Below are 72,089 nucleotides of genomic sequence, written 5' to 3'. Positions count from 1 at the left end.
AAGAATACACAGAAGAACTATACACAAAAGATGTCAATGACCCAGATAACCATGATGGTGTGATCACTCACCTACAGCCAGACATCCTGGAGTGTGAAATCAACTGGGCCTTAGGAAGCATCACTACAGACAAAGCTAATGGAGGTGATGGAATTCCAGCTGAGCTATTTCAAATCCTAAAAGATGCTGTTAAAGTGTTCCACTCAATATGCCAGCAAACTTGGAAAACTCAGCAGTGGCCACAGGACTGGAAAAGGTCAGTTTTCATTCCAATCCCAAAGAAAGGCAATATCAAAGAATGTTCAAACGACTGCACAATTGCACTTATCTCACATGCTAGCAAAGTAATGCTCAAAATTCTCCAAGCTAGAATTCAAAAGTACGTGAAGCGAGAACTTCCAGATGTTCAAGCTGGATTTAGAAAAGGCAGAGGAACCAGAGGTCAAAATACCAACATCCGTTGAATCAGAGAAAAAGCAATAGAATTTCAGAAAAGCATCTACTTCTGCTTCATTGACTATGCTAAAGCCATTGATTGTGTGGATCACAACAAACTGTGGAAAATTCCTAAAGAGATGGGAATACCAGACCACCTTACCTGCCTCTTGAGAAACCTGTATGCAGGTCAAGAAGCAACAGTTAGAACTGGACATGGAAAAATGGACTGGTTCCAAATTGGGAAAGGGGTAAGTCAAGGCTGTACATTGTCACTTTGTTTATTTAACTTATATATAGAGTACATCATGTGAAATGCTAGGCTGGATGAAGCACTAGGTGGAATTAAGATTGCTGGGAGAAATATCAATAACCTCAGATATGCAGATGACACCACCCTTAAGGCAGAAAGTGAAGAGGAACTAAAGATCCTCTTAATGAAAGGGAAAAAGGAAAGTGAAAAGCTGGCTTAAAACCCAACATTCAAAAAAATGAAGATCATGGCATCCTGTCCCATCACTTCATGGCAAATAGATGAGGAAACAATGAAAACAGTGACAGAGTTTATTTTCTTCCTCTCCAAAATCACTGCAGATGGTGACTGCAGGCATTGAATTAAAATACACTTGCTCCGTGGAAAAAACCTATGACAAACCTAGACAACATATTAAAAAGCAGAAGCATTACTTTGCCAACAAAGGTCTGTATACTCAGAGCTATGTTTTTTTTTTTCCAGTCATCATGTATGGATGTGAGAGTTGGAGTATAAAGAAAGCTGAGCACCGAAGAATTGATGCTTTTGAACTGTGGTGTTGAAGAAGACTCTTGAGAGTCCTTTGGACTGCAAGGAGATCAAGTCAGTCAATCCTAATGGAAATCAATCCTGAATATTCATTGGAATGACTCATGCTGAAGCTGAAGCTCCAATACTTTCGCCACCTGATGCAAAGAACTGACTCATTAGAAAAACACTCTGATGCTTGGAGAGATTGAAGGCAGGAGGAGAAGGGGACGACAGAGGATGAGATGGTTGGATGGCATCACCGACTCAATGGACATGAGTTTGAGCAAGCTCCATTTGGTGTTAGAGTCCATGGGGTCGCAAAGAGTCAGTCATGACTGAGTGACTGAACTGAACTGATGCTCTCAAGGAGTTTCCATTATTGTGGAAGATCTTTTTTGCAGTCAGACTGTCTTTTTGTCTTCCTAACCACAAGGCCTTAAACAGCTAAATACACAGGACTACTCAATCAGTGCTTACTAACATATGAAGAGAAATTGGAACTGACACCCTATGGAGCTAATTTATATTCAGTCTCTTCTAGAGATAGTGCGTCTTCCTAGTTCTAGCTACCTTATTCTGAAGTTCCTGAGTTATACAAGGTGCAGACATCTCTTTCTCTAACATCATTTCTGCTACTTGAGCAGTACAGTAGGAGAGGTTAGTGGCACACACTAGATGCCTAGATTCAAGTCCCAACTCTGTCACTCACATAGCATGTGACTTGTGGGCAAGTAACCTAATCTCTCTGTGTCTCATTTTTATCATAAATAACAGTAACTAATTAATGGAATTTTAAGGACAAAATGAATAAATATATATTAACAACATATTTGGACTTCCCAGGTGGTGCTAGTGGTAAATAACCCCTGCCAGTACAGGAGACATAAGAGACATTAGTTCAATTCCTGGGTCAGCAAGATCCCCTGGAGGAGGGCATGGCAATCCACTCTCGTGTTCTTGCCTGGAGAATCCAATGGATGGAGAAGCCTGGCAGGCTACAGTCCATAGGGTGGCAATGAGTCAGACACCACTGAAGTGACTTTGCATGCAATAATGTAATTAATATAACTATTTATAAGAGTGCATGATACATGGTAAGCAATCAATAAACATTGGAAATCATAATTGTTCTGGAGCTAGAATAAAGGGAGTTACCAAAATTTAGCAGTTTCCAATTGGTCTACTCCAAAGAATTCAGTGTCTTACTTTTTATGGGGTGAGAATTTAGCTACTTTCTCCTACACTGAGTTCAGTCTTCCCAGTTTCAAGTAGTGCTCAAGAGGAGTATATATGTGATGTTGAAAATAGATCATAAATGAGGCAATCTTTCACTCAGAAGCTGTTGGTCAGATTTTGAGGAATTTCTTTTGGGATGCTGCTACTGCTGCTGCTGCTAAGTCGCTTCAGTCGTGTCCAACTCTGTGCGACCCCATAGACGGCAGCCCACCAAGCTCCCCTGTCCCTGGGATTCTCCAGGCAAAACACTGGAGTGGGTTGCCATTTCCTTCTCCAATGCATGAAAGCGAAAAGTGAAAGTGAAGTTGTGCAGTCGCGTCCGACTCTTAGCGACCCCATGGACTGCAGCCTACCAGGCTCCTCCGTCCATGGGATTTTCCAGGCAAGAGTACTGGAGTGGGTTGCCATTGCCTTCTCCGCTTTTGGGATGAGACCAGCCTAAAGAAGAAATGCTTCAGCAGTTATGGGAAAATACTACCCTTAATATTGCTTCCATCCTCTTTTCTTCCCTGCGTAACCTTGCTTCTTGAAGGAGCAGCTATCACTCCTTTGCTTTATCACTGTCCACATACTCTTCAAGCCCGAGTATGGTTTCTGCCTCCTCCACTCCAATGTAACCATTTGTGACAGTACAGACTGACCTTGAGGACATGCTATGTGAGATGTTAGAGAAAGACCAATACCGAATCATCTCACCTATATGTGGAATCTAAAAATGTCGAATTCATAGAAGAAGAATAGAATGGTGGTTTCCAGGGGCTAAGAAAGCGTGAAGGTGTTAGTCACTCATTTGTGTCTGACTCTTTGCAACCCCGTGGACTGTAGTCCCCAGGTTTCTCTGTCCATGGAATTCTCCAGGCAAGAATACTGGAGTGGGTTGCCATTTCCTTCTCCAGGGGATCTTCCCAACCCAGGTATTGAACCTGAGTTTCCTGCATTGCAGGCAAATTCTTTACCATTTGAGCCACCGTAGGACCCATTGGGGCTGAAGGGTGGGGGAAACGGGGAGATGCTGGCCAAACAGAACAAATTTCCAGTTATAAGATGAATAAATTCTGAGGATCTAATTATAGCATGGTGGCTATAATTAAGAATAGTGTATTGTATACTTAAAATCTGCTAAGAAAGTAGATCTTAAGTGTTCTTTATCAGAAAAATAAAAGGTAACTATGTGGGGTGATGGATGTCTTAATTGCAATAATCATTTCACAATGTATTTGTATATGAAATCACAATGTTGTACACCTTAAAAAAACAAAACATGACATTATACAACCTAAATGTATACAATTTTTATTTGTCAATCATACCTCAATAAAGCTGGAAAAATGCTAATTGTTTTCCATTAAATCTCATGCAGTGAGGACATTTATATATAATGAGGCCAGAAACCTTATTAGTGAGGACTGCAGGAAGACCCTAACTGCTTTCCTGCTTTACAAGGAAATCAGGAATTTAAGTGGGATATCATAAGGTGGCCTTTGCTGTGAGAGACCCAAAAATGTTACAAAGTTTTTCCCTCCTATTCTTAAAGGGCCCCAGAGGTGGTGCATTTTTAAAGAATCTGCCTACTAACGCAGGAGATGCCAGAGACACGTGTTTGATCCCTGGGTCGGGAAGATCCCCTGGAAGAGGAAATAGAAACCACTCCAGTATTCTTGCCTGGAAAATCCCATGGACAGAGGAGGCTGGCAGGCTACACAGTTCAGGGGGTCACAGAGACTCGGACACAACTGATCAACTGAGCACACAGAGACATAGAGGTTATAAATAACTGCTCACAGAAGTCCAATTCTTGGGGGAAAATAATAAATACTGAGAAACTGCTTAGGTTTGACCTAAATCCTTCAAGCTGGAGATTTTTTTCCCTCCTATTCAACTCTGCTTTTTACTGCCAACTGTGGTAAAGCTTCTTATTTCATGTAGCAAAGTCCCACTGAAAACAAGAGTAATACAGATTCACAAGCATTTGGTTTACTATTTCTATAGCAGCCAACACAGTGGTAATCTCTCAGCTAGGTACCATACCTGGGTGCACCTCAAACTCTCCAGCCTAAGAAGACCCTTAAATTCAGAGAGGCAACATAATTTCAAGGTTAAGTGCACAAGCTCTCAAGTTATAATACATGAATTCAAATCCCAGCTTCACCACTACTGTTTAAATGTGGCCAAATTTCTTATCCTCTCTGAGCCCAATTTCCCCATCTAAAAAAAGTGAGATAGTGATAGTACTTACCTCATGGGGTTCTTGTGAAGACGAATGAGATGATCCCTATAAAGGATTTACAACATGACACTTAGTAAATACTGAACTAAAGGTTAACACTGTTTCCATTTGGCAACCCATCTACATTTTCATATCCTATTGAGTTAACAAATAAAGCTGAATGAAACTGGAAAAAGTTAAGTCCCTACGCAAACTACCCATATGTTAGCAATGGTTTCCATTTGGAACATATTACTTATGAAATAGAAGCTTCCTAGTCACTGCTTTAATCTAAGACAGTGCTTTACAAAGTTTTAGATCACTGTGAGACTCAGTAGTCTAAACTATATATTTTGGTATAATGCCTTCAACTTATCCTTGCAAACCTGGTGAACATGTTTTCTCATTCCTGCTTCCATATCTATATTTACTCTTTTTTTCCCTTAAAGCAGTGTTTCCCAAAGTGGGTCAGCAGAATCAGTATCAGAAACACCTGGGAACTTATGTTAGAAATGTAGATTCATGGGCCCCACCCCAGACCTACTGAATCTGAAACTCTCAGTTGTGGTGTGTGGGGTTTTTCTTTCTTTTGTGTGTGTAGCAGAGTTTTATTAAAGTATGAAAAGGGACAGGAAAGCTTCTGACATAGACATCAGAAGGGGGACAGAGAGTGCCCCCCTCACGAGTTTTAACAAGGGAGCTATATACTTTTTCAATTGGTTATTACAGTAAATCAAAAGAATGTCTCAAGGCTGTAAAGGTCCTACCAGACCCACTCCCACAATGTACATTTTAAGATAACAGGATTAGAACTAACAATAGAAAGGTCTTACCAGACTCATTCCCATAATATACATTTTAAGATGACAGGATTAGTCGGAAAGTTCTCAAGAAGAAGAAAATGTCCTCAAGCAGGATACATTGTTGTCATTGGTACAGAGTTTAAGGGAAAAACATATCCTTGAGCAAGATGAGTTGTTTTGTTGTGCAATCATCAGCTCTGGGCTTAAAGAAAAAAAAGTTTGTCCTTTTCTCCTCCTTGAGAATTCCAGGCCCCTAACTCCTCCTTGAGAGCCCCATACTGCTCTCTCCTCCTCAGGGACCCCAGACTTCTTATCAATCTACCTAGGAATTGACTCTCTCGTTCCCCCCTTTTCTTTTAGGAGAATTATGTTGCCAAGGGAAAGGGGCATCATTTTCATTCCATAACTACTTCCTGCTGTTGAAGGGCGTGGTCCCTAAAATGTTGAGGCAACATATTCTCCTAACCTCAGAGGGTCTCTGATCCAAGGGCCCAAGTAAGAGTTGGAGGAGGCTGTAGCACTTGTAGGAGCCTGAACAACCATTTGTAACTTAAAAGCTTTCAGAGGGTTAGAAACAAACCCCGTTTTACAGTTACAGATGTAAGGCAAAATAGTCATTAAACCAAGTTAAAACATAATCAAAATTAAAGGTTACATTATATCCATAGTTACATAGTCCATCTTAGGATTGTTAGATGTCATCAGATCAAGAAGAAGCATCACATAAGATTGTTGTTGATGAAGGTTCTTGCAGAGTTGAAGAAAGTCCTTTCCTTGAAGCAGAGCATCCCACCATGGGAAGTCTTCAATTGATGAGGAAGGGGAGCGCTCCACAGACCCAGCGATTAGACTGATTGTGGAGGCTGGGTCGGGGTCACCTCCCAGAGTTCTCATAATGTCTGTCGAAAAGTTGAAAGCTGAGTCACATAGTTAATTAATTCTAAGGCTTTAGGATCTATGACAGTATCTGTGCACAAAAACGGTCTGTCATAGAGACAGTCCCTTCTTAGGGGCAGTTTGAGCCCTCATTAAAGCTATGGGTAAAATTTTAAACCAACTGTCTTGTGTTTCCTGAGTTAGCTTACACAGATGTCTCTTAATAATGCCACTAGCCTTTTCAACTTTTTCTGAAGATTGGGGTCTCCAGGAACAGTGTAAGTGATATTCTATTCCTAGAGCTTTCAACACCCCTTGAGCTTTAAAGAGAGAGCCATTGTCACTCTGAACTTTAGATTTTAAGATCCCACTTATATCATGAGAAGTCAGTACAGTAAGATTTCACCCATTCATCAACTTTAGTGGATACTGCTTTTGACGTGGAAATAAGTGAGGGTCTTTGAATTTGATAATGACTGGAACAGCATTTTGTGTTCAACCCACAGTTTTTCCATTAGCCCACACTCTAAGATTTACATTTTGTTCAGTTAAAAAGAGTGGATTCCATATTCATGAAAACAGAGGCCTTGACCTTGCTTGGTATATCCCTCCCCAGAAGAGTTGAGGGAGACTCTGGCACGATTTGAAACTCAAGAAAATAGCACAGAGCCCTAGTTACAGCTTAAAGGACAACTGAAATAATAACATTTGTCTCATCCAGGCAGTCCCATTACAGTAGTGGATCAGGAGGAAAGTGGACCAGGGGCTTCAGTGAGCACAGAGAAAGTTGCCCTGGTGTCCAAAAGAAAATTGACTGATTGGCCCCCCACAGTTCCTCAGGTGTAATTAGGATGGGAACTTGTGTGTGGACCCCTGGGCACCTTCAGTCCTGATTGTCCTGAGAGTCCGACCCCTGGGGCCTATACCTCGGAGGGCAGTCTCTCCTCAGGTATGGTCCTTTACAGACTGGACATGGAGCTGGGGGTAGTTTAGATGCCTGAAGGCAATCCCACTTGAGATGCCCTTCTTTTCCACAGTAATAACAAGCTCATCCCTTTTCACCTGGGTTCCTCTGGACATTTTTCCTCAGGCTGTTTCAGAGCAGATCTAACAGCCATGCTGGGGCTTCAGTCTTTTGCCTGGTTCTTTTATTGCCTATTTTCCTCCTCATATCCTCCACCATAATATACCATCTCAGCCAGCTGCAAGTTTTTCTAAAGACTGATTTGGTCCAAACGCCTGTTTTCGTAACTTATGGCAGATATCTGGAGCTGACTGAGTGAGAAATATATCTTTTAAGATCATTTCTCCCTCTGCACTTTTGGAATCAATGTCAGTAAACTTGCAAAGAGCCTCCCGTAGTCTATACTAGGAGTTTATCAGGAGTTTCCTTCTCTCCCTGTTCTATGTCAGTCAACTTAGCATAGCTTCAAGTCTTAGTGCGGAGAAGGCAATGGCACCCCACTCCAGTACTCTTGCCTGGAGAATCCCACGGACGGAGGAGCCTGGTAGGCTGCAGTCCATGGGGTCGCTGAGAGTCGGACACGACTGAGCGACTTCACTTTCCCTTTTCACTTTCATGCATTGGAGAAGGAAATGGCAACCCACTCCAGTGTTCTTGCCTGGAGAATCCCAGGGACGGGAGAGCCTGGTGCACTTCCGTCTATGGGGTCGCACAGAGTTGGCCACGACTGAAGCGACTTAGCAGCAGCAGCAAAGTCTTAGTGTGTGCTAGCTTGAGTCCTTCAAGAATACATCCAGCAAAGTGGCTCTGTTATGGGAACTGCTTGGCTCCCAGTAGGGAGGAGGGCTATTTCGTGTTCCCTCTTTCCCCTTGTCTCATGTTCAAGCCATTCATCTCCAAAAGTAGTAGCTTCCCCAAAAAATCAAGCTATTGAGTCAGGAGTCAGCATCTGTCCCAAGACATACATTATATCTCTCCAAGTAAGGTCATAAAGTAAAGTTAGTCCTGTAAAGGCTTCTATGTACTTTTTGGATCCTCTAAATAGTCTCGACCACAACTGGAACTGTTTGAATCTCTACCGAGACTGAGGCAACCCCTCCTGGAAGGTGCACCGATTCTAAGCCTGTTCAGTTGGGAGCCCCAGACACAGGGGCAAAGTAAGAGGACAGGAGGCAGCTAAAAAGGTTTCACACCGAAACCTGCACCCTTAGGACGTAAGTCTGGCATGTCTTACAGAGAGATAAAGAGCAACACATATGGCACTTCTACCCATTTCTCTTGTTTTCTACAGAACCGATCTAATTGTAAAACTATCATAATTAAGAGACCCTTCAATAGGCCAGTGTTCCCCATCTTCCAAAGTACACTGTGGCCATTCAGTATCACAGAAGATCAGGCGTGTCTTTTTAAACTCTGGGGATCAAACTTGTCCTAGTTTTTTAAAATACATTTTAAAGGAGTGGTTCTGGAACTGCTAGCTCCCATCTTTAAGAGAGAAAAAAGCGGCATCCACAGCTGTGGCTTCTTTCCACTGGAGGCATCCCTCCCCGCTCCAGATAGGGGTTAGACAGACTTTCCACCAAAGCTTTCCTTCCCTGGTAGGACTTAGTCTGTCCCTTACTGACATAGGTGCCTTACTCGTCCCTCCTGGTTCTACCACCAAGGCAGGGTGAAGATGCACAGGGGTCAGACCTGATGGCATCCCAGACTGATTTCTAGTTCCTTACCACCAAGACGTTTGTTTGATTTGCCCTCTTCTCTGATGCTACCCAGAGTGTAACAGAGTAGATTTCCAGAATGTTTCCCAAGCTAGGACTATTAGGGGAAGCACCCGTGTTCTATTTGCCTGTGCATATTTCTGAGTACAGTCCTGATCACAATAGAAGAGGTGAGTTATAAAGGGATGAACAACAACCAAGATGTCTGTTCTGAGTGTCACCACACCAGTATATGTGATAGCAAAAGGGTTGGCCAGCGAGGAAAACTTTTTTTTTTTTTCCCTTAAGCTACTAGGGCTGATCCTTCCAGTTCATTCTCACAGATTCCACAAAAGGAATATCTAAGGAGTTGAGACAAAAGCCACCAGAGAGCCTCCTCTGATCCACTAACAGTTACCACTACCAAAGGAAAAAGCCCACTGTACTTCCAATATGACCAGATCCTACAGTTCCTAATCTGTGTCCTCAAAAAGCTCATGGTCACCAGCAATATTTTTATTCACATAAATTAGAGGGACAGCTGTGACAAAGACTCACTTTCAGGTCACTGGCCCCAGAGGCAGGCAGCCAAGAGAGTGACCTCTAGCCTGAGGGACGTTCCTGGAGCTAGAGCTGCATCTCGCTCCCAAACATGCTCTTGTAAATTTCGGCTCCTAGCAAGGCTATGCGCTTCCATACCTGGGTCTAAGTAAAAGTACATAGTAACAGCATGGATCACAAGTCCCTTGAAAGTCTATGATCCAACAGATTAGGTTAGTAGTTCTGATTTCCCACACAATTATGAAGTGGTCAAAGAGACTAGGAAAAGATGACCAAGAAAGGAAAGTTTGTTCCACACGCTTTGCCTATTTCTGGCTGCTCCCCTCACAGGGACGCTGGGTGTCTCTTGGCATTGGTAGGTCAGTATAAACGCCTGACAAGGCTCCCCTATTGGGGGCTGCCTTCAGTCATTATGAGGCACTGTGAAACCACAGAGTAGGGCTCATCATTTGCTTCACACAGGGCGTGTCATTCATTCACACAAGCACACCATAGAGTTAGTGAAGTAAAAGGAGAAACATATACTGAGAAAGCAGAGAGGCTAGAGTTCTTGAGTGTTCTTACCTTGTCCCGAAGATTCTGGATGAGCCCCCAAGATGATAACTCATGGTGAACGATGTCGAATTTGTGATGTCTGAAGAAGATTTAGCTTTGGGACCAGGGACAAGGCTCAATAACTCAAGAGCTTTTGTATAGCAGAGTTTTATTAAAGTATGAAAGGGACAGAAAGCTTAGGGTTCAGAAGGGGGACAGAGAGTGCCCCTGGCACCAGTGATTTTTATCTGTAATCCTCCAAGTGGTTCTGATGCATGCTCAAGTTTGAGAACCATTGCCCAATCCTACTAACATAGCTAACAAGGCCTATAAAAAGAATCAGTTCTCATAAGTTTTACATCATTGGTTTTGATTTCTTTTCTCCAGCTCTTTCTATGTACATGTCTTTACTGTCCACTTGTGTTATTTCAGTTTCTAAGTGGCTCATCTTTGGACAAATATCTCAAAACATTTTTTTCTTGTCTTCAGTGACAAAGAAGACTGGCTGTTCATTACTATTAGGATTAAGTCAAATCATAACCTTATTTTTCTAAACTTTCATAATTTTATACATCCTCTAAGTTCAAGTTATAACTAGAATCTGAGAAAAGGTTGAACGCAGAGCAAACAAAGTAATCATGTAACAGTTTTTTCTGGTGCTCAACTAATTGAATATCTATATATCTATATCTAGGGCTCCCCTGGTAGCTCAGCTGGCAAAGAATACACCTGTAATGCAGGATATCCTGGTTCAATTCCTGGGTCGGGAAGATCCCTTGGAGAAGGGATAGGCTATCCACTCCAGTATTCTTGGGCTTCCCTGGTGGCTTAGCTGGTAAAGAATGTCTGCAATGTGGGAGACCTGTATCTATCTTCCAAAGGAAAAAAAAAAAAACACTTTTGGGTATTTTCCTTCAAATCTCATCCCAGATAAAGGATAAAGAGAACATGCCAAATCATTAGTCACAAAACAGACTCCCTATTCATTTGCTCTTTTCATTTTCCTAGACGTTAATAGGACAAATAATGTAGAACATCAAACTTAAACTCTTCTTCTATAGATTAATGCAACTGTTGATAAAATTAATCCCATGAGATTCTTTTAAAAATTTACATTTTTAATCTACATAATGATAAACTGCCTAAAAAACAGCAAGTTCTTTGCTACTCAGTAAAAACTCTATTTATCTCCACTGGGGACAATAAGATGAGGAAAGATGAGGTTCTGGCAGTCTGGAAGAAGTTTCTTCATGACATAAAATTGAGATGAATCTACTGTGTTATAGATTCCCTAAATGCTTTTGTGTTCTGTTTCAGTTCTATAGAGACTGAAAAAGTTAGGGCTTTGAGCAATTCTAGTTAGTGTTTTCAAGTGCCACTTCTCCCAGTTCACAATGGCTCATCTTTTCCTTGGGAATGAAGTCAAATAAACTCCCACCTTGAATGAGGTTTTAATAATACTTAATGAGTATAATGAAAGCACATCCCATTAGGTATTATGTAATATATAAATTAACCATTCCTGGACCTCATAGAAAGACTTACATCTCATAAATACTATCTATTTTCCCTCAACTTTTTATTCATTCCTTCTCTAGTTGCATCTTGAAACAGACTTTCAACACACTTCAGGCCTGGATTACTATCTGTTTCTCCAACTGCCATCAGTCAGCCCACAGGTTAACTTTCTTTCAAAATTCCTTTGCCATTTCCTATCATATTATATCAAAACTCTTCTGCCTAGCTTTAAGGCTATCATTTGGCTCATCCTTCCCAACCAACTTTATTTTATACTATTTCCCAAACAGCAAGTCTTCTTCCCCTAGGTTAACTGTGAAATTCATTTTCTTTTTCTTAGGGAAAAGCTGAAGAAACAAGGGAAAGAAAAAAAAAGAAGAAAAGAATGTTACTGAAATCTGTAACAGCAAAACTTTATTTATAATTGCATTTAAGGAATATTTTTAGCGCATGCTGAGAAAACAGTAATATTCCAAACATATAGGTTACTATCTGATAAGGAATATAAGATGATGCTGGAAAGGGCTTTGGCATACACAACAACTGAAACCAGGTTATTAGAACACTTACACTATTAGAACATTGTTATCAGAACACTTACATATCACCTACTTTTATGTCACACCAAATTCTAACTTCTTACTGGCTATTTGAGTAAATAGCATTCAAGGTTACACATTAAGACTGGGGAGTAGGGAAGAAATGCAGAAGTGACAAGCATCACAACATTTCAGAGCCTATATATTCTAATACAACATTAAGAAATAGTATTCCAATTTTTTTTCTGAAACAGCATTTGGCAATGTTTTAGCGCATGAGGAGACACTGCTTTGGTCCATCCACTCTTTCCAGCTTTTCAAAGTGTTTCCTGGCATTGCGAATATTGATCAGAGTAGCTGCAGAAGCTGAGGATGGGGTAGGGAAGATATTCAACACAGTTAGTACCAATAACCAAAGGAATATATTACTAGTAAAAACAAACAAATGAAAAGAGAGCCAAATCCCTCAATGTATGTCACAGAGAATCTATGTCCCAAGTTAACCAGAATTTAATTTTTCTGAGTAAAAGATTTGTTTATATTCTAAACATAATATTCTCAAAATAAATTTTCAAACTCGTTTAGTTTGGGGCTAATAGTAAAACATTATCTTCTGCTATTTTCTAATATTAAGATAGATAATTTAAGAGATAATTTAAATTCCTGGGAACATCCTAGAAATACTGCTAGAACCTTTATCCCAATAGTTGTGATCAATACAGCTATTATGGCATGGAGGCACCAAATATCTCTCTCTATGCCCATAAAACAAATATGGGAGTACGGTACTTAGAAATAAATATACAATGACATAAAAAATGGTTCAACAATGAAAAGTTCAGAGCTTAGAGTGACTAGTCTTTTAAAAATATACCCCATGTGGAGCACAAGTCATACATTTGAGTTTGTTTTCTTTAAAATCCCCAGATTTAGTAATTTGATTTTTGAAGCTCCCACGAAGAAAAATATAATACCCTAGAGTCTAAATTATTTCTAAGCTTCAAAATATAAATCGATTAAATAAAAATTATTTATCGTTAGTACTAATTTATTTTCATTGTGGTAAAATACACATAAAATGAAATTTACCATTTTAACCATTGTTAAATGTATAGGTCAGTGGCATTAAGTACATTCACAGGGCTGTGCACTATAAAATAGTTTTTCAGTATCTTTAATAATGTACAACTTCTAAGGCAATTAGTTTAAAGAATATGTGGCTTTGAACCTATGTCAGCTAAGTTTAAACTTACGAATGGATGGATCAGACATCACGACCATCACATAAGTGTTGGATGTAAAAATGTCAATGAAAGCAGCAAAGTTAGAGTTCCTGACTTCCATGCTCTGGAAAGAGGCAGCTAGCTTGCTATAGGAGAAAGGGGAAAAGTGAGTAAAGGACATAAAATAATAGTAATATCAGACATTCTTATCTTGCATGTTAAACATTTGCATACCATTATATCTCAATCCACCACCTCATTAAGACAGTTAATCACTAATCTCACTTTGTTTTCCAAGGAAACTCTAATGCCAAATTTAACATGTCTTGGAAAGTGGCCTTGACAGAAAGCAGATTAGGACTTGATAGTGACTGTGAAATGAAAAGTGAGCTTAGACCTAGATTCATGTTAAAAATCATGTTGCCAAAGATTTCTCTAATATTTAAGTTTATTCAGTTGAAATGTTCCTATCATTGAGATCAACAACTACACCTTGGAATGCTAGTTATGTTGAAATTCTAGAAATGACCCCATTTTTTGGAAACAGAATAATAATATTTATATGCCATTTGTGATTTCTTCTTTAAAAATGCTGGCATAAACATAAAGTGTGCTAAGGCATAAAAGGGATAACTTACACTTATTCTATTGTCTGAGTATCAAAATTTTACCATGATAAGAATTTTGATTATTAAAACTTTACTAGATTATGATGTTCAGCCGTTCCTACTTCCTACATTCACAATGCTGAGATTCAAACTAGATTTAAATAAAGCTGAGACAATATGATCAGACATTTTTAGATGCTCTTCTTTGTACCATTCCTGAAATCAGTACCATACTATTTTAATTATCAGTTTTATAGTAAATCTTGGTATTTGGTAAGGTAAACCCTCCTTCTTTCTTTTTTTTCAAAACTCTCTTGGACATAATCTGTTTATTTCTTCCCAAATAGTAACAAACATCTTGAAAGGGTACTCAGCTTAGATATTTTTCATATGCTTCTTCTGCATCAGTTGAGTTTGCATTAAAGGATATTGTCTTTCACCTCAGTCAAGAAGTTTACAGTTGAGTTTTTGTCTTGTTTTAAAATTGTGTTTATTTATTTTGGCTGTGTTGGGTCTTCATTGCTGCACAGGCTTTTCTCTAGTTGGGGGGGTGGGGGCTATACTTTAGTTGCAGTGCATGGGCTTCTCATTGTGGTGGCCTCTTTTGTTGTGGAGTACAGGTTTAGTTGCTCTGTGGCCTGTGGGATCTTCCCAGATCAGAGATCAAACCTATGTCTCCTGCATTGGCAGGCAGATTCTTTACCATTGAGTCACCAGGGAAGCCCCAGATTTGTTTCTAATATAAGGAACTATGGCATCTGGTCCCATCACTTCATGGGAAATAGATGGGGAAACAGTGGAAACAGTGTCAGACTTTATTTTTTTGGGCTCCAAAATCACTGCTGATGGTGACTGCAGCCATGAAATTAAAAGACGCTTACTCCTTGGAAGGAAAGTTATGACCAACCAAGACAGCATATTAAAAAGCAGAGACATTACTTTGCCAACAAAGGTCCGTCTAGTCAAGGCTATGGTTTTTCCAGTAGTCATGTATGGATGTGAGAGTTGGACTGTGAAGAAAGCTGAGCACCGAAGAATGGATGCTTTTGAACTGTGGTGTTGGAGAAGACTCTTGAGAGTCCCTTGGACTGCAAGGAGATCCAACCAGTCCATCCTAAAGGAGATCGGCCCTGGGTGTTCATTGGAAGGACTGATGTTGAAGCTGAAACTCCAATACTTTGGCCACCTGATGCGAAGAGCTGCCTCATTGGAAAAGACCCTGATGCTGGGAAGGATTAGGGGCAGGAGGAGAAGGGGACGACAGAGGATGAGATGGCTGGATGGCATCACCGACTCGATGGACATGAGTTTGGATAAACTCCGGGAGTTGGTCATTGACAAGGAGGCTGGTGTGCTGCGATTCATGGGGTCGCAGAGTTGGACACGACTGAGCAACTGAACTGAACTGAACTGAATGCTGAATACAGAAGTGGAGTCTACTAAAGGTATTTGAACCTCTCAAATATGACAATTTTTTCCAGAGATAAATACTGAATACATCACACAAGATCTCTTACCTGCAGCTCAGCTTAAATTGCTTAATAATGTTGCTGATTTTCTCGAATCTGTGGGCATCACGCTGTTCTTTACACTGATAGTGAGAAATCACCTACAAAAAAGAGCAATGCCCTTTCAATCAATGCAGTGTTGTCATATGCACCCTCTACTACTCCTCAAGCCATTACATTCGTCAGTCTCTTGGTCACCCGGATTTTCAGGGTAGAGTTGGCACCTAGCTTTACTGTCTTTATCGCTCTGTGCCATATTCTATCAGTATTTTGCATAAATTCAACATCCCTAAGGATGACCCATCCAGTAATGTTTGGTTATAATTTTATTAGAACATTTAAGTATTATCTATTTTGGTTCACTGCTAGCCTTTCTCACTTTAAATATTCATCATATTTCAATATTACCCAGAATGGTTGTTGATTCCAAAAAAGTACAAATCAAAAAGGAAAAATAAATAAAAATTCTTAGCTGTTCTTGAGGTGTACTTAATTTTAACGAAGGCTATAACCAAGTGATTTTTGGTATTATATTTAAAAATCTTAACTGATTGATTCTAACCTCTGAGGATGTACTATTTATAAATGAAAAATGAACCTATTCATGATGGACACCAATGCCAGCTGAAAATGCATCCCGTAACACTTTCAGATGAAGAAAACCACAAAAGTATTTCCCACAGGCTGATGTTAAGTTTCTAGTGGAAGCAAAACTGAGTCATTTGCCAGAAGAAAATTCACAGGGCAATTCCCTGAAACTATCTGAAATTTCAAAAACATAATTCCTAGACCAATGGTGGAATAGGTTACCATTGCTTGACTTCAAGTACCTCAGTGAAAATGGTCAAAACACCTGAACACAGTCCTCAAGAGAAACCAAAAGCCACTTGTTATTGTTGGTGAAAAACAGTTCATATTTAAATTAACCTCTATGATCATATGTGGTAGATGTGGCAGGAAAATACCACTAAGTAGGATTCCATCATGCCATGTGTATCAAGACAGACAGAAGAGCTCACTTGCTTGCTGCTATTCACACTAGTGGGAAAGACAGGACTCAGGATAATGAACTTCCCAGCAAATAACCCCTGCCTATGGGATGAGGCAGAAGACACTGGTTAGGTCTCGTTGCCTCAGCTGTACCAGTTAGCAGGAAGAATGACTGCCAAGTATGCTGCCATTAAAAATAATGTTTCTACAAAGTTAAGAGGAAAAATTGCACCTGCATTCTCTGCCCTCTGTTGGCTGTAATAGGAAAAGAAACCAATGTTTGACAGTTTGTATGCTGAACTTTGTACTAGGATTTAATGTTATCACGTCCCATTTTAAACCACACAAAAATTATGATATAGATATTATTATCTACATTTTATAAAAGGGGAACCAAACTCAGAGAGATTAAAATATGTGTCTATCATATATATGTTGTTTACAAGAGACCCACTTCAGATCTAGGGACACAGAGAGACTAACAGTAAGGGGGTGGAAAAATATATTCCATGCAATTGAAATCAAAAGAAAGCTGGAATAGCAATACTCATATCAGACAAAATAGACTTTAAAATAAAGACTGTTATAACAGACAAAGGAGGACACTACAAAATGATCAAGGGATCACTCCAAGAAGAAGACGTAACAATTGTAAATATATATGCACCCAACATAGGAGCACCTCAATATATAAGGCAAATACTAACAGCCATAAAAAGAGAAAGCGAAAGTAACACAAAAATATTAGGGGACTTTTAACACCACAGTTTCATTAAGGACAGATCATCCAAACAGAAAAATCTATAAGGAAATGCAGGCCTGAAATGACACATTAGACCAGATGAATTTAACTGGTATTTATAGAGCTTTCCATCCAAAAGCAGCAGAATACACATTCTTCCCAAGTGCACATGGAACATTCTCCAGAGCTGATCACATGCTGGACCACAAAGAGAGCCCCGCCAGGTAAATTGAATAAAATTGAAGCCATATCAAGCATCTTTTCCCACCACAACATTATGAGGTTAGAAATCAATTACAAGAAAAGAAAACTGTAAAAAACACAAATACATGGAAGCTAAATAATATGCTACTAAACAACCAATGGATCACTGAAAAAATCAAAGAGGAAATAAAAAATACCTAGAGACAAATGAAAACGAAAGCATTATGATTCAAAACCTTGGGACACAACAAAAGCAGTTTTAAGAAGGAAGCTTATAGTGATATAATCTTATCCAGGAAACAAGAAAAATCTCAAATAAACAACCTAACCTTAGGCCTAAAGCAACTAAAGAAGGATAATAAAACCCAAAGTTTAATAGAAGGAAAGAAATCATAAAGATCAGAACAGAAATAAATGAAATAGAGATGAAGAAAACAATAGAAAAGATCAATGAAACTAAAAGCTGGGCCTTTGAAAAGATAAATAAACTTGATAAACCATTAGCCAGACTCATCAAGAAAAAAAGAGGAGAGGACTCAAATAAAATTAGAAATGAAAAAGGAAAAGTTACATACAGCTGATACCACAGAAATAGAAAGGATTGTAAGAGACTACTACAAGCAAATATATGCCAATAAAATGGAAAATCTGGAAGAAATGGACAAGTTTCAGTACAACCTTCCAAGACTGAACTAGGAAGAAATAGAAAATATAAACAGACCAATCACAAGTAATGAAATTAAAACTGTGATTAAAAATCTTCCAACAAACAAAAGTCCAGGACCAGATGGTTTCACAGGTGATTTATATCAAACATTTACAGAAGACACCTATCACTCTCAAACTCTTCCAAAAAACCACAGAGGGTGGAATACTCCCAAACTCATCCTACAAGGCCACCATCTCCCTGATACCAAAACCAGACAAAGATATCACAAAAAAGGAAAATTACAGGCCAGTAACACTGATGAACACAGAAGCAAAACTCCTCAACAAATATTCTTTCAAGCTGGGAGTTTATTTGATTTCATCCCCTAAGGAAAAGATGAGCCATTGTGAACTGGGAGAAATGGAGGTTGATGACACTAACTAGAACTACTCAAAGCCCTAACTTTTTCAGTTTCCACAGAACTGAAATAGAACACAAAAGCATTTAGGGAATCTACAGCACAGTAGACTCATCTCAATTTTCTTTTCTCTGTGTCATAAAGACACTTCTTCCAGACTGCCAGAACCTCACTTTTCCTCATCTTACTGTTCCCAATAGCAAGTTTTACTGAGTAGCAAAAAACAAAGACACAGATGAAAGAAATCAAACATGACACAAACAGATAGAAAGATATACCATGTTCTTAGATTGGAAAAAATGAATATTGTCACAATTACTATATTACCCAAGGCAATCTACAGATTCAACACAATCTCTATCAAATTACCAATGGCATTTTTCATAGAACTAGAACAAAAAAATCTTAACATTTGTATGGAGACACAAAATTCCCTGAATATCCAAAGCAATCTTGAGTAAGAAAAACAGAGCTGGAGGAATCAGGCTCCTCGACTTAAGACTATACTACAGAGCTACAGTAAATGAAACAGTATGGCACTGGCATGAAAATAGACATATAGATTAATGGAATAGACTAGAAAGCCCAGATATAAATCCACGACCTATGGTCAATTAATCTACAACAAAGGAGGCAAGACTATATAATGAAGAAAAGACAATCTCTTCAATAAATGGTGCTGGAAAAACCAGATAGCAACATTTGAAAAATCAAATTAGAACATTCTTTAACACCATACGCACAAAAACTCAAAATGGATTAATGACCTAAATGTTAGACTGGACAGTATAAGACTCTTGAGAGGAAAACATAGGTTTTTATGTTTTTTATGTTTTTTTTTTATGTTTTTTTTATGTTTTTTATGTTTTTTTTTTATGTCAGAGAACACTCTGACATAAATTGCATCAATATCCTTTTCAATCTATCTCCTAGACTAATAGAAATTAAACACAAATAAATGGGATTTAATTAAACTGAAAAGCCTTGCACAGCAAAGGAAACCGTAAAGAAAGCAAAAAGACAACTCACAAAATGGGAGAAAGTATTTGTAAACTATGCAGCTGACAACAGATTAATCTCCAGGCTTACAAACAGCTCATGTGGTTCTCAATATCAAAAAAATAACACATTCAAAAAACAGGCAGAAGATTTAAATAGATATTTCTCCAAAAACATATAGATGGCCAAGAGGCACATGAAAAAATGCTCATCATCACTAATTATTAGAGAAATGCAAATCAAAACTATAACAAGATGTCACCTCAAACCAGTCAGAATGGCCATCATGAAAAAAATCTACAAACAATAAATGCTGAAGAGGGTGTGGAGAAAAGGAAACACTCCTACACTGTTGATGGGAATTTAAATTGGTACAGCCACTATGGAAAACAGTATGGAGGTTCTTTAAAAAACTAAAGCACTGTTGTCATATGATCCAGCAATACCATTCCTTGGTATATATCTCAATAAAAGTATAATTCAAAAATATACATGCATCCCTATGTTCACAAGAGCACTATTCACAATAGCTGCAACATGGAAACAGCCTAAATGTCCACTGGCAGTGAATGGACAAAGAAGATGTGGTACACAAATACAATGGAATATTACTCAGCCATAAAAAAAAGAATGAAATAATGCCATTTGCAGCAACATGGATGGACCTAGAGATTATCATATTAATTGAATAAGTGAAGTAAGCCAGAAAGAGAAAGACAAATATCATATGATATCATTCATATATGGAATCTGAGAGAAATGATACAAATGAACTTGTTTGCAAGATAGAAACAGACTCACAGACTTAGAGAAGGAACATGTGATTGCTAGGGTGGACAGGTGGGTGTAGAGTTAGATTGATAGTCTGGGATTGACACATAGACAGATGCTGCTATATTTTAGAATAGATGGCCAATGGGGACCTACTGTACAGCACAGGGAACTCTGCTCAATATTCTGTAATAACCTAAATGATAAAAGAACTTAAAGAATAGATCCATGTATATGTAAAAAAAGAAAAGAAATGTGTCTAAAATCACCAAGCTTTGGCAGAGCTCAGAAACAAATTATTTACTGTGAGCTACTCTTAGGGTTATATTTATGCAGCTGATTAGCAATTATTTATGCAGTTCTTGTGACATGTCAAATGAGTTATTACTGTTATTAAACATTTTACTTATAAATATAATATTGGGTTTTTCATACCTCCTCACAGCCATATACACAGTAGGAGATAATATTATTAAGTCGAATTTATAAGAAAAATAATACCAACATACCTCTTTGCCCTTTCACCTCACCATCTGAACTCTTATCTATGTCACTGAGTTGACCATTACATCTCTTCCATGTTAAAAGTTTTAAACTGTTTTGGAGAAAGGAGTGTGATGCAAGTTTTCTCAAAGGAAAATACCCATCATTTCATAATAGGAGTCAATGGGAAATAGGAATTACTTAAGACAAATGGACAATTATTAACAAAATAATCTAAATTCTATAGTAACAAATACCTGAAAATGTCTAAGTGCTACTAATTACTAAAGACCAACACACAAAAAAAACTTCTTTCAAGTTACTTGCTGACAATACTACTTCATAAATAAAGCTATGTATGCTGAAGTAATGACAAGAAGGAAAACAAGTCTTTCTGAAAGTGGCAACATATTCTCCATTGCTTAACAGAAGAAGGTGAGTGTGAAATACATCGGCAGAGCAGAAAGTTCTCACCAGAAAAGTGGCTCTCTCAAATAGAAGTACTTCATCAGCCTCGATAATTTCAGCAAAATTCCTTAGGTTCATTTCCAGCTGCTGGACATTGGGGATCAGCTGATAAACAATGCTGGACCAAGCCTAACAGAACAGAAGCACAGTGCAATATTACTAACTGGTAAACAGGCCCAGATCTTTGCAAATGAGTAAGTATACTATGGGCTTCCCTGGTGGAAGTATACTATAATATATAGACAGGAAAATATAGTGATAATTGAGTCCTAAACAAATTCTAGTAACAAATATAACATAAATGAAGTGAGAAAATGAAACTAATATTTTATTTTTATTGTTCAGTTAGACTTTTAAAAGTTTCAAACACTTATGAAATGCTTCTTTCCACTGATAATTAAAAATAACCAAATACTTTAGTTCCATCATATTGCCTCAGGGAAAACTGAAAACTCTTATTTACTGGGCTAAAGAACTTCTAATCCAGTCATTCAAATAGATATCTAAGACCAATAGTGTAAATTGCTCTTAAAATCAGAACCTAATATTTACATACATCCAAGAATCAATTTAGTGTAAATATCAGAGCCGCATAGAAAAATGGCCCATCCCCTCAATGGGATAACATACAAGAGAAAGTACAAGAGAAAATAGTGGCATTATTTGAAAAGGCTTACTGTCAGCTGTATAAATTATTGATCTAATCAAATTAAAAATGGTCCACTGTGTGTTTGCCTAAAACTGATTTCATCCAGAGGAGTATGACTATAATAGGCGTTTAAATTAATCACACCCTCCCTCTGTTTTCTTAAGGCTCTTTTATTTGAATTTTCATTATAATATTTCTTTCAATTTCACTCCAATTTGTCTGGTAGGGTGTAAAATCTTCTCTCCCCTTCTAGAGCACAGGAACCTGGTCTTAGTTATTTGTGTGTCCAACAGTATCAAGCAGATATGCAATGAGTGCTTGTAGAATAAAACCTAATATATATAAAAATTTATGTCAGCTCTATGTAACACTGATGTAAGAGATGTAAGAGCCATGTTTCTGTTCCAATTAGTTTTATTACTTAGGCATGGGGGTTCAGGTTCCAAGTTCCCAGGTCGGTGTTAATGTCACTGCTGAATTTACCTTGGAGAAGGCACCAAAGCTAACCACAGCAGAGACATTGTCACTCACAGCAGTGTTGTGATTAGCCAATTGTCTTTGGTCGTGTTATGTATTGCCATCCTTCACACCGCAGTTGGTTCTTATCAGTGCGTCATGTCCATCCTTATTCACGGTTACCTGTTCTATGGGAATAAGGCTTTGAGAGAAATTCGGCCCAAATTAATCTAGAACAGTATTTCCTAGACAGGTATCTCAAAATGATCTGTTATTAGAGTGAGGCTGGGTCAACATAATATTGGGAAAAATTAATTAGTTAAAAAAATAAATCAGTGGTTATGTTTTAAAGTCCAACTGTTTTTCTCCTTGGCAAATCAGGTTTCTGTGCTTTTGGTTGAAGATACTTGTCAGATGCAGTTGATACTGAGGCTGTAGCTATGAGTCACTGAGAAGGATGCTTTCCTACCCAGACTTGTCAGTGAATACCAGAAACAGTCTGAAGGAAAGGTCTGACCACAAGAAGACCCAAAAGAAGCCAGTCTTTCAAATCACTAAATCACTGGGAGAAAGGGAGAAAGCAGGATAAGGAGCCTATGTGCCAATGAGGTAATTTCAACTTCATCCATAACACAGCTATTATTGTAACCTTTACAACTACTACAAGCAGTGTGGTATCCGTTCCAGCAATAGGAACAATTTCTTTGGTTGAAAGAATGCTAGTCTTTAATTTTGCATGAAAGTCGAAGCTATCATATTCTTGGAATAACACGTCTCATTCTAAGACTCCCTTCTCCAATTTCTCCCCTAAATACTGTTCTTCTATTGCCATCCAAACTTAGACAGGCTAGCTTATATCCTGTAGAGGTACCTGAATATTAGATACAGTTCCAATCAGCATTGAGACCAAAAGAGGTCAAAATGGATGATGGCCAGTGAAACCTCTACTGTCATGAAGATCTGCATCAAATTAATCAGGACCAAACTGGGCTAATTCAGTGTGATATGGTAGGTATGTCGACCCAACCTAAAATCAAACCCAAAATCTCTTAAGGTTAAGTTGGATATTTTTCAATTTATTGTAGATAATTTCTTCTCTTAGTTCAACACATCTAGATTGCTATGAGAGAATCTAAAATCTTTCAGTTTTGATAATACCTTTCTAGCTTTTTTTTCATGCTCTTTAAACTCAGGGAAACATACACACCTTATAGAGAGTTTCATCCCAGATAGATGTTCGGAAGCAAGAGCATTCCAATGGGCGAGACAAACGCCTCAGATCTTCTTCTCGCTCTTTAAAAATCTGAAGTAAAAAGACCAATATACTGATCAGCATATAACAGCTCTCCCTTCTCAATGCAAAATCTGAGGTGTGATATTTTAAAATATTTTAAACAGAGGTATTTCATTTCCCCCCAGAGGAATTTTTAAATGTGTACCTTGCTTCACAGACTAGGATAGCAGAAATGATTTCAGGTCAGGTCTAAAAAGTGCAACAGCTACTAGAATTCTTCAGGATTATGCTGCTTATTCTAAGTACTCACTGAGAGTACTATGTTGGAAAATAAAATTCACCATATAGAGAAATCTTAATAAAATATATTTAACATTCCAAATCACCCAATCTGGGTCACTTTTAAGATATCCATACCAATATCAAGATTTTATAAATCAAAATACTTCAACTTGTGTAGATATGTTTCTATCTCATACACACATATATACATTCATACGTATTATTTCTGTATGGGCTGTATTCATTTGGCTACATAGATATAACAACTCATTACACACAAACACACACACACCCATATGCACATGGAAAAACATCTATTTATACAAATATAAATAGATACACAGATATTTTCCAGAGCTTGCATGAGTGTATGTTCAACATTGTGATGGATAATTTTATATTACTAATTTGACTAGGCCATAGGACCCAAACATTTGGTTAAACACCAGTTTAGATGTTGCTATGAAGATATTTTTGATGAGATTAATATTTAAATCAATAGACTTTTAGTAAAGCAGATCCCCCTCCATAATATGAGTAGGATTTATATAATTGGTTGAAAGCCTTAAGAGAAAAAGACTCCCATTTCACAGGAAGAGGGAATTCTGCCTTCCAGACTGCCTTCTGACCCAAGCTTCAACAATGACTCCTTCCTGGGTTACCAGCCTGCCTGTAGATATCAGACTTGCCAGCCTCTGCAATCACATGAGTCAATTCTTTACAATTAATTCAATCTCTCTCTTATTCTCACATACTTCTTATTCGTTCTCTTTCTCTGAGGAACCTGAGTAATACATACACATATAAGGAAACACTTACTTTGCTTGAAATTGCTATTGACAGAACACCCTAGCCATTTTACTCTAAAACTTCCAAGTCTGAATCTTTAATGAAATAGAGTATACTTCTGTTAATTAAGCTTAAAATCTCACAAAGAACATTAATGTATCTTTGGGGATATTTACATAAGCATCTAGAAAACATTAAGTTGATCACTAAAAATTATATTTAAAAAATCCATTGGAATGCTCTAGGATTTTGTGGTAAATTGGGCCAGGGAAACAAAACAGAAAACCCTAAAATAACAAAGTGCTCGCAATCTCAAGGCCAAGCTACATACAGAATTTTCAGCTGAATTAAGACAAAATTGATACTTAGTGAGAGGGAAAAGGAATTAGAAAGGATAGACACGCCAAAGTCTTTTCAGAGTCAAATACTGAACTGTCAAGTTGTTTCTGAAAGCCTGGAAGTTAACCCAGAAACAACAAAACATACTCAAATACTGGAACACTGAAGGCAATCATATAACTAATTATGGAAAAAAGTATTCTTGACCACAGTTATTACCAAAAAAATTCTTAAGCTAAAGGGGATCCTTAGATTCCTAGGTTCCAACCCAAAGAGGAACCGTATTCTTCTATATCACCAGTATATTTTGAAACTGCTTTCCCTCAACTTTATTTACTCTTGGAAATAGAGAATCTTCTCTTTCAGCTTAGACTTTAAAATCCAATCTTCTCATTTTATATTGAGCAAACTAAAGCTGGACTGTATTTGTGACTTGCCAGTCCTGGGGTCTCATAGCTAGCTAGAAGTTTGCCCTTTCTACGGTGTCTTTTCTGGTTTAATCTTTGTGTACTAATTCCCATGCTAGAAAAGAAGATAAATATACCATATCAGTGCAATTATGAGGTCTTGGAATTGCGCCTAACACTGTGTAGTTGGCATTTGAATTGGTGCATACCAGTTTCCTAGGTCAATCTAGAGACAGTTGTGACTTTTCTTCATCTCATCCCTGGTAGGTCTTCTAGCCTTGACAATAACTGCCTGCTCTGAAGGACAGTAAAAAAAGGGCAGCAAATATATTTTAAAAATATATAAAGCTGTTTCGTGATATCACGTGGTTAGGATCCTTTCCTAAATTTGAACATTATTTGCTAAATGAACATTATCTTTCCCTTACCAGAGAAGGTTTGTTTGCAAGTGTTTTTAAAAACAGATGTCAACTTTATCTTGAAAGCCTATACTGAGATTTTTTTCCCTAAAAATGAATGGTACAAATTTACCTATATCTCTACAAAAGAAGTTTACAAAGCACATCAATCATTTGGTGCATCAACCTTTCTACTTACCAGGTCTCGTTGATCCTCCTGTACCAGATCCATTTTGTGTACCAAGCAAAAGATTTTGGCATCTGGAGAATTCTGCAGAATGGCCTCCAGGCATGATTGGTAATAGTGCATGTCCTTTTCCAGTTCGCGGCTTTCCACATCAAAGACATAAATCAGAACCTCCACATTTCGGAATATGTTGTCTCGCTGGCTAGTAAAATAATTTTCCATGAAGGTGTCCTGTCTAGGAGGTAAAAGAAAATCTAGGTACTAAGCAAATATCACTTATTCACTCCTATTTATGATCTATTTTTGTTGGCTTAATCAATGTGAAAGATAATGTTAACATTTCAAATTAAAAGGCAAATGATAATAATAAATCAGGATGGCCTCACTTTCTTACTTACTAGGCCACACCTTGCACCACATTTTGCCCCCTTCCTTGTGTTCTAAATACATTTGACCTTCTGATAGTTCTAGAGGCCCATGGTCTATCCACCAAGGGACCTTTATACATGCTGTTCACTCTGTCTCACATATCTCATATTTTTACACCTAATTAATGGCTACTTTTCCCACTGGATTTCAGTATAATCCATACTTCCTCACAGAAACCATCCCTGCCCTCACTGGCTTGGGCAAATCCAGTCACCACAGACCCTTATACCAACACACTTACCCTTATTTGTAACACTCACCACAAGTGTGATATTACACATATTTGTGTGAGTTTTTAATTAATGGCATTCAATTCCCTAGACAGCAGGCTCCATGAAAGCAAGAACTATGGCCATTACTATTCGACATTGTTTCCCAGGTTTTAGCACAGAACTTACCACAGAGTAGTTGTTCAATGAATATTTACTGAATGAATAGTCAAACACTCTAACCTATATGAAAATGGCTCCAAGTTAACTTTTTAGTAGATTTTACTCTTTGCTTCTTAGGCTATATGCAGCTTTCCAAGAAATTCTCAATTACCAGCTACTAGAAGAAAACAGTAGTGTTTTCTCCTGAACAAAAAAAATCAAGGAGTGGTATCAACAACGTGGTAGAATGAAAAGCTACCTTTGTTTCTCCCCTTTAATCTACAACCAGTAAAACATTCACATCTCAGCAAAGGTGTTTTTGCCCAACACACCAGGATGCTAGAGAATTCCATACACCTGCACCTCTAAAGGTGGGTGGACTGGAATAGATAAAGGAGGCAAAACCTAAGGAACAGTTAAAGTATTATCTGCAATTCTGACCCTCTGACCAGGGCAGCTAAGCCCATAGACCCATATAACCTGGCAGCAGCAGGGTAGGCAGTGCACACAACTCCAGCCTCCTGGCTGCAGTGACACCCATGACCACAAGTAATTGTACAGTAGCGGGAATGGGGGCTGGGATCCTGTGTCTCCAGCCACTGAGGTTCCTAAGTCTCCAGCCCCTCTGTTCTTCCCCAGTAGCAGCAGAGCCTATGAACCTTAGAAAACCAGATAGGGAAGAGGTACTGGTATGAATTTTGCTCCCCCTACCCCTTCCCCCTACAGTGGCAGAGCCTATGACTCAGAGGATACTGGAAGGAAGGGAAGAACCACCATCCAGGTACACCAAGAAGCTTCTGCCAGTTAAAGAGGCAGAAGCAAGGTGCCAGTGAACCTGAAAACACAAGAAGTTATAATGAGCACAAGAGCAGGGGACACACTTCTGACAGAGATAGCTCAGGTAAGAGAAAGCAAAAACTTATGCTACAGTAACACCTATGGAAAAAGAAAAGACCTCTAATTTCTAACTGGTTCCATATCACATGCTCTGTCAGAAGAAGCATCACGAAGAACCACAGTAACACTGCACCACAAAAAGAAAATGACAATTCTCCAGAAATCAAACATAAAGTCAAAGAATAATGTGATCTAACTGATAGAGAATTTAAAATAGCTATCATGCAGAAACTCAACAAGCTAAAAAAACTCAGAAAGGCACTTCAATGAGCTTAGGAATAAAACTAATGAACAGAAATGCTTTTCCAAAAAGATTGAAACTTTAAGAAAGAACTAAACAAATTCTGGAGCTGAAAACTCATAATAAATGAGATGAAGAATGCATTAAAAAGCACTGGAAATGAAGCAGACCATATAAAAGAGAGAATTAGCAAGTATGAAGACAGAAATCTAAGATACAAAACAATGAGGAAATTCTTTAAGAGCTATCTGAAGGGCAACATTAGGATAGTAGACTTCCCAGAGGGAGAAGGGAGCAGAGTTTACAAAAGCTGAGGGAGTTTATCAACACTAGAGCTGCCTTACGAGAGATGTTGAACAGAGTTCTTATACCAGAAACAAAAAGACAAAAGTACACAAAACTTGGCATAAATAAAGTGATAAGTGGGTTTCCTCAATGGCTCAGTGGTAAAGAATCCACTTGCAATGCAGAAGATGTGGGTTTGATCTGTGGGTCAGGAAGATCCCTTGAAAAAGGAAATGGCAACCCACTCCAGGATTTTTGCCTAAAAAATCTCATGGACAGAGGAGCCTGGAGGGCTACAGTCCAAAAGGTTATAAAGAGTTGGACAAGGCTCAGCATGAGCATGAGAAGGAGACAGAATCAGAAAATTGCAACTGTCAGAACAGGTTTTTAAATGTTTTATTACAGCATAAAGGTTAAAAGGGGAGAAAATGCAAAAAAAATACAGCTACTTTAATTTGGTAACAAACTCACAATATAAAAAGGGGAAGTTTGAGACAATAAAAACACAAAAGAGGTATTTCAGATTAAAAAAAAACACACACAAAAGAGGAAGAGGAAAACCATGTAGATAAGTGAAGATAAGATGCTATTAGCAGAAAAAAGGACTATTTATCTATGTGATATTTGATATACACTTCATGGTAACTGCAAGACATAAATCTAGAATGAAGACACAAAACATACAAAAAGAGGAAACTGAGGAAAATGTCATAGAAAACTACCAACCAAAAATGGCAGACAGAAACACAAGGAAAATAAACAATAAAAATATAGAGCAAGTAGAAAACAAAAGATAAAATGGCAGTACTAAGTCCTCATCCATCAATAATCACCCAAAATGTTAAGTGAACTGAATTTATATGAAAAGACATAGAGCAGCTGGACGGGTTATAAAAGAAGACCCATATTAAAAAATCAGAAACAAAAGATACCATAAAAATACAAAGGATGAGAAAAACAAAAGATACCACAGAAATACAAAGGATTGTAAGAGAATATTCCAACAAATTGGACAACCTAGAAAAAATGGACAAAATCTTAGAATCATACAACCTCCTAAGACTGAACCATGAAGAAATAGACAAGTTGAATAGGCTGACTACTAGTACAGAAGTTGAAACAGTAATCAAAAAACTACCAAAAAACAAAAGTCCAGGACCAGATGGCTTCAGATGAATTCCACCAAATATTCAAGGAAGATTTAATAACTACCCTTCTCAAACTACTCTAATAAATTGAAGAGAAGAGAACACTTCCTAACTCATTTTACGAAGCCAGTATCACCCTAATACCAAATCAGACAAAGCCAACACACACAAAAGGAAAAAAAAAAGACAGTATCTCTGATGCACATAGATGCAAAAATCGTCAACAAAATAATAGCAAACCAAATACAATACATTAAAAGGATCATGCACCATGACCAGTGGGATTGACTCTAGGGATACACGGATGTTTCAACACCTGTAAAACAATCCATTTGATATGCTACATTAATAAAATGAAGTATAAAAATCATATGATTACCTCAGTAACTGCAGAGAAAGCATTTGACAAAATTCAACACATTTATGATAAAAATAAAGTAGGTATAAAAGGAATGTACCTCAACATAAGAAAGGCTGTATATGATAAACCCACAGCTAACATCATACTCATTGGTGAAAAATTGAAAGCTTTTCTCTAAAATCTGGAACAAGACAAGAATGCCCACCATAACCATTTTTATTCAACATAGTATCGGAAATCCTAGCCAGAGCAATTAGGCAAGAAAAGGAAATAAAAGATATCCAAATTGGAAAGGAAGAAGTAAAACTGATTTGTAGATGACATGATTTTGTATAAAATCCTAAAGTCTCCACCAAAAAAATAATAATAAAAATAATAAACAAATACAGTAAAGTTGAAGGATACAAAATCAATATACAAAAACCTGTTGTGTTTCTATACACTAATAATGAGATAGAGAGATTAAGTAAACAATCCCATTTGTAACTATGACAAAAAGAATAAAATATCTAGAAATAAATTTAACCAAGGAGGTAAAAGAACTGTATGTTGAAATCTATAAATTGCTGATAAAAAAGAACTGAAGAAACAAATAAATGGAAAGAAATTGTGTGCTCTTGGATTAAAAGAATATTGTTAAAATGTCTCTATATTGCAAAGCAATATATAAAATGAATATAATCCCTATTAAAATTCCAACAACATTTTTATAGAAATAGAAGAAATAATCCTAAAATTTGTATGGAATTACAAAAGACCCAAATAGTAAATGTAATTCTGAGTAAAAGAACAAAGCTGGAGATATAACACTCCCTGATTTCAAAATACTACAAAGTCACAGTAATCAAAACTGCATGGTATTAGCAGAAAAATAGATACAGATCAAGGGCCAGAACTGAGAGTCTAGAAATCTATGCATATACAGAAATTAATTTATGGCAAAGAAGCAAAGAATATGCAATGGACAAAGTATAGTCTCTTCAACAAATGGTGTTGAAAAAAATGAAGAGCAACATGCAAAAAAAAAAGAAAAGAAACTAGACCAATCTCACACGATACAGAAATGAAATAAAACTAGATTAATCTCATACCATACAGAAAAATTAACTGAAAATGGTTTAAAGACTTCAACACAGTATTTGAAACCATAAAACTCCTAGAAGAAAACTTAGGCAGTATGGTATTTGACATCAGTCTTAGCAATATCTTTCTAGATATGTCTCCTTAGGCAAGGGAAACAGAAATAAAAATAAACAAATGAAACTACAACAAACTAAAAAGCTTCTCCACAGCAAAAGAAACCCAACAGAATAAACAGACAACCTACTGAATGGGAAAAGACATTCAAATCATGTATCTGATAAGGTGCTAATATCCAAAATATATAAAGAATTCATATAAACTCATCATCATCACCACCAACAACAAACAATCTGATTAAAAAATGGGCAGAGCAGTGAATAGACATTTTTCCAAAGGTATGCAAATGGTTAACGGGAGCATGAAAAGATGTTCAATGTCACTGATTACTAGGGAAATGTAAATGTTAATCACAATAATCATCTAAAGCTGTTACATTGGCTATTAACAAAAAGGCAGGAATAACAAGTGGATAAATAACAAGTAGAAAAAGGGGAACATTTATAAGCTCATTGTGAGAATGTAAATTGGTGCAGCCAGTATGGAAGAAATATGTTGTTGCTGTTGTTCAGCTGCCAAGTTGTGTCAGACTCTTTGTGACTCCATGGACTGTAGCACAAGAAGCTCCTCTGTCCTCCACTATCTCCTGGAGTTTGCTCAAATTCATGTCTATTGAGTTGGTGATGCTATCTAACCATCTTTCCCAGTATCAGGGTCTTTTCAGTGAATTGACTTTTCATATCACGTGGCCAAAGTATTGGAGCTTCAGCTTCAGCATTAGTCTCTTCAATGAATATTCGGGTTGATTTCCTTTAGGAATGATTGGCTTGATCTCCTTGCTTTCCAAGGGGCTCTCAAGATCTTTCTTTTATACTTCTTTGTATGCTTGCCACCTCTTCTTCATCTCTTCTCCTTCTGTTAGGTCTTTACTGTTTCTGTCCTTTACTGTGGATTCTCACAATAAAGGAAGAAATATGGAGAGTCCTCAAAAAATCAAGACTACAACTACCAGCTATCCCACTTCTGGATATTTATTCAAAGAATATGAAAACACTAACTTGAAAAGATACATGCACCCCTATGTTCACTGTGGCATTATTTTTAATAGATAAGATATGGAAACCACCTAAGTGTCAATCAACAGATGAATGGATAAAAAAGATGTCATATCTATATACAATGGCCTACTATTCGCCCATAAAAAAGATGAAAACTTGACATATGCAACAACATGGATGGATCTTGAGGATATTATTTTAAGGGAAATAAGTCAGATGGACAAATACCATATGATCTTACTCATCATATAAAAAACAAATAATAAATAAATTTACAGATCAAACTAAAAAAAACATAGATATAGAAAACAGAGTAGTGGTTATTGGAAGGAAAGGGGCAGGGGGTGGGTGGAAAGGATAAAGGGGGTAAACTGTATGGATAGAAACTATATTTTGGGTTGTGAGCATGCTGTAGGGTATATAGAAGCAGAAATACAATGTTGTACACATGATATACATATGATGGTAAAAACCAATGTTACCTCAACAAAAATTAAATCTTAAAAAAAACAAAAATGAAACAACTATATAAATAAAGAAGCAAAGAAAAAAGATATGTACTATGAAGGTTTTTGTCATAGCCACCAAATACTGTGTATGTTAATCTAGTATGGTGTTACTTTCAATGCTTTTCTTACTATGTCATACACAGAAGGTGATCAATAGGTATTTGCTGCATGAATGCTGAATAGATTTCTAGAAAACAAGAATAATCATTGAATTGGGGTGAGGGATTCTGGTAAATTTAACTTTCTAAATTTCTGGAAGCTATTCTGAAAATCTATGTTTTTTCTTTCCTAAAGGAAAGAATCTAGCATGAAACCTGGCATATGGCATGCTCTCAATAAATTGCAGTTCCTTTACAAAAAATCATGAACATAGCTTCTAGTCCTACACTCTGCTATCAAGCTGCTATGTGACCTTGGGAGATTCATGATCTCATTGGACCTTAGCTGCCTTATCTGTAAAAATGACAATAACATGTTAGTAACTAAAAGCAAAGGACTTGGACTAATCTCTTGATATAGATTACAGAATTGAAAGCAATGATACTGAATAAGGATTTACATGGAGAAAGCTACTAATGCGGAGAAGGAAATGTCAACCCACTCCAGTACTCTTGCCTGGAAAATCCCATGGATGGAGGAGCCTGGTAGGCTGCAGTCCATGGGGTCGCTAAAGGTCGGACATGACTGAGTGACTTCCCTTTCACTTTTCACTTTCATGCATTGGAGAAGGAAATGGCAACCCACTCCAGTGTTCTTGCCTGGAGAATCCCAGGGACGGGGGAGCCTGGTGGGCTACTGTCTATGGGGTCGCACAGAGTCAGACATGACTGAAGCGACTCAGCAGCAGCAGCAGCAGCAATTAGTGTGTTAAGTGATCCACCTGTTAGCAATAATGAAGTCATTTTCTGATTTGTTATTCTTTCACCAAATACTCATTGAGCACCTATTCCCTAGTTGGCTCTATACTAGGAGCTAGGAGACACTGAGCTAATTATAACATTTCTCTACTTTGTGAGGCACTTTGAAATGTGTGTGTGTATGCATATATATATATATATGCATATAATTATATATATATATATATATAATTTCAATCATCAAATCTCTATGGGTTGGTACCATCATTATTCCTATTATACAGATGAAAAAACTGTAGTTCAGAGTGTTTAAATTATCCATCCAAGATAACACAGCTAACAGAGCTGAGATACGAACCCCAGTCTAATTCCACAGCCTAAGGGCTCTTAATCATTGTGGACTATATATTGCTACTGTAGTACAGAGATGCAAGAACAGAAAGCACACCATATGGAAGGGAGCTCCGTATGCACAGTGAATGTGTATTTGTGATGGGATATTCTGGAAGTGTGTTGGACATGAGAGGAAAAACTGTCTCCTATTTCTCCAATAGTGGGAAACTCAGCTGGAGAACTGAGGTCCAAATAACCGCTTAGATTGCCTGGAGATAATTATTAAAATACCAAAGAATGAGGTGGTATGGTATGATAGCTAAGAGCTCAGCATTGGTGTTAGGCCACTTGAGACAGAAACCTAATTTCTTCATCTGAAAAAGAGAAGGATGATTGATCCCATACCATAGATACTTAGATATAGCCTGTGTGAGTACTGCTTAAACATGTCAAATATAGAGGGCATTTTCACAATAATAGAAAAGTCAGATATCTTCATTCAAGCAAGTGCCAATTCTGAAGTAATTTTTATCTAATGTATCTATTACAATGATAGTTACTCTAGTATATTCACTGTGTCCATGGGGTTGCAAAGAGTCACACACAACTTAGTGACTAAACAGCAGCAATAGCATTCTCTGTGCTGATTATACTAGATGCCATGATTATTGTCATTGACCTCATGAAGAATTAAGCAGATGGTACTTACCCACCACAGTCCCACAGGTTCAATACCAGGTTTCCCAGAAATCGAACATGAGAATGTTCTACATCAACTGGAAAACAAATATGACAAATCTAGTAATTGTAGCATGCAAGATGAAATTCAAAATAAAGCACTAACCCACGGAATTTAGAAGGACCAAAGTGGAGTGAAATGCTCAAAGCTACAACAAGGTGATTGTCAGCTTAGCAGTGTGGTTTAGTGGCAAGGTGGGCACCTAAACTATCCTGAGCTACAGAAATGGCTTTCATGTAAGTCATTATATTTTTAGTCGTTTTAGTGCTTAGAGCAGAAACAATCTTCAATTATAATATTGTTAAAATTTCAACATGTAAGACAGAGACATATATCACTTAATAGCTCTTTTCTGACCTATCAATACACTCCACAAAAAGTTTAAAATTAAAAAGGACAACAAAAACCAAATACAAACGAACATAAAACAACCAAACTCACTCCCTCTACTGATTTTCTTATTTTGATTAATGACCCTATCATTTTCCCATTTTGAGGGGGTCATTTTTGACTCCTCTGTCCACATTCAATTCATTGCTATTCCCAATTCCATTCTTTGTTTCACTATCTGCTACTAATGTTAGGGAAGGCTCTTACCTTCTCAAGCCTATACAGCTACAGTAGCTCCATAATTACCTCCCACCAGGAAGCCTTGGGGGCTTCCCCGATGGTTCAAACAGTAAAGAATCTGCCTGCACTGCAGATAACACAGGAGATGAGGGTTCGATCCCTGGGTCAGGAAGATTCCCTGGAGGAGGAATGGCAACCCACTCCATTCTTGCCTAGAAAATCCCAAGGACAGAGGAGCCTGGTGGGCTACAGTCCATAGGGTCGCAAAGAGCTGGACACAACTGAGCATGCACACGCTCAGCCTCAGGAAGTCTTACTCACTTTACTTCATCCTATAGACTACTGCCAGGTTCATCTTCTTAACACTACTTTGAACATGTCACTCCCCATTATAAAAACTTTCAATGGCTCCTCCATGCCTACAGAGGGGCATGCAAGGTCCTTCAGAATTTGGCTTCCAATCTACCTTTATGCTCCCCAATGAATCACATTAATAAAGCCTTTTGCTCCAGTCCAATTTTATTCACAGTTTATTCACAGTCCTCCCAAATCCCTCTACCTCCCCAGCCTCCAACACACCTTATATCAGGGGTCGCAAACTTGCTAATAGGAGCCAGGCCAGTAAATGTACAAGTGTGATCATGTATGGAGGGTAAACATCCACCCAAGGGGACAATGGAATGGGCAGCAATCACTTAGCTCTAGCTCATTTGCCATGCAGGAACATGGGCTCAGGATTTCCAGACCTTTAAATTTTTCAACAGTAGCAGGAAATCCAGAGTTTTTATGGAAACTTTTACATATTGATAACTAATTCAAATTTTTGTAAAACACTGCACAGGCCAAACAAAACACATCTACAGGCCTTATCCAGCATACAAGCTGCCGTTTGCGACCTCTGCCTTCCATGACCCTCCCCACCCTATACTTTGTCTATTCTGTCCATCTGCCTAGAAAATCTTCCCCACCTTTCTTCCAAAGTTAGATTCATCTTCTAAGACCCAGCTTAAACCCCACTTCCTCTAAAAATCCTATGTAGCCACCCCCACTTACCATCATTGCTCCCTCTGAATTCATTTAAACATTTATTAAGCATCTACTCTCTGCCAGGCACTAAAAATCACAAGGAATAATAATGAAAGTTCTTTTCCTGGAAATTTCTTGAAGTCTAGCAATTATCATCTTTATAATTTCTGTAACAGTTAATCAATACACAGTGGTGTTTCTTCTCTGACTATCTTGAAGCTGTTGCTTAAACTGACTGCTACCTAACTTTGTGGAATTTTATCTTCTCATAAACTAGATCATAAGCAGCAAAGCATCACTTAAAAAATACGGGCATTAGAGTCAAACAGCTCTTAGCTCAAATACCCATTATACCTCTCTGTGTGACCTTGGGTAAGTCACTTAACCTCTGAGTATGTTTCCTCTTCTATTAAGAAAAAAGGTGGGAGGCATACTATTGACCTCACAGGATTAAAGGGATTATCACACATCAAGTGCCTGGCATGTAGTAGTTGCTCAAACTATTTCCCTTTTCCCCCTTTTTCCCCCTCCTTGGAAAAGGAATCATATCTTACATGTCTTTGTATTTCCAACAGAGTCTACGAGAGAGTAGGTGCTCAAACTGCTATTAATTTGAAGACTATGTAAACGGTCTAGTACTAAAAAAAAATGGAAAGAAGTGCTACTGAGAAAGGGAAAGACAATAACAAAAGAAGTGACAGGATTCAGTGACTTTAGATATGGAGCACATGGGATAAAAATCTGATTTCTACTCCCATATCATAAAAATTGTTCTCATCAAGTGACCAATGGCCCCATTACCAAATCCAGTGGACTTTTTAGTCCTTGTCTTACTTTCTGCACATGGCACTGTTGACTATTCTCTTCTCAAAAAAATTCTCTTCTCTTGGCCTCTGATAGGAGACCTATAACTGCTCCAGCAGGTCCTCTTTCACAAGTTCCTGTTCTTCTTTCTGTCCCTTAAATGTTGGAGTTCTTCAGGATTCCATCTTTGTCCACCTACTCTACTCTCTATGTATTCTTCCCCCCTCCCAGGCAAGCTAATCAATTCATATTATTTTAACATTTGGATGCTGATAATCCATAATTATTTATCTATAATACAGATTTCTTTCTTCCCTTTCTGAATCCTATATTGGACATCTTCATTTGCATATACTGCAAGTATCCCAAACTCAATATACCCAAATATAACATCATCTCCCCATTCTTCCCACAAAATCTATTCCTCTTTTAGTCTTCCCTAATTCAGTGATTTTAACCAGGTGACTAAGCCAAAACCTTCGGAGAAGGCAATGGCACCCCACTCCAGTACGCTTGCCTGGAAAATCCCATGGACCGAGGGGCCTGGTGGGCTGCAGTCCATGGGGTCACTAAGAGTCGGACATGACTAAGAGACTTCACTTTCACTTTTCACTTTCATGCATTGGAGAAGGAAATGGCAACCCTCTCTAATGTTCTTGCCTGGAGAATCCCAGGGATAGGGGAGCCTGGTGGGCTGCCGTCTATGGGGTTGCACAGAGTCAGACATGACTGAAGCGACTTAGCAGCAGCAGCAAGCCAAAACCTTAAGTTTCATCCTGAGTTCACTCTTTCCTGCTTCATTCCCCCAAAACATACCAGCAAGTCCTGATGACTTTACTTCTTAAATATATCCCAAATCCATTTGCTTCTCAACATATCCACTACTACCCTAACCCAAGTTAAGCCCCCATCATCTCTTACCTGTCTACTAAAAATAGTTCCCTAATTTGTCAATCTGTTTCTTCCCTTGCCTCTCTCCAATCTATCCTCCATATTACAGGATCTCTCCACAATGCAGATTTTATTTAATCCTTCTTTAAAAAGAAAAATAATAACATGTCTCTATGCATGACTGTATACACTCAGAAAAAATAAGGCCAGAAGGATAACCTCGAATTATTAGTGGTGGTTGTCCATAGGAAGTAGGCCTGAGAATGAGGGACTTTTCACAAGTATTACTTTTGTAATTAAAGCTGAAAATTAAAAATAATGGAATCTGATCATATTACTTTTCTGTTAGAAACTCTCTAAGGGTTTCCCTCCAACTTCAGTTTAAACTACCTGACTTGGCATACCGGGCACTTTATGATCTAACCCCCACTTTCTGCTTCTCTCTTCAGTCTCAGTTCTCCTACAGGGCCCTCTGGCTCTCCTAGTCTTCCTGTCTTGCTATTATAAAAGCAACTGGAAAGAACCAAGAACAGAGCTTTGAGAAATCACATACACTTATGGGGCAGAAAGAAGAAATTCTTTTTTTTAAAGGGAGGGATGATTAAAGATAAAGGAATCAAACCAGGGTAATAAAGCATTAAATAAAAGCCAAGAGACCAGAGAATTTTGAGAAGGTAGGAAATCTTGGAGCTGTCAACAGTGTTTAAGACTAAAATACTTCATAAGCACAATTTTTATTGACAAGTTTACTATTCCAACAAACATTTTAACAGCCCCCTAATAAATAAATACCACCATTCTGTATCCTTACTTCAAATTCCAAAACATAGTACACTCTAAAATGAAACTGGGCTTTTTTCAGCAATGACAAACTAGAAAAACACTAAAACATTCAAGGTGATATAATATTTTGGAATATGTACTCTTTCACTACTTTTAAAGAAAAGCAGCAATTGAACAAAAATGAATAGTAAGCAAAAATCAATATACTATACATATTTTTATTTAGTCTATAAGTGTAGCAGTAGAACTCAGACCTTTCTTCCAGAAATGACAAGCTAGTTAATGATACACTAAAGCATTAAGGTCAACATAATATTTTGAAGTATACTTTTACCAACTTTAAGAAATACAGTAATTATTAACAAAGTATTATCAATAAAGGTCCCACTTGAGATAGCCCCAGGAGCCCCGTCCCATCCACAGGAAGCTCCAGAAAAACATTTGTTAAATAAATGGCCTGTTTAAATGTACAGGGTTCATATAATTTGCAACATTCTGTTCATAACTTTTTAATGAAACTGCTAGCTTATTTCAAAACTATTTTAAGTAGCTTGACTAGCTCTGAAATTTGGGTGATAAGACTATTCACCAGACTCAGAGTAGTCATTCAATTCTGATTAGCTAAAAACAAAAATATTAATTGGACTAGAAAACAACTTCAATGAAAGGTGCAGAACTTAAAACACAAAGAGAAGTCTGCCAGAAATTGCAGCTGTAGCATAATGAATAAAGCAGGAGCACAGACTGACATTCTAGCTCTAACATTCATGAGTTGAGTGAGGTTAACTTCAAGGTCATATTTTCTTCATCTATTACACTGAAGTTCATATGAGAACTGAAGTAAATAGAACAGCATATAATTAAACATTACCTTCGTCTGTTCTACTGAATCCATTTGATTAAGGTCCAAGTATTAAACTTGGAAGAACAGAAAAAAATTAAAATATAGCCAATCAAAACAGGGAGGAGTCTGAACAGGTACTTTCTAGAATGAAGTCTCTTGAGGCATAATAGACCATAGGACCCCGTCCTGACCAAACTTTATGATAAATGACTTAGATGAAAACTAGATGAGATGCTTATCAAATGTAAAAATTGCACAAAGCTAGGAAGGATAGTTAACATATCAGGTGAGCAAATAAGTAGCTAAAATGAAAATAGGATCCAACTCCTTTTCTATGGATAAGGAAACTGAGGCCCAGTGAGATAGTAACTTGTTCTAGATTTCCAAGTTAACCTTTCATGGGCTAAAACAATCAAAACTGAGTAATTCAATAAACACTTATTCATCTGTTCAAAATGTTAACTGCACAAGAATCAGAAGGAGGATTTGTATTTTAATAAAAATATATGTGAAAAGGATTTTTTTTTTAGTATGACCCAGTATAATGAAAGCCACTCCATAGAAGGAGAGTAGGGGCTAGACTGTGCTAACAGCAGTGTGACGCCCAGGACAAGAGATGTACTAGTCATACTCTCCTGTGAGTAGAACACGTCTTCATTTAAATCTGAGCTCTAGAAAAAAATAGACATATTCAAACAAGTCCTGAAAAATGCTTCAAAATGTCAAATGAGAGAGAGATGGAGGAACCAGAGATTTTTAACTTAAGGAAGATAAGATTTGGGAGGAAAGGGATGGCTAGGATAGATCGAGACATTAACCATACTAAAATATTTGCAGAGGCACAAGAGAATAGAAAGGGTACCAACTACCAGAAATAAAGGGAAATAGATCTGGGGCTTTAACTAAGAAATAACTTTCTAATCATTAAAGCTTGCCCAATTATGAGAGTCTATACTACACTCTAAGCACTTTAAGAACAGAAAAGAGGTTTCTTTCTCCTTTGTATCCTAGCATATGGAACATAGGGGTGTTTTAAAAATGTTTGTTCTTGAAACCAGAATGAGATACCTTTTGAAGTAGTAGGTAGCTTGTCTCTAAAAGTGTTCAAGATGCTAGCAACCCAAATCAGGAAAAATTGAAAGCCAGGTAGGACAATGGTTTTGCTACCTAGAGGCCAAGGACCAAGGAAGAATCCAAAAATGCTTGGATGCTACAAAATGAAATGGCATTATAGCCTAAAGACAGAAAGGGTCTCCCAGGAGCGCAGATCCACTGGGCAGCCATGGCAGCCCAGCTAGCTTGTACTAAGAAATCCGATTTAAGATTCAAACCATAAAGGGCAACGAAACATTTCTCAAGTCAAAGCTTGAATTCCAACAAGAACATCTATGTATATCCAGGAAGAGAAATAGCAGAGTACAGATCCAGATAAATCTTCCTCTGACAGCATCCCAACCCCGGCAATTTACCTTTTAATAAGACTAGGACTAACTACTGCTTTAAAAATCATAGATTTTAATGCTATGCTTGTTAATACCTATAAATTAATTTCTCTTTACATAACAACAGTTAAAAACAAATACCCTCCCCCACATAAAAAATGAACAAACAAAAGGACCCCTATGCTTGTTGAGAAAGAACAGGATAAAAACGAAATTGGACAAGGATATCCCATTTGGTAAGCAACCTAGAAAGGAAAGAACCTCTCCAAGAGAGCCAGCATTAGTAACCAGAATTAGGTCACATCCTTCTGAGAAGGAATGAAAAAAAAAAAAGGAAAAGTGCTCAAAAACAAATCTGTCAGTCTCTGCATCACTAAGTTACTGCAACCAAGTGTGTTATGCAGATTAAGATCACATGACTTTACAATAAGATAAAACATCTTACTTGTTGCACCAAGGCGACGTGTGTCTCTTGCAATATAATTTGCAAAGATAATAGACCTCATGCTGGTCTTACCCGAACCACTTTTACCCATCAACAGCACCTAAAGACAAAATGGGAAAAAAGAAAAGAAAGAAGTCAGCAATCAAGGGCAAATCAAATCTAAAGGGATCTATTTATCTCTTGAACTTGATGTTTCACTGAAGTGACAGTACACACAACCTAAAGTGGATACTTGTAACTGACTATTTCCCTGACCAATGTGAACACAGAGGTACCTAGAATTCCAGAGACCAGTCACTTACCTGTCATAAGTCACAATTTCTCTTGGTGATAGAATCACAGTGAATTTACCATGTTATTAATATATACTATCATACATTCAGTACTACGTTAGTGAAATAAAGGAAACTCCAATAATCTGATGAAAGGAATCAACTTAACAGGAAACTCTCATAATCTAATATTTCATACACTGCACCATCTGTCAGGGTATTTCACTATAAATGAAATTTCTCCCTCTACTCAGGGTCAAACTTACCACTTCTGCCATTAATTTCATCCATTTTACTCACCTTCATGATTTTGTTCCATTATTTATTCTTTTGCACTGTGCGTGTGCTCAGTCGCTCAGTTGTGTCCGACTATTTGTAACCCCATGAAGTGCAGCCTGCGAGAATCCTCTGCTATGGGATTTTCCAGGCAAGAATACTGGAGTGGGTTGCCATTTCCCTCTCCAGGGTATCTTCCCAACCTAGGGATCAAACCCACATCTCCTACATTGGCAGGTGGATTTACCACTGAGACACCTGGGAAGCTCTAGTTACTCTTTTATTTCTTTTCATAAGTGTCCCATTGCTTACAGGATCAAGTCCTTAAACTACATATAAGACCCTCCTTGATCTGGCTTATCTACTCCTCTGCCCTCGTCTTCTGACCCTCCTAGCCTGAAACTTGTAGAGTCCAGCCACAATGAACTGAACTGCTTGTAGTTTCTTTGAATGTGTCAGGTCTCCAGGGAGCCCAGTTCTGTGTCATTTTTATGCTGAACTCTCTGCTATTAACTTTGCACTCCCTTTTCTTTCTTCAGCTAAGCTCCACTTATCCGTCAAGACTTGGTTCAGCAATCATCTCAAGAATTTCTCTGATTCCGGAAAACACAGACAAAACACTCTCTGACATAAAGCATAGCAGGATCCTCTATGACCCACCTCCCAGAGTAATGCAAATAAAAGCAAAAATAAACAAATGGGACCTAATTAAACTTAAAAGCTTCTGCACAATGAAGGAAACTATAAGCAAGGTGAAAATACAGCCTTCAGAATGGGAGAAAATAATAGCAAATGAAGCAACTGACAAATAATTAATCTCAAAAATATACAAGCAGCTCCTGCAGCTCAATTCCAGAAAAATAAGCGACCCAATCAAAAAGTGGGCCAAAGAACTAAACAGACATTTCTCCAAAGACATACAGATGGCTAACAAACACATGAAAAGATGCTCAACATCACTCATTATCAGAGAAATGCAAATCAAAACCACAGTGAGGTACCATCTCAGGCCCGTCAGAATGGCTGCTATCAAAAAGTCTGCAAACAGTAAATGCTGGAGAGGGTGCGGAGCAAAAGGAACCCTCTTACACTGTTGGTGGGAATGCAAACTAGTACAGCCACTATGGAGAACAGTGTGGAGATTCCTTAAAAAACTGGAAATAGAACTGCCATACGACCCAGCAATCCCACTGCTGGGCATACACACCGAGGAAACCAGAATTGAAAGAGACAAGTGTACCCCAATGTTCATCGCAGCACTGTTTACAATAGCCAGGACATGGAAGCAGCCTAGATGTCCGTCAGCAGACGAATGGATAAGAAAGCTGTGGTACATATACACAATGGAATATTACTCAGCTATTAAAAAGAATGCATTTGAATCAGTTCTGAGGTGGATGAAACTGGAGCCTACTATACAGAGCGAAGTAAGTCAGAAAGAAAAACACCAATACAGTATATTAATGCATATAATATGGAATTTAGAAAGATGGTAACAATGACCCTATATGCAAGACAGCAAAAGAGACACAAATGTAAAGAACAGACTTTTGGAGTCTGTGGGAGAAGGCAAGGGTGGGATGATTTAAGAGAATAGCATTGAAACGTATATTTTCATATGTGAAACAGATCGCCAGTCCAGGTTCAATGCATGAGACAGGGTGCTCAGGGCTGGGGCAATGGGATGACCCTGAGGGATGGAATAGGGAGGGAGGTGGGAGGGGGGTTCAGGATGGGGAACACATGTACACCCATGGCTGATTCATATGACTGTATGGCAAAAAACACCACAATATTGTAAAGTAATTAGCCTCCAATTAAAATAAATAAATAAATAAAAATAATTTCTCTGATTCCAATACCTTAGGCTGGCTTAGGTATATTTCATCTCTTTTCTCCCATGACACTCTTATGACACTGCAAAGACCATAATGCATTGCAGTTATTCAATTTTTGTTTTGGTGTGTCTCTCACCAGACTGAGCTCCTGAATGGCAGGGAGAATACCCTTTCAGTCTTCAGTGCCTAACATATAACAGTCACTTGAAATATGTTCATCAAAAGAATGAGCAAGCTATGAAAACAAAGATATAAAACAAGCAAATTTTTAGCAATGAGAATTGTCCAGTGGAAATGGTGAAGGTAAACACCTTCTAGGCAGTGACAGCATTTAACAAAGACACTGGCGCTAAGAGAGAAACTAGGTGATGTAACTTTTAAGTCTTTTCTCACTTAAAATTTATGAACTATAGTTCCAATTGCTTTGATTTTCAAATGAGGGGGTAGACATTTTATCTTCAATTCTAAGATATTTTATAAAAATTTATAATTACAAATATTGAGACTATTAAAAAAAAGTATACTACACTCAAGTTCAACTTAATCTAACTATTTAGCTATATAACTTTATCTTACTAAGGAAATGTTACTGAGGATATTGTTTAAAGTTGTTAGAAAAAAAAAGTTTTAGTTTTACTCTTAAATCATTTACAAATTTCTGGTATTTTTAGGCATCCTTGTTGATAGCAACTTTAGACAGGCTCATCAAGAACATTTTCTCTGCAAACTGAAGTTATATAACCGAATTATTAGATAAAGGGTAAATATAGTGTATTTCTTTTTTTGTTAATTGAATATTGATACACAGTATTTATCCTTGGGTTGGGCAGATCCCCTGGAGGAGAGCACAGCAACCCACTCCAGTATTCTTTCCTGGAGAATACCATGGAGAGAGGAGCCTGGCCGGCTGCAGTCCATAGAGTCTCACAGAGTTGGACATGACTGAAGCGACTTAGCATGCATAAAAACAATCTTTACGACAAAATAATTAGTTACAACAGTTTCAGGTGTACAGAACTGTGATTCAATTTTTGCCGATTATATTCCACTATAGGTTATTACAAGATAGAGTATAATTCCCCATGCTATACAGTCAATATTTGTTGCTTATCTATTTTGTATATAGTAGTTTGTATCTGTTACTCTCATACCCCTAAATTGTCCCTCTCTCCTTTGTAACCAGTAGTTTGCATTCTGTGTCTGTCTCTATTTTGGGTACAGATTCATCTGTATTAGTTTTTAGATTCCATATAGAAGTGACATCATATAGCATTTGTCTTTGTTTTATTTGACTGAGCATAATATCCTCTAGGTCCATCCATATTGCTGCAAATGGCAATATTTCATTCTTTTTTTTTATGGTCTTTGGTTTTTAATGTAAGAAATCTTATTTTAATAGCTTAAAGAAGACTTATCAAGGTTAACTGTATTAAGTACTAATTTAAGTGCTCTATCTGCATTTGCTCATTTAAGCCTAATAACAATCTTATGAGATAGGTAACATTATTATCACCATTTTATAAATGAGGAAGCTGAAAGCCTAAAAGGGTCAGAAATTTGCTCCAGAGCTGTGCCCTTATCGATTCTTCCTAAATCCCAAGGTGGGGAACATTACCATAAGAGCACAATTCCATTTGGAGAACTCACATGAAACCTTATAGCGGTAACATCTGAGCTCGGTTCAACATAAACGTGCAGGCAGAGACATGTGTAGTGCGTGTGCATAGCTTGCCCAAAATGCAAATTAATCTATAAACTTGGAGAAAAACAGATTCTGCATGCCTATGATAGGGTTTAAAGGCGTGGCAGATGATTTAGTCAGGAATATAATTTTAAAGGTCATTCTATAAGATGAATCTTTTGGATTGTATTCAGTGGGCTTTGGGAAGTTACAAAAAGTTCTTTAGTATGTTAATGGGAGATTTTTATGTTAGAAAAAATTAAATCTGATAGCAAAGACAGGGACAAGAGTCAGGGAGAACATGTAGGAGGTTCCTACAACACTCAAGAAAAGATGGCAAATGTGACCACAAATATATTTCCTAAACAGTAATTTCTTACCTTTACTTTCATGTTTTTGATGTACCTAACACATCTTACCTTTTTCTTCATGGCTGTATTTGGTAGCACCCACCTGCAGATATAAACCAAAAGACAGAGTTTCCATGATCCAGCTGCCTTAGAAATTGGAATGAAAGAATTTTTTTTAAAAATGCAGAGGTGCAAAAGAGCATATTTAGCACAACAGCTAAGTACAGCTGTGTGGCAGACCTTAGTTAAGTAGAGGCCATCAATTTCCTAAATTATAAAACTGTGTTTATTCTTCCTTTTCCCCTAATTACCTGCTGAGGAGATAGCTCCTAGGAAGATGTATTTAGAAATATAAATGAGTTAAAATTCAACATTCAGTTTTTTATCACCTTAAAAATTTATCAAAGCAACATTTACAAATGTTTTAATAAATCAAACAATATTGTCATATTTGAATATCTTTTTTCAAAGTCAGCATATTTTTATAAATATTTATTCCTTCAGCTGTCCTTCCAAGCCATATTTCACTAATCACAGGCACAAAGTATGTAAATTCTCAAATTCAAGTACAAATTGGCACAGAAAGCATTCTCAAGCCACTGATCTCTGCCCATGAAAAACCAGCTCTCTTCTCAGTATTCTTATTCTCAACATGATGACGTCAAATCTTCTTTATAGACAATTCAAAACAATCCAGATTGCCTCCTTAGAACAATCCTCACTCCCTGGAGTGATATCACACCTGTCCCAACAACCAGGCCTCTTGATAGCTTATCCAATCACCAAAATCAACCTTACTGGCAAATCGAAGCAATTTATCATAGGTGGGGTGTTCTAATTCACAATAGTTAGAACTAACTCCATTCAGTTAGAACGTCTACGCCCCCCCACCCCCGCTTCCAGTTTTCAGTTAATACCCTTCACCTACCCAAGCGATCCTTCCGGTTCCCCTATGGGAGGATCCATTCTCGGCCCCAGATTCTCTTTCTCCATCTTTTTCTCAGAGTCAGATTCTTCCATCGTGCAACAAGTCTTTTCCAGTCTCTTCTAAATCCGCAGTACTCTCTCTTTATTTTTTCCTTGTTCACCCCCTCAGCCGCCCGTTCTCGTCGCTTGCGGTCCTTAGGCCTGCTCTATTCTCGCCTCCGCCTTTGTCCACTGGGGGTCTGCTTTCCGCACGGTTACCTTTACCGACTGGAACTTGGCCTCAAGGCACCGCCGAGCTGGCCAGCCCAAAGGCTAAGTGATTCGGTGATGCAAAGGAAGAGATGGAGGATGAGAAGGAAAGAGGGATAGCGGGAGGTTCGTCTCAAGTTTGGGCCTCCGGACCCAAGGTCTTGAAACGCAAAGGGGACTTGACTCGCAAAGAGGTGGGGATGAGGAAGGCAGAGGTGGCAGAAAGAGCAGACCCGTGCCGTAGGCACCAAGCGATGAATGCCTCAGTAGGCTCCTTGTTCCCGAGCCTAACGGCTCCGGAGAGTCCGCTGGAGGCAGCGGCACTACGACTTAATAGCCCGCCCTTCAGGAGCGCAGGTACATCACCGCAGCCACCCTACTGCAGGCCAGGGTCACGTGGGCACCTGCCTTAAACCCGGAGCTTGTCACGTGACTGCCGCTTCCCTGGGAGCCAGTGGGCTGAGACGAATACCATAGAGACTGCGCGGAAAAAGACAGAGTGCCGCCTGTTGCCATCACGTGGCCCGGGCTCTTACAAAGCCCAAGCTCCGTAGAGCGCTGCCAGCCGGAAGGGGCTTTCCTTTTGGGTCACCTGGCCCCACCTCCCGTGGAGAATTAAAGGAGCCAGTTGTAATTTTAGTGTCTCAAAGCTAGCGCTTTTTTTTTTTTTAACTGTAGCGTCACCCTGGAGAAGGCAATGGCACCCCACTCCAGTACTCTTGCCTAGAAAATCCCGTGGACGGAGGAGCCTGGTAGGCTACAGTCCATGGGGTCGCTAGGAGTCGGACACGACTGAGCGACTTCACTTTCACTTTTCCCTTTCATGCACTGGAGAAGGAAATGGCAACCCACTCCAGTGTTCTTGCCTGGAGAATCCCGGGGACGGCGGAGCCTGGTGGGCTGCCGTCTATGGGGTCGCACAGAGTCGGACACGACTGAAGTGACTTAGCAGCAGCATCACCCTTGACGTTTTTCAGTGATGAGAGCCAAACATTTTTTTCTGCTTGTTTTTTACGTAGTTTTCGTGTTTTTATTACTGATATTAACCCGTATTTGTGACTGAGCTTGGAACTAATGAGTTAATACATCCAACGTGCTTAACAACTGTGTCTTCCACATAGTGCTCAAAAAAAGTAATTATTGCTGGGATCAGGGGTTCATCAGGAAATTTAGGACTTACACATAGCTCTCTGAAAGTAAGGGAATTATATAGGGGCATATATGTGTGTGTGTGTGTGTGTGTGTATGTATATATATATATATATATATATACATACACACATACATGCATATATATATGCATATGTATATAGAAATGGGCTTACGTCCCAGGTGGCTCTAGTGGTAAAGAAGATATGTCTTATGTCTCCTTCCCGTTCAGGAGACATAAGAGACTGGAGTTCGATTCCTGGGTCAGGAAGGTTCCCCTGGAGAAGGACATGGCAGCCCACTCCAGTATTCTTCCCTGGAGAATCCCATGGACAGAGGAGCCTGGCGGGCTACAATCCATGGGCTGACCGACTAAAGACATATAGATATAGATACATGTATTATATCTATAAAGTAATATATATTATATATCTATATATTTATATATGTGTGTATACATAAATATATATAAACCACATGTATATATTCCTCAGAAAGAAAGGAAAGAAGGACTGGAGGGAGAGTAGGACGGACAGAACAAAGGGAAGGAAAACTGGACAGAAACAAGATACTGTTTTGCCCCCAGAGGTCGCCATTTAACCTTCTATATGATCCTGTCTTACAACAAATGACTTGACTCAAGAAAAATTCATTCCATTCTGACCATGGTTCTTTAGCTCTGTCATTCTTTAGCTCTTTAGCTCAGTTGCTCAGTCATGTTCAATTCTTTGGGACACCCCCACCCCTCCATGGACCACAGCACCCAGGCTTCCCTGTCCTTCACTGTCTCCCGAAGTTTGCTCAAACTCATGTCCATTCAGTTGGTGATGCCACCCTACCATCTCATACTCTGTTGCCCCCTTTCCTCTTGCCCTCAATCTTTCTCAGAATCAATTCTTTGGCGCTCAATCTTCTCTATGGTCCAACTCTCACATCCATACATGACAACTGGAAATATCATAGCTTTGACTACAGAGACCTTAGTCAGCAAAGTGATGTTTCTACTTTTTAATATTCTGTCTGGGATTGTTATAGCTTTTCTTTCAAGGAGCAAGCATCTTTTAATTTCAGGGCTGCAGTCGCCATCTGCAGTGATTTTGGAAGACGAAGAAAATAACGTCTGTCACTGTTTCCACTGTTTCCCCATCTATTTGCCACGAAGTGATGGGACCAGATGCCATGATCTTAGTTTTCTGAATCTTGAGTTTTAAGCCAGTTTTTTTCACTATCCTCTTTCACTTTCATCAAGAGACTCTTTAGGTTCCTCTTTAATTTTTGCCATTAGAGTGGTGTCATCTGCATATCTGAAGTTATTGATATTTCTCCTGACAAACTTATGACAGCTTGAACTTCATCTAGCTGGGCATTTTGAATGATAGTCACTGCATATAAGTTAAATAAGCAGGGAGACAATATACAGCATTGACATATTCCTTTCCCAATTTTGAACCAGTCTGTTGTTTCATGTAAGGTTCTAACTGTTGCTTCTTTTCCTGCATACAGGTTTCTCAGGAGACAGGTAAGGTGGTCTGGTAGTCCCATCTCTTGAAGAATTTTCCACAGATTGTTGTGATCCACACTGTCAAAGGTGTTAGTGTAGCTGATGAAGCAGAAGTAGATGTTCTTCTGGAATTCCTTTGCTTTTTCTGTGATCCAGCAAATGCTGGCAATTTGATCTCTGGTTCCTCTACTTTTTCTAAAACCATCTTGAACATCTGGAAGTTCTCAGTCCATGCACTGTTCAAGCCTAGCTTGAAGGATTTTGAGCATTACTTTGCTAGTGTGTGGGATGAGTGAAGTTGGCTGGTAGCTTGAACATTCTTTGGCATTGCCCTTCTTTGGGATTGGAATGAAAACTGACCTTTTCCGGTCCTGTGGCCACTGCTGATTTTTCCAAATTTGCTGGCATATTGAGTGCAGCACTTTAACAACAACATCCTTTAGGATTTGAAATAGCTCAGCTGGAATTTCATCACCTCCACTAGCTTTGTTTGCAGTAATGCTTCCTAAGACTCACTTGACTTCACACTCCAGGATGTCTGGTTCTAGGGAGTGACCATACCATCGTGGTTATCTGGGTCATAAGACTTTTTCTGTACAGTTCGTCTGTGTATTCTTGCTACTTCTTAATCTCTTCTGCTTCTATTATATCCATTCTGTTTCTGTCCTTTTTTGTGCCCATCTTTGCATGAAATATTCCCTTGGTATCTCTAATTTTCTTGAAGAAATCTCTAGTTTTCCCCATTCTATTGTTCTCCTCTATTTCTTTGCATTGTTCACTTAAGAAGGCTTTCTTCCCTCTCTTTGCTACTCTTTGGAACTCTGCATTGAGATGGGTATATCCTTCCTTTTATCCTTTGCCTTTCACTTCTCTTCTTTTCTCAGCTATTTGTAAGGTCTCTTCAGACAACCATTTTTCCTTTCGCATTTCTTTTTCCTGTGGATGGTTTCAGCCACCACTTCCTGTACAATATTATGAACCTCTGTCCATAGTTCTTCAGGTAACCTGTCTATCAGATCTAATCCCTTGCACCTATTTGTCAAGGGATTGACAATCCCTTGACATAATCAAATCATAAGGGATTTGATTTAGGTCATACTTGAATGGCCTAGTGGTTTTCCCTACTTTCTTCAGTTTAAGTCTGAATTTTTCAATCAGGAGTTCATGATCTGAGCTTCAGTCAGCTCCCTGTCTTGTTTTTGATGACTGTATAGAGTTTCTCCATCTTCGACTGAAAAGAATATAATCAATCTGATTTTGGTATTGACCATCTGGGGATATCCATGTGTAGAGTTGTCTCTTATGTTGTTGGAAAAGGGTGTTTGCTATGACCAGTGTGTTCTCTTGGCAAAACTCTGTTAGCCTTTGCCCTGCTTCATTTTGTAGTCCAAAGGCAAACTTGCCTGTTACTCCATGTATCTCTTGACTTACTACTTTTGCTTTCCAGTCCTCTATGATCAAAAGGACTTTTTTTTGGTGTTAGTTCTAGTAGGTCTTGTAAGTCTTCATAGAACCATTCAACTTCAGCTTCTTCAGCATTAGTGGTGGCAGCATTGACTTGGATTACCGTGATATTGAATGGTTTGCCTTGGAAACAAACAGAGATCATTCTGTCCTTTTTGAGATTGCATCCAAGTACTGCATTTCAGGCTCTTTTGTTGACTACGAGGGCTACTCCATTTGTTGTAAGGGATTCTTGCCAACAATAGTATATATAATGGCCATCTGAATATAATTCACCCATTCACGTCCATTTTCTTCACTGATTCCTAAGATGTTGATGTTCACTCTTGCCATTCCTGTTTCTTCCAATTTACCTTGATTCATGGACCTAATATTCCAGGTTCCTATGCAATATTGTTCTTTACAGCATCAGACTTTACTTTCACCACCAGACACATTCACATCATTTCTGCTTTGGCTCAGCCTCTTCATTCCTCCTGGAGATGTTTTATCTTTATCTCTATCACTTGCTAAATCTCCTTCCTACTTCCTACCACCTGCCCTCAAATCAGCTCCTGTTCTAATTTTCCCTGTGTGGTGAAAGACCTTATGTCCCAAAACAGGAAGTCATTTTATTATTTTTCTTCCTATTTTATTGAGATGTAACTGACACAAAGAATTGTATAAGTTTAAGGTCTACAGCCTAATGATTTGACTTACATACTTCAAGAAATGGTTATCATAATAAGTTTAGTGAGAATCCCTCATCTCATATAGAGACCAAATTAAAGAAATATAATTTTTTTTCTTTTGATGAGAACTCAAAATTCACTCCCTTAACAGTTTTCATGTATGACAGCACTATTATATTTAGCATATGGTACATTATATCCCTAGTACTTACTTGTCATATAACTGGAAGTTTGTACATTTTGACTGCCTCCATCCAATTCCTTCTGCTCCTACCTCCTGCCTCACCTCTGGTAACCAAATCTGATCTCTTTTGTTCTGAGTTTGTTTATTTTTTAAGTACAATTGACCTACAATACTATATTAGTTCCTGTTACATGACATAGTGATTCACTGTTTCTATGCAATTTGAAATGATCTCCATGGGAGTTCCATACAAATCTTTGTATGTCATACAAAGATTTTACATAGTTATTGCCTACATCCTCACACTGTAAATTTCATACCCACGACTCATGTATTTGCAGCTGGAATTTTGTACCTCTTAATCTCCCTCACCTATCCTTACGTTTCAAAGCAATGGCTCTCCGGTCCTTGAGAAAGACACTTCTGAGCTGTAGGGGATACATACTCACAATTATAAGCTCTTTTGAGTAAATGCTCTGAAAAAAGTAGGTCAGAGGCCTGTCATAAGGTTGGAACAAACAGTAAATTCTTCTTGCTGTGTTGAGATTTCTCAGGCAGGCTAGGTAGGAGGGGGTCAATGGGGAACTGGGGGTCATCCTAGAGGTTTGGCAAGACACTTGGAACAGGAGTTTGCACAGAGTTATGTGCTGAGACTTCCTCAGTTCTCATTAGTCTATTTTCTACAGTCTCCATGTTCCTCCCTATTCTTACTGCTGCTCTTTTTGTTCCAGCTGATATAATATCTGGTCTGGATAATTGCAATAGACTCCTAAGTGATTTTTCCTACAGTTGCAGCTTCAAAGGAGTTTGGAATGAGTGGAATAATCTTCATTAGTCATCTCACCTCTCAAAAAGCACTCACTGTTAAATAATATGTCCTTGTTATATAAAGGTAGCTTTCAATATAGCCTTCAACCCCTATACCACCAGGCTTTACCAGTGACATTATCCCTTTAAACCACTATTTTATAGAAAGTCACTTTCTTCCTGTTGCTAGTCTCTCTTTCCTTCTCCTCCAAACCATCACACTTTTGCCCATTTTAACTACCTCTCTCAAGTTCCATGAGGAAAAGTTGAAAAAAGGAAGGAGAACGGATGAAGAAGAAAAGTGGGGAGATGAGAAGAGGGAAGGAAGAGAGGAGAAAGAAGAGGAAAGAGGAGGAATAGAGGTAAGAGGATGGGAGTAGAAGAAAGAGATTTGAAAAAGATTGAGGAACTAAAAGAAATTAAGAGTTGCTTCCTGAGAATAAAGAAGACTGTTGGTACAATGCATTCCTATACAGTCTAGAGGTTAAGATTCTGGTTTTCACCCAAGTATCATTGTCTGCTTATTTGTACATTTTCATTAAAAAGTCTTACATAGACAAAAGATGAGAGTTGCTTTTTACTTTTGACAAGTTAATTTTTTTTAAGTTTTTATTATAGGTTCTTTTCCAAAAGTTTTGATTAAGCTCTGCAGAGTTATTCACACATTCATTCAACAAATACTTATTGAGTAGCCATTCTTGCCAGAACTGTGTTAGACACTAGAGATAGCAACTTTCTTTTATTTCAGGTATTGCTGCCTGTCATATGCTCATGTCTAATACCACAGCTTCACTATACTCATACACAATTATACACATACATACAAACACATCAGCATTCCCTGTCCAGATCCAACCCCATATTTTTTAATCATCCATGTCAGCAAGAAGAATATAGAGCATCTAGGATCCAATTTTAGGGAATTTATTCATTAAATTCACTCTAGTCATCTTATCCTCAACCACACACATGGGTTTCCAATTCCCAAAGTGTCCCTCATAACTTCCCTTCCCTTCTCCTCCACCCTTCTCTTCTTCCTGTTCCTATAGCTCACTGTTGCTGCCCAGAGTCCCATGAGCTTATTCCTATATCCTGCTGGCAGGTCTTTCTTCCCCACCCCCATTTATTTGCTTGAAATATCAGGAAATGATCTTCCTGTTAACTAGACATAAGTCTTTAAAGAATGAAAGTCTAATAGATGGACTTCTGGTTTCCTGCCCAGCATGTAAAGAGCTCATGAGTTGCTACTCAATACTAACAACAAATAAGAGGCTGAGCAAACTGATAAAACACCAAGACTTCTTAGATTCACCAAAGACAATGAAGTCACAGTACAAACTGCTTCTGTTAAAATTGCAGAGATACATGGATGGATACAGAGAATGCTAATTTTCTGGAGCCAAAATCCACACATAGAGACCTCTGTGGGAATTATTACCAAGGTAGTAAAACCTGATCTCTAATTGACAATTTGCTAGATACTCGGTGTGGACAAGTCTGAAAGTTAAAAACTCCAGAGCAGCCTAGTCATAGTGGGAGCTGCCTATTTTCATGAGTTTTATTTCCAGAAATTCTATCAGATCCTCAGAGTGAATATCTCCTGGTACTGGCAGTAGGAGAAGAAAAGTAATCATTTTGAAATAAATCAGAACTTTCAGTTATTCTTAACAAGGCCATCAGGAGAATCTATTTTACTAGAGCATAACCTACTGGGTTATGAGTTGGGCTTCCCTGGTAGCTCAGTTGATGAAGAATCCTCCTGCAATGCAGGAGATACCAGTTTGATTCCTGGGGTGGGAAGATCCGCTGGAGAAGGGATAGGTTACCTACTCCAGTATTCCTGGGCTTCCCTGTGGCTCAGCTGGTAAACAATCCACCTGCAGTATGGGAGACCTTGTTTTTTGCCTACTACTGTGGGCAAGAATCAATATGCCAGACTTGCCTGACTTAACTCAATATGTGAGCAAACTTGGAAAACTCAGCAGTGGCCACAGGACTGGAAAAGGTCAGTTTTCATTCCAATCCCAAAGAACGGCAATGCCAAAGAATGTTCACACTACCGCACAATTGCACTCATCTCACACATTAGCAAAGTAATGCTCAAAATTCTCCAAGCCAGGCTACAACAGTACGTGAACCAAGAACTTCCAGATGTTCAAGCTGGATTTAGAAAAGGCAGAGGAACCAGAGGTCAAATTGCCAACATCCACTGGATCATAGAAAAAGCAAGAGAGTTCCAGAAAAATATTTACTTCTGCCTTATTGACTACACCAAAGCCTTTGACTGTGTGGATCACAACAAACTGTGGAAAATTCTTCAAGAGATGGAAATACCAGACCACTTTACCTGCCTCCTGGGAAATCTGTATACAGGTCAAGAAGCAACAGTTAGAACCAAATGTGTAACAATGGACTGGTTCCAAATTGGGAAAGGAGTATGTCAAGGCTGTATGTTGTCACCCTGCTTATTTAACTTCTGTGCAGAGCCCATCATGTGAAAGGCTGGGCTGGATGAAGCACAAGCTGGGATCAAGATTGCCAGGAGAAATATCAATAACCTCAGATATGGAGATGACACCACACTTAGGCAGAAACTGAAGAGGAACTGAGGAGCCTCTTGATGAAAGTGAAAGAGGACAGTGAAAAATCTAGTTTAAAACTCAACATTCAGAAAACTAAGATCATGGTATCCAGTCCCATCACTTCATACATGGGGAAACAATGGAAACAGTGACAGACATTATTTTCTTTGTCTTCCAAAACCACTGCAAATGATGACTGCAGCCATGACATTAAAAGACGCTTGCTCCTTGGAAGAAAAGCTATGACCAACCTAGATAGCACATTAAAAAGCAGAGACATTACTTTGCCAACAAAGGTCCCTCTAGTCAAAGCTATGGTTTTTCCAGTAGTCATGTATGGATGTGACAGTTGGAGTACAAAGTAAGCTGAGCACCAAAGAATTGATGCTTTTGAACTATGGTGCCGGAGAAGACTCTTGAGAGTCTCCTGGACTGAAAGGAGATCAAATGAGTCAATCATAAAGGAAATCAGTCCCGAATGTTCATTGGAAAGACTGATGCTGAAGCTAAAGCTCCAATACTTTGGCCACCTGAGTGAAGAGCTGACTCATTGGAAAAGACCCTGGTGCTGGGAAAGGTTGAAGGCAGAAGGGGGCGACAGAGGATGAGATGGATGGATGGCATCATTGACTCGATGGACAGGAGTCTGAGCAAGCTCTGGGAGTTGGTGGACAGAGAAGCCTGGCATGTTGCAGTCCATGGGGTCACAAAGAGTCAGACACGACTGAGTGACTGAGCTGAACTGAACTGAACTGATCCTACTGGGGTTTTATCAGTGCCTTGCCTACCTGAAGGGAATTTTTTAACCACTCAACTCTGAATTTAAATAACTATGATTAATATGCTAAGAGCTCTAATGGAAAATATAGATAACATACAATATTAGATAAATGATTTAAGCAAAAGGATGGAAATTTTAAGAAAGAATTTTAAAAATGCTTCAGATCAAAAGCACTGTAACAAAAATGAAGAATGTCTTTTTCATGCTCATTAGCAGAGTAGACATGGCTGAGAAAAGAATCTCTTACCTGGAGGGTATATAAAAAGAAATTTCTAAAACTGAAAAGCAAAGAGAAAAAAGACTAGAAAATGGCGATAATATCCAAGGCCTGTGGGGAAGCTGCAAAAAGGCTAATATATGTATAATAGGAATGCCAGAAGGAGAACAAAAAGAGAAAGAAGCAGAAGCAATATTTGAAGCAATAATGATTGAGCATTTTTCCTAACTTCATGTCAGACACCAAATCACAAATTCAGAACGTTCAAAGAACGCCAAGCAGGATAAAGGCCAATAAAGGAAAAGAAAAAGACTACACCTAAGCTTATCATTTTAAAATTACATTAAAGTCAAGGGTAAAGAAAAAAAATCTTGGAAGAAGCTAGAAAAACCCCATACCTTATCTATTAGAAGAGGAATGATAAGAATTACAACTCACATATTCTCAAAAACCTGCAAGCAAGAAGAGAGTGGAATCTTTCAAATATTGAGAGAAAAACTGCACCGACTTAGTACTCTGTACCATACAAAATTATTCTTCAAAATGAAGGTGAAATAAAGATTTTTGAGACAAACAAAAATTGGAGAAAATCTGTGATCTGCCTTGCAAGAAATGTTAAAAGATCTCCAAAGAGAAGGAAAATGATATAGGTCAGTAATTCAGATCTAGATAAAGAAGAGAACATTAGAGAAAGAATGTTATAATTTTTCTTATTCTAATTGATTAGCTAGATAGTATTTTTTTCTAAAATACTAATACCAGTAATATATTTGATGGTTATAACATGTATAAAAATGAATAACAGCAATGAAACAAAGAATAAAAGAGAAGAATTAGGATTATTTTGGTATTATAAAGTACTTGCTCTACTATACCATGAAGTGGTATAGTGTTATTTAAAAGTAAACTTGGATTATAAATGTATATTTCAAACTTTAGGTCGACCACTAAAATTAATTTTTAAAGAAATAAACTTAACATGCAAAGACAGGTGAGAAAATCAAATGAGTTAAAACAACAAATGGCAGAAAAGGAGTGGAAAAAAAAAGTAGGGAAAAAAACAAGGACAGTAAACAGAAAACAGTAAAAAAGTATGGTAGATCTTAATCAAGTGTATCAATAATCACTTTTAAAGTTAATGGTATAAATACACCAATCAATAAGACAGAAATTTTCAGAGTGGATCAGAAAACCAGATCCAACTATATGTTATAGGGGAGCAAAAACTTTTTCTTAATCCTCTTAAGGACCATGTTTGGGTCTGAAAATCAAAATGAAATTACAGAATACCAGGAGAAAAGCATGCAGGCTTATTTAGTATAAGTTTTATGTGACATAAGAGACTTCATAAGGAAATAAGCACCTGAAGAAACAGACTTCATTCAGTATTTTAACTACTCATTCATTATTTACTTATTTATTTTTAATTTTTATTGAAACATAATTGACTTAATTTGTATTAGTTTCAGGAGTACAAAATAGCTATTTGATATTTTTGTACATTACAGAATAATCACCACAATAAGTTTAGTGACGATCTGTCACCATACAAAGTTATTGCAATATTATTGACTATATTTCCTATGCTGTGACTTTATTTTATAACTAGAAGCTGTACCTCTTAATCTCTCTCATCTATTTCACTCATATCCCATCCCATCCTTTCTGGAACCCGCCAGTATGTTCTCTGTATCTGTGAGTCTATTTCTGTTTTTGTTCATTCAGTTTTGTTTTTCTTAGATTCCAGATATAAGTGAAAGCATATAGTATTTGACTTTCTTTGACTTACTTTACTTAGCATAATACCCTGTAGATCCATCCATGTCGTCGCAAATGCAAGAGTTCATGCTTTTCTATGGTTGAGTAATATTCCATTATACATATATGCCACATGTTCTTTATACAGCCATCTATTGATGGACACTTATGCTGTGTCCAAATCTTGGCTATTATAAACAATGCTGCAATGAACATAGAACTGTACATTTCTTTTTGAATTAATGTTTCTGTTTTCATTGGGAAAATACCCAGAAGTGACATTGATGAATCATATGGTAGTTGTAGTTTTAATTTTTGAGGAACAGCTATACTGTTTTCATAGTGGCTATCCAATTTGCATTCCCAGAAACAATGCACGAGAGTTCCCTGTTTTCCACATCTCTACCAGTACTTATTATTTGTTGTCTTTTGGATAACAGAGTAACATTCCTGCTTCTCTTGTTTTCCCAAATTTCTTTAGGCTAAAATATTCAATATATCAAGGTGCCACATTTGGGGGGTAGTGTATTCTGAACCTTGTTTACAAGACACTCACTTCAAATATAAAGACACATATAGATTAATCATAAGGGAGGTGAAGAAAGATAAAAGATATTAACATTAATTAAAAGAAAGTTAAAGTACCTATATTAATCTAGACAGAACAGATTCCAGAGGAAGGACAGTTATCAGAGATAGAGTCATTACATCATGATAAAAGGATCAATACACCAGGAATACATAACAATTCTCAATATGGATGCAACTAACTACAGAGTGTCAAAATCTGTAAGGCAAAAAAAAAATTGATAGAACTGCAAAGAGAAACAAATGAATCCACTATTGCAGTTGGAAACTTAAACTTCACTCTATCAAAAATGGATAGGTCTAGCAGAAAGAAAATTAGTAAGAACACAGATGAACTCAATGGCAGTGTCAATCAACTGGACGTAATTAACATCTATAGAATACATCCAACAACAGCAGAATACAGTCTTCTGAAGTTCACATGGATCACAAATTAAGACAGACCACTTTGGGGGCCATAAAGCACAAATTAACAAATTTAAAATAATAAAAAAACATAGAATGAATTCTCTGAGACCACTATGGAATTAAAATAGAAATCAATAGAAGAAAGACACTTGAAAACTCTCAAAATAATTGGAGGTTAACCAATGAATTTCTAAATAACATATGGGTCAAATAAGAAATTTTGAGAGATATTTTAAAATATTTTTAACTAAATGAAAATATAATTTACAAAAATTTATGAATGCAGTAAAATAATTGTTTAAAGGGAAAATAGTAGCATTAAATGTGCATATTGCAAATCTAAAATCACTGATCTTCCACCTTAGGAAACTAAAAATAGTATTGTAAATTAAATCCTAAGAAGGCCAAAAAACAAGAAATAGTAAAAGTTAGAGGAGAAATCAATAAAACTTAAAATGGGAAATTAATAGAGAAAATCAATGAAACCAAAGGCTGGTTCTTTGAAAACATTAATAAAATTGCAAGTCTCTAGCCAAGCTAACTAAGAAAAAGAGAAGACAATTTACTAATATCAGAAATGAATAAAGGTGCATCACTTTATTTTCCATTGAAATTAAAAGGATTATATAAGAATAGTATGAAAAACTCTGTGTACACAAATTTGATAACCTAGATGAGATGGACCATTCCTTGAAAGAAAATCTGCCAAAACTCACACAAGAATAAATAGACAACCTAGAAATAACTTATATCTATAAAACAAATTGAATTATTAATTAATAAACTCTGAAAGAGAAAACACCTGACCCAGTTGGGTTCACTGGTGAATTCTACCAAATATATAAGAAAGAAATTGTATCAATTTTCTACAATCTCTTTCAGAAGATAGAAGAGAGACTACTTCCTAGTTCATTCGATGAAGTAAGCATAACCTTAATACCAAAACCATATTAAAAAAAACCTACAAGAAAAGATAACTACAGACCAATTCATTGGTGTTAATCCCCAATAAAATATAAGCAAATCAAATCTAATAATGTATTAAATGAATTATACAGCATGACCAAATGTGATATACCCAAGTATGCAAATCTGGTTCAACATTTGTAAATCAATTAATGTAATGCATTACATCAACAGGCTAAACAAGAAAAGTCATGGATAACATCAACGTGTGTATGAGCTCAGTTGCTTCAGTCATGTTCAACTCTTTGTGACCCTATGCACTGTAGCCCACCAGGTTCCTCTGCCCATGGAATTTTCCAAGCAAGAATACTGGAGTGGAGTGCCGTTTCCTTCTCCAGGGGATCTTCCTGACCCAGGGATCAAACCTGCATTTTCTGCATCTCCTGCATTGCAGGCAGATCCTTTTCCATTGAGCCACTGGGGAAATCCATCAATAAATGCACAAAAAGCATTTGATAAAATTCAACACCGATTTATGATCATCTATGTAGAAAATATGAAAGAACCAATGAAAAACAACTGGAACTAAACAATAACAGCAAAGTTGCAGAATACAAGGTTAATATAGAAAAGTCAATAGATTCCCAATACACCAGCAATAAAAAAAAATGCTTTTTGCTAGTATCCTTTCATCTCCAGTGATGTTTTATTGATTAAAATAGTTCTATGTTTAAAATTTATTTAGTAACATTGCTTTCAGTATGTCTTTAGTCTTATACCTGTAAATTACTTGTAAAATAACTTAAAATATAGAACCAAAATTAAATAAAATTAAAGGTTTCATGCTGCCCAGAAAATTTTTAAAAATTAAAAACACAATACTATTTATATTGCTACCAAAAACTTGTACATTTAAGTATAAATCTTTAAGAATGTACAATATCTATGTGAGGAAAACCTCAAATTCTGATAAAGAACCAAATTAACACATAAGTATTCCATGTTTATAGATAAGAAGACACAATATTGTCAAGCTGTCAGTTCTTAACAGCTTGATATATAGACTCCATGCAATCCCAATCAAAATCCAAAGTTATTTTGTATATATTAATAAAATGATTCTAAAGTTAATATTCCTTGTCAAATATCAGTTACCTATATTTATGTGGGTCTTTTTCTGGGCCATTCATTCTGTCTCATTGGTATAGTTATCTGTTCTTTTCCTAATACCAAACTCTTTGATTACTGTGATTTTATAATCAGTCTTGAAGTTGGATAGTATCAGTATTCCAACCTTGTTCTCCAATATTGTGCTTGTTACTCTGGGTCTTTTGCCTCTCCATATTAACTTTAGAATCATTTTGTTCAGTTCAGTTCAGTTCAGTTCAATTCAATTCAGCCATTCAGTCATGTCCAACTCCTTGCAACCCCATGGACTGCAGCACGCCAGGCCTCCCTGTCTATCACCAAATCTCGGAGCTTGCTCACACTCATGTGCATCGAGTCGGTGATGCCAGCCAATCATCTCATCCTCTGTCGTCCCCTTCTCCTCCTGCTTTCAATCGTTCCCAGCATCAGGGTCCTTTCCAATGAGTCAGGGTCTTTTCCAGGGTCTTTTTCTCCTCTAGGGGATCTTCTCATCCCAAGGATCCAACCTGCATCTCCTATGTCTCCTGAAGTGCAGGTGGATTCTTTACCCACTGAGCCATCAGGGAAGCCCCAGTAATTACTTTACCTGTAAATGCATTAAACTCCCCAATCAAAAAAAAAAATAGATTTGGTGTTGACTGCCAGATATTTCTCCAGCAAAGAACCAAAGAATTTGAGATTAGTTGAGAATTCAATTCAGGGTCTGCAACATAAGGAGCCATGTATATATCCCCCTATGGAAAGGGAAGGAGAATGTTTTTATAGAGGGGAAAGAAATTTTGGAGGGCCTTAGTAAGCAAAAAGCCCGTGACTTTTCATTGACTTAGTCCTTGTAGGAAAAGAATATGAGTTTTTTTGTTCTTCCTGTTGATCCTTCTGCTATTGTTGCAAGGCATGAGCACTCCTTCTGATCTCCTAACACTGTTCAATTGAGATTTCTGTTTATTATTTTTTTTTTACATTTTCCCCTTCTGATCGAGATTTTTCCCTGAAAGCATTGCTGATCAAGAGTCAGGTTTTCTAGTTTCAGTGGCTTTTTGTCCCCCAATGCTGCAAAGGACCTTTCCTGGGGGCAATGTCTCATATTGGAAGGAGAGTGTACAGATTGAAAATCTGTAGAGATCACATTCAAATAACAAGGAGAGGTAAGAGGAAGAAATCTCAGGTTCTTTTAATTTAAAGTCCATTTATTTTTAAGATAATAGACATTGGAGATCATCTGAAATGAGATGTCACCACCAAAGGTTTGGCAGACTAACTTCCAATAGGCCTGGTCCAGATATATTAGGAAAGCTGTCTCATCAGATGTCATCTGCTTCAATTCCAGGAAATCTTTACTTTCGGGTCACCAGATGACATACATGTCCACTCAGGTTTGGGTGTTTTTTAGATGTGTCACATGAATCCAAGAGTCCTTTACTTGAAATTGGCAGCAAAGGGATTGATTAGCAATACCTGAAAGGGGCCTCTCCAGTGAGGAAGAAGAAAATTCTGAAGGTATCTTTTTCAATAGATAAAATCTCCAGGTTGCAAGATGTGATGCTTAAAGTCTTCATCTCCAATGGCACACTATGAAAAGATTGCTCTACCAAAGCATGTTTATTTTTAATAGAAGCAACTAGGCCCTTGAAATATTGGAGTAGCTCTCCTTTTATCAGTCATGGTCAAAACAAGTAGGAGCCTATTGAGAGGGTAATAGGCAGGAAGGGCAGGGGTCTCCAAATGGAGGAAACAGGCTGCAAGTGTCAGACATTTTTTACTCTCTCTCTTAAGTGGCAGAAGGAAACAAACTGTGTGTTATATTTTCCCCCTTCTCTATACAAATTTAAAAAGAGGTTTCTTTTAAAATTCTGTGTTGCCCTGACAACACCTGGTTCCAACTGAACTTAACTTTCTCAAACCTTGAGCTAACCAATGCGTTTTTCTTATGGAAATATTTTTCTTAAGCTATGTTAATGAACTATGTATTTACCCTAGATTCTGTCTTCAAGTTGGTTCCGCCTATTACTTGGAACCAACTTGACAAACTAGTATGTTTTACTCATACAATTGTTCTCCTAATCTATGTTAATGAAACCATATCTTTGCTTGGAAACCTGGCTTTCTTCAAGATTCATGTCAATCGTGTTATGGCCAAGGATGACTCACCTTGCGCCAATCCTATCTCAAAATGCATGTTGTGGGTGAGGGGCCTGGTGCCACTCTGAGTTTTGAAACATTTCCTTCCTCTAATTAGCAGCCTGCTAGTAGTTATATAGCATCCAGCTAAAGACTAGCAGGAGGGCACTCTTTCTGCCCCCTTCTGATGTTTGTGTCAGAAGCTTTCTTTATCTCTTTTATACTTTAATAAAACTTTATTACACAAAAGCTCTGAGTGATCAAGCCTCGTCACTGGCCCCAGATTGAATTCCTCTCCTCCAGAGGCCAAGAATCTTGGCATCTTTCATGGCTCAGTAACAACCTTTCACTATTGCATCATGGGAGTATCTCAAATAGTGATAGTTTATATAAGTTCCAAAAGGCATGGATCTAAGATTTAGAAGGACCAATGTTTTTGAAGGGCCTCTACATATTTTGCCAACTGAGTCTTAATGAGGCTGTTAATGTCTTTGACTAAACCAGAGGTTTGAGGGTGGTACACAGACTGAAAGCAGTGTAAAAGTGGCAAAGGATACAGACTTAAAGAAGAAAAGGGCTCTTCGACCACTATGAGGTTTTTTGGAGTGAGGGGTTACTTTTTTTCTTACAGTTTTATTGCGATATAATTGACATAAGGCACTGTATAAGTTTAAGGTATACAGCATAATTCACTCATTTCACATGTTAGCAAGGTTATGCTCAAAATCCTCCAAGCTAAGCTTCACCTTACATGTCTCCTGAGAAACTTGTATGTATGTCAATAAACATCAGTTAGAACTGACCACGGACTGGATCAAAATTGGGAAAGGAATACAGCAAGGCGATATATTGTCACTCTGCTTATTTAACTTACATGCAGAATACATCATATGAAATGCTGGGAGGATGAATCACAAGCTGGAATCACGACTGGTGGGAGAAATATCAACAACCTTAGTTAAGTAGATGATACCACTCTAATGGCAGAAAGTGAAGAGGAAGTATAAGGAGCCTCTTGGTGAGGGTGAAAGAGGAGAGTGAAACAGCTGGCTTGAAATTCAACATTCAAAAAACAGAGATCATGGCATTCAGTCCCATCACCTCAAGGCTAGAAGTGTCAGATTTTATTTTCTTAAGCTCCAAAATCACTGCAGATGGTGACTGCAGCCACAAAATTAAAGGATGCTTGCTTCTTGCAAGGAAAGCCATGACAAACCTAGGCAGTGTGTTAGAAAGCAGAAACATCACTTAGCCAACAAAGATCTATATAGTCAAAGCTATGGTTTTTCCAGCAGTGGTGTACGGATGTGAGAGTTGGTCCATAAAGAAGCCTGAGCACTGAAGAATCGATGCTTTTGAACTGTGGTTCCTGGAGAAGACTCTTAAAAGTCCCTTAGACAGCAAGAAGATCAAACCAATCAATCCTAAAGGAAATCAGTCCTGAATATTCATTGGAAGGACTGATGCTGAAGCTGTAGCTCCAATACCATGACCACCTGATGTGAACAGCTGACTCATTAGAAAAGACACTAATTGCGGAAAAGACTGAAGGCAAAAGAAGAAGGGGTTGGCAGAGGATGAAACGGTTAGATAGTATCACCAACTTAATGGACATTAGTTTGAGAAAACTCTGGGGGATAATGGAGGACAGAGAAGCCTGGTATGCTACTGTCCATGGGGTCACAGAGAGTGGAACACGACCTAGCAACCAAACAACAACAACATACAGCATAATAATTTGATTATCTACATCATGAAATGATTATCACAATAAATTTAGTGAATATCTATCATGTCATACATGCACAAATTTAAAGAAATGGAAAAAATGTTCTTGTTATCAGAACTCTTAGAATTTACTCCCTTAACAGCTTTCACATACAACATACAGTGTTAATTATATTCATTGTGTTGTATATTATATCATTAGTACTTATTTATCATATAAGTACTTGAAGTATGTCCATTTTGACTGACTTGTCCAATTTCCCCTTCCTGCTCCCTCATCTGGTAAACACAATTTTGATCTCTTTTTGTATGAGTTTGTCTGTTTTTGAAATATAATAGACCTACAGCACTATGTTAGTTTTTGTTACACAAAATAGGGATTCAATATTTCTATACATTTCAAACTGATCACCATGATAAGTCTATTTATGTTATATCACCATGCAAAGATATTTCATAGTTATTGACTATCTTACCCGCACTGCACATTTCATTTCTATGATTCATTTATTTCCAACTAGAAGTTTGTAGTTCTTAAACTCTCTCACCTATTCCTTTCCTTCCCTTACCCCCATCCTCTCTGGCAAACATCTGTTTCTTTTCTGTATATATAACCCTTGTTTATGGTATTGTTATGTTTGCTCACTTGTTTTGTTATTTTTACATTCCAAATATAAGTGAAGTCATATAGCATTTGCCTTTCTCTGCCTGACTTATTTCACTTAGCATAATGCCTTTTAGGTCCATGCATGTTATTGGAAATGACATTATTTCATTCTTCACTGGTGTTGATATCGAGGTAATGCTGGCTTTGTAGTGTGAGTTTGGAAGCACTACTGTCTCCTTGATATTTTGAAAGAGTTTGTTTGGTATTAATTATTCTTTAAATGTTTGGTTGAATTCAACATTGAAGTCATCTGATCCTGCAGTTTTCTGTGTTGGGAAGTTTGTGATTACTGATACAATCTCTTTATTTGTTATTGGTTTGTTCAGGTTTCCTATGTTTTCCTGATTCAGTCTTGGTAAGTTGTGTGTTTCTAGAAATCTATCTATTTTTTCTAAGTTTTGTATATTTTGGCATATAATTGTTCTTTTTTTTTAGTCACTCAGTCATGTCCAACTCTTTGCAACCACATAGACTGTAGCCAGGCAGGCTCCTCTGTCCATAGACTACTCAAAGCAAAAATACTAGTTGTTCAGAATGTTGTTCAGTCACTCAGTCGTGTCTGACTCTTTGTGACCCCATAGACTGCAGCATGCCAGGCTCCCTGTCCTTCACCATCTCCTGGAGCTTGTTCAAACTCATGTCCGTTTAGTCAGTGAGGTCATCCAACCATCCAGAATACTGGAATGGGTAGCCATTCCCTTCTCTAGGGGATCTTCCTTACTCAAGGATTGAACCCTGGTCTCCTGCATTGCTTGTGGATTCTTTACCATCTGAGCTACCAGGGAAGCTGTAATTGTTCACAGCCGTCTCTTAAAATCTTATGTATAACTGGATGTGCCTGGTGATAGAAGCAAGGTCCAATGCTGTAAAGAGCAATATTGCATAGGAGCCTGGAATGTTAGGTCCATGAATCAATGCAAATTGGAAGTGGTCAAACAAGAGTGAACGTTGACATTCTAGGAATCAGCAAACTAAGATGGACTGGAATGGGTGAATTTAACTCAGATGACCATTATATCTACTACTGTGGGGAGGAATCCCTTAGAAGAAATGGAGTAGCCATCATAGTCAACAAAAGAGTCCAAAATGCAGTACTTGGATGCAATCTCAAAAATGACAGAATGACCTCTGTTCATTTCCAAGGCAAACCATTCAATATCACAGTAATCCAAGTCTATGTCCCGACCAGTAATGCTGAAGAAGCTGAAGTTGAATGGTTCTATGAAGACCTACAAGACCTTTTAGAACTAACACCTCCAAAAGATGTCCTTTTCATTATAGGGGACTGGAATGCAAAAGTAGGAAGTTGGGAAACACCTGTAGTAGCAGGCAAATTTGGCCTTGGAGTACAAAATGAAGCAAGGCAAAGGCTAATAGAGTTTTGCCAAGAGAATGCACTGGTTATAGCAAACACCCTCTTCCAACAACACAAGAGAAGACTCTATACATGGACATCAGATGGGCAACACTGAAATCAGATTGATTATATTCTTTGCAGCCAAAGATGGAGAAGCTCTATACAGTCAGCAAAAACAAGACCAGGAGCTAACTGTGGCTCAGATCATGAACTCCTTATTGCCAAATTCAGACTTAAATTGAAGAAAGTAGGGAAAACCACTAGACCATTCAGGTATGACCTAAATCAAATCCCTTATGATTATACAGTGAAAGTGAGAAATAGATTTAAGGGACTAGATCTGATAGACAGAGTGCCTGATGAACTATGGACTGAGGTTCATAATATTTGTTATCCCCGATTTTCAAAAGCTCCTCCGTAAGTGTAAAGTGTGACCTTAATGGTAATATCGACAGTGGCACAGGAGCGACTATTACTGCTAGTATAAAATTCAACGACTACAAATGCACAGAAGTCGCCTCAGGCTTCTTCTGAGTGGAACCCTCCCTCCAGGTGCCAACTACATTCATTGATTCTGAGGTTAGGGAACTCATCCAAGTCTTCTCCCAAAAAGCTTTAGTTATCTGCTGCCACTGCCCGAGGCTCCTCCACCACAGCTGAGCAGCCCCACCTTGCTCTTTTCCTTCAGTCCTTGCTAAGGAAACCCAGCTCAAAACCAGCAAAACTACTTCCATTGCTGCTAAGGACTAGGAAGCTGGAGCCTTCAAACCTGAACTCTGCCCTGCCCACAGTGAACCCCTCTCTGTCCCTACCTTCCCTGTTGAACCCTGCATCCGTGCTGCTCCCCTGTCCCAGTCTTGTTGCTGACTCTGAATCCTGCCATGTTGTCATTCCTGGCCGTGGTCCTGGAACCCGCTATCATCAGCCTTTCGGTCCCTGTAGCTGTCTTTGCCACCTCTGTCCCTTTCCCAGAGAAGACAGTATTCAAACATCTGGAAAGGGAATTCCTCAAATCTGCAGAAAGAATCCAGCTTTGGCAGAATGTCCTATTAGGTAATTTTGATGTCCTTTGAAAAAGATCCCATATTTAGACTGACTTTACAATGCTACCGTGCCATTTTGTCCTCTTGCTTTCATGGCAAGAAGATGTGTCTTTGCTACTGAAGTAACTTGCACTTTTAGATAACTTATAAGTGCTCTACAAGCAAGCTATATTCTTGATTCAGGATCAGTAAAAAAAAAATTCTAGGCAAGAATTATATCATTTCAAGAAAATATTAATTTCTATTTCAAATACGTAATGACATAAGAATTCCCTGAAATTGGTGACCAGCAGGTGAAATCTTTTCAAGAAAAGATTCTAAAAGTGACACAGGAGTTGGGGAAAATTTATTACTAACATCCTTCAAACTGACCCTCTCTCCAACCCTCTCTCCAATTTTGAAGCATATTTAGCAGAAAGGATAACAGTTAAAAGATAGTTTGCCTACTGATACAGAAGAACTGTGAGTTCTTAAAGAATTAGAGAAAGGGAGATTTGATACATATGTTTGATAACAGTTAAAAGATAGTTTGCCTACTAATACAGAAGAACTGTGACTTCTTAAAGAATTGAGAAAGGGAGATTTGATACATATGTTTGATAGAAATCCTCACACTGTGTTTAAAAGATGAAGAGGATGAAATCTCTTCAAAGAAGAATGGCAGAGGAAAGAGGCATGTAGACATTACCAAAAATAACCAACTTTCTTATTCAGATAGCTCTCAAATTGAGGCCACAAATGCAGGGTGCAGGATCAAGGGATTATGACATAAATAAATTAATATAATCCTGTGCCATCCGTGTATTTTTCTCATTCTGCTTAGCCTGAAAGTTTGGGTTCAAATAAATACAGAAAAAAAAAATACCACAAACTCAATGAGAAGGCAGTGGCAAGCAAACAAAAGGGAAATAATATCTGTATTAATTATATGCCAAATATGATAAATACCAAAGCACCTAGTGACATTAACAAAGTGTTCATTTATGTGGTGAATGATGACTATCACCCTGCTTTCCCAGAACTGACTTTGAAGCCTCACAAAGGAAAGAATAGTTATAGCAGTGCAAGCACTGCAGCTGGCATCAGTGAAAAACGATGGCCTCTGGAAAGCAGTAACCATGAAGGTCACTTTAAGTACCATGATAGCGGTGAAGAGGAAAAGCAGGAGCAAGATAGTCTTTCAAAGGAAGATCTGCCTTCATCTGAATCATCTAAGATAGCTGAAGAAGTGAAGTGTCATGCCAGCCACTGCTTTTTCCAACTAGAGCAGAAAGAAGGTTCAGGAAAAATGGAATAGAGTGTTTCAAAGTCTAAAGATGTCAATTGCAGGAGAAAATTCAAATTGAGTTCTGAAAATGAAACTGCATTGTTTGGAAAAATTAAGAAGTAGACATATTAAAAGTATTCGAAATAGAGTTTGTGATAAAATTATTCTTGTTAATTTCACAACAGGCTTTTTTACTTATGTGTTAATTTTGAAAAAAAAGAGACACAAATGTTGAATACTTATAGCCAGAATATTTTATTAATTCCAAGGTATTCTGTTAACTTCGCCTAATGATACAGAAGTAGCATCTATAATTATTTTTTTCAAAGAAAATTGTTTGAATGTTGTTTGCAACTCTATCTTAATATAGTTTTATATGAGATATAATAGAGCATCACAAAAATGTAAAGGTTTCAACCGATCTACAACTCTTGAATTTATTGCTTTTTATGTTTTACAGGCATTTTTGTATCCCCGTTATTGAAAGTTTTGCACCTAAATACATACTTAAAATGCAATATATTTTCTTCTGGATATTTCTTTAACAATATATTAATATAAAAGGCAGAAAACAATGCTTAAATCTGATAAAGGAAGCTATTTGTATAGAAAAGATATTAAAATGAATTTTGAAATTAGAAAAACAAATGCTGAAGTGTTTATTATTATTTGCTTTTATTTTAAGTAAATACCTCTTATACCTCCTAGTTCCTAATAGCCCACACGACAAACACCTAAGTAATAGAGGAAAGGCCTCTTGCCCATCTTTCTTGCAACTCTTGGCCCCAGTATAGCTAAGCTCTGCTGAGCTTCCTACCATTCCCCAAAACACTGCATTTTCTTTGCTCATACTGTTGCTTCTGTAATTTTTTTGTAATGTCTTTTCTCTAGTTTATATGCCCATAAAATCCATGTTTATTCTTCAAAACTAGCTCAAAAGATATTTTCTTTAAAATGCCTTTCCTAGGAAAAAATATCTCCCCATTTCCATGGCAACCTTGTACATCTATTTCATTATATTTATATTACAAATATCTGTTTATATGTCTGTCTCCCACTAAACTCAGAATCTCAGATGGACCTTGACACCCATCCACAATGAAGGTTTGACAACTGAAAGCAGAGTTTTGTCATCAAAAGGTTTGGGGTTAATACAAGCTCAATTCAAGGACTTTCAATATCCAAACTAAAAAAGTAGCTGCTTGGAATTATTTTTCAGTATTGAAGGTGGATGGCAATAGAACAAGGCTGAAAAGTTCAGGAACAAAAAGAAGATAAAGGCCCTGAAGGGTAAAATGTTTCACTGAAAAAGGAGATGTAGCTGATGAATGGTAGAAGGGGGACATTTGAATCTTCAGGCTTTAAACATCAAACCCAGTTCTCTTTATGCTTATATATCTTCACATAGCATTTGAGACTTAAAGGTCTGGCTCCATCTTGAATTTGATATTTTATACTCCACAATTTGCTTTCATGTGTGAGAATACTCTCCAGGAAACAGAATTCCTTTTCTCATTTAATATGCTCTTCTCACCTTAACTTCCATGCTGTTGTCCTAAGATTTCCTTGTGTTCAAAATGCAGAGCAACTGCGACTGCCCTTATGCAACTTTCTAACCTTTGCCTCCTCCTCTGTATCCATCTCTCACTTTATTTAATACCATTCTTGCAGCAGTAGTTAAATACAGGCTTGGCACCTACCAGGCAGAGTAGGCTTAGGGATTAATGAGGGCCAATCAGTGCATAGGTAGCCACAGTAAGGATGGCAGTGTTCCAGAAAGGGAGCAGTGGTTGTTCAAAGGTCAAAGAGGGAGGTCATAACACCTGGATGGCTCATGCACTGTTGAATACTCTCTCTTCTAACAGAGGCTAAGGCACGAGTCTCCTCCTGAAAGCGGCGGTGTCCCACCTCAGTAAGCCTCCAGAGGCCAGACCTTCGCCTTGCACTGGCCCCATCCTGAAGGCTGGCTGGCGCCTTCTCAAAGCTGTCCAGGAAGCATAGGTTGTGGCGGATGGTATTCTTCCATCCATCTGGAGCTGTCCAGAAAAAGGGGAAATGCTGTTGGGTGAAACTGTAGATCTCTTGCACATTGAGGCCACGGGGAGGGCTGTTTCTAAGTGCCAGAGCAATTAGGTGACTGTAACTGAGGGGGGGACGAGGCCAGGACTTCCTCTCCTGGCTGTCGCCTTGCCATAGCTTCTGGCTCTGGAAGCACTCCCCTTTGTTTGGGGACTGGAGGGCCACAGAGGAGTTGCTATCTTTTTCCTTAGTCTCCTCTTCTGTGAGCTCCCTGTCACTGGGGGAAGAGGTGATCCGCTTCTGTAGGGGAGATGGCTTGTTGGAGGAAGATGGCAGGGACTGCATCACCATGGCCTCTGAGCAATTAGATACTTCACCTTTTGTGAGTAGCTTAGGAGAAAGACGTATGCGTGCCCGATCCTTTTTCTTACTGGGCTCTGGGGTCTCCCGGCTGCGAAGGGGGCATGCAATGTTGGGATTCACCCACATCCACAGGTTGGGTTCAGAGTTAGGACAATCTTTTCCAGGACTGGATCCCCTCTGTTGAGGTACTTTTGGGGCCTCCATTACTTGAAGTCTGTATTTGGCAAGGTTCTGCTCAGCTATGGGGCACTGGTCTGTGGTGCAAGGAAGGAAGAACTCATTTTCCATGTCCCAGTCCAGCAGCCCTGGGACCTGGCCATGGAAACTGTACCAGAACTCAGGATCTTTTAGTTTTAGGTCCATCTTTAGTGGAGGGGTGGGTGGAGAGAGATTTCTAAAAGGACAGAGATCTCTGAGGCACTTTTCAAAGCCCTTGTTGGGGCACTAATTTTGATGCAGTATATCTCATCTAGAGTTTATCAGAAGGTAGATATACTAGAAAAGGGGGCACCAATGCCTCATTGATTAGTGGTTAGACTTGGAGAAACCACAATGTTCTGGAATGGAACTCAAAACAAACAAGTAACTAAGAAGAACTTTTTGGCAGGAAAAAAGTTCAAGGTAGAATTCCTGAGCTTT

At 38.0% G+C, this 72,089-nt stretch overlaps 2 protein-coding genes across 3 annotated transcripts in view; both read right to left on the bottom strand.

The window, feature by feature from the left end:
* Positions 1–12,006: 12,006 nt before the first annotated feature.
* Positions 12,007–47,106, bottom strand: RRAGB (Ras related GTP binding B). Of its 2 annotated transcripts, XM_081565515.1 has the most exons (11): positions 46,476–47,106; positions 45,617–45,650; positions 41,131–41,230; positions 36,476–36,559; positions 34,296–34,362; positions 25,970–26,192; positions 23,529–23,624; positions 21,223–21,345; positions 15,502–15,593; positions 13,407–13,522; positions 12,007–12,519 (listed from the first exon to the last, which is right to left on the bottom strand). In XM_081565515.1, the coding sequence occupies exons 1-11, from the start codon at positions 46,565–46,567 to the stop codon at positions 12,422–12,424; spliced, it is 1,125 nt and encodes a 374-aa protein (XP_081421641.1). In that variant the 5' UTR covers positions 46,568–47,106; the 3' UTR covers positions 12,007–12,421. The 2 variants fall into 2 exon arrangements, with proteins under 2 accessions (XP_081421641.1, XP_081421642.1); XM_081565516.1 differs by lacking the exon at positions 36,476–36,559.
* A 22,193-nt stretch (positions 47,107–69,299) lies between these two features.
* Positions 69,300–72,089, bottom strand: part of FOXR2 (forkhead box R2) — a 21,910-nt gene continuing 19,120 nt past the window's right edge. The window contains exon 4 of the mRNA XM_081565514.1: positions 69,300–72,089. This exon is cut by the window's right edge and continues 257 nt beyond it. Within this exon, the coding sequence (XP_081421640.1) occupies positions 70,863–71,813 (951 nt within the window). The 5' untranslated portion in view covers positions 71,814–72,089 and the 3' untranslated portion in view covers positions 69,300–70,862.

Source organism: Giraffa tippelskirchi, chromosome X (genome assembly GCF_054371585.1).
Source record: "Giraffa tippelskirchi isolate mGirTip1 chromosome X, T2T-mGirTip1v1.2.pri, whole genome shotgun sequence".
NCBI lineage: Eukaryota > Metazoa > Chordata > Mammalia > Artiodactyla > Giraffidae > Giraffa > Giraffa tippelskirchi.
Note: the sequence above shows the minus strand (reverse complement) of the source record. Positions and strands in the feature narration are given on the sequence as shown.

What these genes read in the sequence shown, in the direction of transcription:
- RRAGB (XM_081565515.1), bottom strand. Translation starts at nt 46,567, where the DNA reads ATGGAAGAATCTGACTCTGAGAAAAAGATGGAGAAAGAGAATCTGGGG. An exon ending in GAACCGGAAGGATCGCTTGG is followed by an intron (nt 45,651 to 46,475) that starts GTAGGTGAAGGG and finishes TTATATCTGCAG; the next exon opens with GTGGGTGCTACCAAATACAG. An exon ending in TGTTGGAAATACAAAGACAT is followed by an intron (nt 34,363 to 36,475) that starts GTAAGATATGAT and finishes TTTGTTTTCCAG; the next exon opens with TTGATGTAGAACATTCTCAT.